Source organism: Petromyzon marinus, unplaced genomic scaffold, assembly GCF_048934315.1.
Source record: "Petromyzon marinus isolate PM22_M1 ecotype Great Lakes invasive population unplaced genomic scaffold, UKy_Petmar_22M1.pri1.0 PM_Scaffold_94, whole genome shotgun sequence".
Taxonomy (NCBI): Eukaryota; Metazoa; Chordata; class Hyperoartia; order Petromyzontiformes; family Petromyzontidae; genus Petromyzon; species Petromyzon marinus.
Window position 1 is genome coordinate 112,501 of NW_027423704.1, and position 60,000 is coordinate 172,500.

The 60,000-nt window shown below is 46.9% G+C and overlaps 2 protein-coding genes and 1 long non-coding RNA gene across 4 annotated transcripts in view; 1 reads left to right on the forward strand and 2 right to left on the reverse strand.

The window, feature by feature from the left end:
* Positions 1-4,551, forward strand: part of CDK5 (cyclin dependent kinase 5) — a 65,647-nt gene extending 61,096 nt beyond the window's left edge. For both annotated transcript variants that reach the window (XM_076064973.1, XM_076064972.1), the window contains one exon: positions 1,095-4,551. In XM_076064973.1, coding sequence (XP_075921088.1) covers positions 1,095-1,181 — 87 coding nt within the window. In that variant the 3' untranslated portion in view covers positions 1,182-4,551. The remainder of the gene's footprint in view (positions 1-1,094) is intronic.
* Positions 4,552-8,295: 3,744 nt separating this feature from the next.
* LOC142923948 (uncharacterized) lies at positions 8,296-49,654 on the reverse strand. Its single transcript, XM_076064971.1, has 6 exons — positions 48,456-49,654; positions 43,859-44,305; positions 23,029-23,199; positions 20,019-20,068; positions 16,269-16,391; positions 8,296-13,914 (listed from the first exon to the last, which is right to left on the reverse strand). The coding sequence occupies exons 1-6, from the start codon at positions 48,517-48,519 to the stop codon at positions 13,792-13,794; spliced, it is 978 nt and encodes a 325-aa protein (XP_075921086.1). The 5' UTR covers positions 48,520-49,654; the 3' UTR covers positions 8,296-13,791.
* Positions 49,655-58,597: 8,943 nt separating this feature from the next.
* LOC142923947 (uncharacterized) lies at positions 58,598-59,642 on the reverse strand. The gene is made up of 3 exons (XR_012941024.1): positions 59,086-59,642; positions 58,835-58,885; positions 58,598-58,684 (listed from the first exon to the last, which is right to left on the reverse strand). It is a non-coding gene; the product is annotated as an uncharacterized LOC142923947 (long non-coding RNA).
* Between the last annotated feature and the right edge of the window lie 358 nt (positions 59,643-60,000).

Below are 60,000 nucleotides of genomic sequence, written 5' to 3' on the forward strand. Positions count from 1 at the left end.
TCTTCTCGGCCACGGTCATTCCCTCCCTTCTCTACGCTTGCGAAACGTGGACTCCCCTAATGGAACATCTTCGCCGGTTAGAAACATTTAGGCTGGCCTGCCTACGATCCATCCTGGGTTTAACCAGACTGGATTTTGTGAGGAGCTCACAAATCCTTGAAAGATCTGGGCAGGGTCCCATCGGTGAGCTCCTCCGGCAGGCAAGGCTGCGATGGCTGGGTCATGTCGCCCGCATGCCCAGCCACCGCATGCCGAAACAGCTTTTGTTCGGCCAGATTGAGGGGGCTAAGCGGGTGCGGCACGGGCTAGAGAAGAGGTGGAGTGATGTGGTACAGGAGGACGTGGAGCTGAGTGGACTTGCCGATGACTGGTACCAGCGGTGTCAAGATCGGCCTCTGTGGAGGAGGCTCCTGAAGGACGCTACTGGGCAGTTGGAGGCAGTCGCCCTCCAACAACAACGGAGGACGGAGGAGCGACGCTCAGAACAACGAGCGGAGCGCCGGGTGGCTAAAGCACAGCAGGTTGGCACAGTAGGGGGCACAGGTGGTGCATCAGCCAGTCATCTCAGTCAGTCGACCCGTGGCACCTGGGTCTGCCCCGTGACCTCCTGCCAGCGGGCGTTCGACACTTCACGTGGCCTCAGGGTGCACATAGCCTGGCACAAGCGTCGTGGTGACGTCACCGCCACTTAGTGGCGAATGGCGGTTGTTGTGTGTCTGTGTGTGTGTGTCTGTGTGTGTGTGTGAGACTGTGTGTGTGTGTCTGTGTGTGTGTGTGTGTCTGTGTGTGTGTGACTGTGTGTGTGTGTCTGTGTGTGTGTGTGTCTGTGTGTGTGTGTGACTGTGTGTGTGTCTGTGTGTGTCTGTGTGTGTGTGACTGTGTCTGTGTGTGTGTGACTGTGTCTGTGTGTGTGTCTGTGTGTCTGTGTGACTGTGTGTCTGTGTGTGTGTGTGACTGTGTGTGACTGTGTGTGTGTCTGTGTGTGTCTGTGTGTGTGTGACTGTGTCTGTGTGTGTGTGACTGTGTGTCTGTGTGTGTGTCTGTGTGTCTGTGTGTGTGTGACTGTGTGTGTGTGTCTGTGTGTGTGTGTACAGAATCTGTTGAAGTGTAATCCTGCACACCGCATGTCTGCTGAGGAAGCTCTGAGTCACTCCTTCTTCCTCGACTTCTGCCTCCCCTGAGACTGCAGCAGCATCAGCAGCATCAGCAGCATCAGCAGCAGCATCATCAGCAGTAGTTAGCAGTAGCATCAGCTGAGTAGCAGAAGCATCAGCAGCGGCATCATCATCATCAACAATGGATTCCCCCCCCCCCACGTGCTGTCGTGACGTCACCTGCTCTGCCCCTCCCCCCCTTTGTGACGTCACATGCTCCGCCCCCACCGTCGTGACGTCAACCGCTCCCCTCCCCCCACTGTCGTGCCGTTACAGCTCCCGCCACCCGCGCCGTCGTAACGTCACCCACTCCCCCCTCCCCCGCGTTCCGTCGTGACGTCACCCACACCCTCTCCACCCCCCACCGTCGTGACGTCACCTGCTCCCCCTCCCCCGCACGTGGTAGGGGGGTGGGAGCCATGGGCGGAGGGGGCGTCGTGTTAGGTTGGGGAGGGGGCGTGACGTTGGTATAGTGGGCGTGGCATTGGTATTGGGGCGTGGCATTGGAGATGGAGGCGTGGGCGTGGCGTAGCATCTGGGTGGGCGTGGCTTTGTAATAATGGTCATCTCAGCCAACCCATGGCACCTGCTGGGTTTGTCACGTGACCTCCTCCTCATGCACCTAGCCTGGCACAGCAGTCAACTCATGGCACCTGCAGGGTCTGTCCCGTGACCTCATGCACCTAGCCTGGCACAGCAGCACAACCCATGTCACCTGCAGGGTCTGTCACGTGACCTCCTCCTCATGCACCTAGCCTGGCACAGCAGCACAACCCATGGCACCTGCAGGGTCTGTCCCGTGACCTCCTCCTCATGCACCTAGCCTGGCACAGCAGTCAACCCATGGCACCTGTTGGGTCTGTCCCGTGACCTCCTCATGCACCTAGCCTGGCACAGCAGTCAACCCATGGCACCTGCTGGGTCTGTCACGTGACCTCCTCCTCATGCACCTAGCCTGGCACAGCAGCACAATCCATGGCACCTACAGGATCTGTCCCGTGACCTCCTCCTCATGCACCTAGCCTGGCACAGGTGCCGTGGTGACGTCGCCACCACTTTACTGGCGAATGGCGACTGTTGGTTTTGGAGGTCTGCGGTGTAAGTAGCAAGCACTTGCCCCGACAATACAGCCTAGCTGGGGGAGCTTTGTCTTTGTGTGTGTGTGTGGTGGTGGTCAAGCACTTGCCCCGACAGCCTCGTGGGAGGCTACCTGGGGGAACTGTGGCTTTGTCCGGATCTGTATAACTTTATTGATGTAGGCGTAGTGTGCAGTGTATAGTGTAGTGTATAGGGGAGTGTATAGTGTAGTGTGTAGTGTATAGGGGAGTGTATAGGGGAGTGTGTAGTGTATAGTGTAGTGTATAGGGGAGTGTGTAGTGTATAGGGGAGTGTATAGTGGAGTGTGTTGGGTAGTGTATAGGGGAGTGTACAGTGTAGTGTATAGGGGAGTGTATAGTGTATAGGGGAGTGTATAGTGTAGTGTATAGGGGAGTGCACAGTGTAGTGTATAGGGAAGTGTACAGTGTAGTGTATAGGGAGTGTGTAGTGTATAGGGGAGTGTATAGTATAGTGTATAGGGGAGTGTATAGTGTACAGTGTAGTGTATAGGGGAGTGTGTAGTGTATAGTGTAGTGTATAGGGGAGTATACAGTGTAGTGTATAGGGGAGTGTATAGTGTAGTGTATAGTGTACAGTGTAGTGTATAGGGGAGTGTGTTGGGTAGTGTATAGTGTATAGGGGAGTGTATAGTGTAGTGTATAGGGGAGTGTACAGTGGAGTGTGTAGTGTATAGGGGAGTGTATAGTGTATAGGGGAGTGTATAGTGTAGTGTATAGGGGAGTGTATAGTGTATAGGGGAGTGTATAGGGGAGTGTGTAGTGTATAGTGTAATGTAGTGTGTAGTGTATAGTGCAGTGCGTTGTGTAGTGTATAGGGGAGTGTATAGTGCAGTGCGTTGGGTAGTGTATAGTGGTGTATAGTAAGTGTAGTGTATAGTGTAGTGTAGTATGTAGTAGTGTATAGTGCAGTGTGTATAGTGTAGTGTGTAGCAGTGTGTATAGTGTGTATGGTGTACTGTGTAGCAGTGTGGTGTATAGTAGTGGTGTATAGTAGTGTAGTGTATAGTGTAGTGTGTATAGTGTAGTGTGTAGCAGTGTGTATAGTGTACTGTGTAGTAGTGTATAGTGTAGTGTGTACAGTGTAGAGACTCAGACACCCATCGAGACTCGGACACCCATAGAGACTCAGAGTGACCCACAAAGACCCATAGAGACTTCTTGAGACTCGGAGACCCACAGAGACTCATACGCACCCACAGAGACCCACAGAGACCCACACGCACCCACACAGACCCACAGAGACTCCTACTCAGAGACCCATACAAACCCACAAAGACCCATAGAGACGCCAACAGACTCATAGAGACCCACAGAGACCCATACACGCCCACAGAGACCAATAGAGACCCACAGCGACCCACAGATACTCAGACACCCATAGAGACTCCAATAGACTCATAGAGACCCACAGAGACCCATATGCACCCATAGAGAATCAAAGAGACTCAGACACCCATAGAGACCCACAGAGACCCACACAGACCCACAGAGACCCACAGAGACCCACAGAGACCCACAGAGACCCATAGAGACCCACAGAGACCCACACAGAGACCCACACAGACCCACACAGAGACCCACACAGACCCACAGAGACCCACACAGACCCACAGAGACCCACACGGACCCATAGAGACCCACCCAGACCCACACAGATCCACAGAGTCCAACAGAGTCCAACAGAGACCCACACAGAGACCCACACAGAGACCCACACATACCCACAGACGACCCACACAAACCCACAGAGATCCACACAAACCCACAGAGAGTCACACAGACCCACAGAGACCCACACAGACCCACAGAGACCCACAGAGACCCACACAGACCCACACGGACCCATAGAGACCCACACGGACCCATAGAGACCCACACAGAGACCCACACAGACCCACAGACACCCACACAGACCCATGGAGACCCACACAGAGACATAGAGACCCACACAGACCCACACAGAGACCCACAGAGACCCACAGAGACCCACACAGAGACCCACACAGAGACCCACACAGAGACCCACACAGAGACCCACAGAGACCCACACAGAGACCCACACAGAGACCCACACAGAGACCCATAGAGACCCACACAGAGACCCATAGAGACCCACAGACCCACAGAGACCCCCTCTGTCTCTCCGCCGTAACCGCCCCGCGTGCATGATAATAGATGCCACGCCCCCCGCCCTTTGTGACGTCACCCCCACCTCCCCCACCCACCACGTGACACCCTTTGTGTAAGTATTAAATAAATTATTGCTCCCTCATGTACAAGCGAGGTGTGCTGGATGGATGGGGTGTGGAGTGGCCTGGCTGATGTTGACACTGCGGTACAATGGTGGTGGTACTAATCATTGCAGCCGCTAATGATGAGTAGCTATTTGGGTTTCTGAATTGGAGGGTTGCGAATGCACAGATGCTGCAGGGTGCACGGGAAGAACTCACCCACTCACTCACCCACTCACCCACTCACTCACCCACTCACCCACTCACTCACCCACTCACTCACCCACTCACCCACTCACTCACCCACTCACTCACCCACCCACTCACTCACCCACTCACCCACTCACTCACTCACCCACTCACTCACCCACTCACCCACTTACTCACCTACTCACCCACTCACTCACCCACTCACTCACCCACCCACTCACTCACCCACTCACTCACCCACTCACTCACCCACTCACTCACCCACTCACCCACTCACTCACTCACTCACCCACTCACCCACTCACTCACCCGCTCACTCACCCACCCACTCACCCACCCACCCAGTCACTCACCCACTCACTCACCCACTCACTCACCCACTCACTCACCCACTCACTCACCCACTCACTCACCCACTCACCCACTCACTCACCCACTCACCCACTCACTCACCCACCCACCCACTCACCCACCCAGTCACCCACTCACCCACTCACTCACCCACTCACTCACCCACCCAGTCACCCACTCACCCACCCAGTCACCCACTCACCCACTCACTCACCCACTCACCCACTCACTCACCCACTCACCCACTCACTCACTCACCCACTCACTCACCCACTCACCCACCCACTCACCCACTCACTCACCCACCCAGTCACCCACTCACCCACTCACTCACCCACTCACCCACTCACTCACCCACTCACCCACTCACTCACCCACCCACCCACTCACCCACCCAGTCACCCACTCACCCACTCACTCACCCACCCACTCACCCACTCACTCACCCACCCACCCACTCACCCACCCAGTCACCCACTCACCCACTCACTCACCCACCCACTCACCCACCCACCCACTCACCCAGCCAGTCACTCACTCACCCACCCACCCACCCAGTCACCCACTCACCCACTCACTCACTAACTCACCCACTCACTCACCCACTCACCCACTCACTCACCCACCCACCCACTCACCCACCCAGTCACCCACTCACCCACTCACTCACCCACCCACTCACCCACCCACCCACTCACCCAGCCAGTCACTCACTCACCCACCCACCCACTCACTCACCCACTCACTCACTCACCCACCCACCCACCCACTCACCCACCCACCCACTCACTCACCCACTCACTCACCCACCCACTCACCCACCCACCCACTCACCCACCCACTCACCCACTCACTCACCCACCCACTCACTCACCCACCCAGTCACTCACTCACCCACCCACTCACTCACCCACCCACTCACTCGCCCTCTTACCCACCCACCCACTCACCCACTCACCCACCCAGTCACCCACTCACCCACCCACCCACTCACAAACTCACCCACTCACCCACCCACTCACCTACTCACCCACCCACTCACTCACCCACCCAGTCACCCACTCACCCACCCATACACCCACTCACCCACCCATACACCCACTCACCCACCCACCCACTCACCCACCCACTCACCCACTCACCCACCCACTCACCCACTTACCCACTCAACCACCCAGTCATTCAGCTACTCACCTACTCGCTCACTCACCCACCCGCTCACTCACCCACCCGCTCACTCACCCACCCACCCGCTCACTCACTCACTCGCCCTCTTACCCACTCACCCACCCAGTCATTCAGCTACTCACCCACCCGCTCGCTCACCCACCCGCTCACTCACCCGCTCGCTCACCCACCCAGTAATTCAGCTGCTGACCTACTCGCTCACTCACCCGCTCACTCACACACCCACTCACCCACCCAGTCATTCAGCTACCCACCCACTCACTCACCCACCCGCTCACTCACCCACCCGCTCACCCACCCACCCGCTCACCCACCCACTCACCCTCCTACCCATTCACTCACCCAGACAGCTACTCACCCACCCGTTCACTCACCCACCCGTTCACTCACCCACCCGCTCACTCACCCACCTGCTCACCCACCAACTCGCTCACCCACTCACTCATCCACTCACCCACCTACTCATTTACTCACCCACCCACTCAACCAAATACTCACCCACTCACCTACTCACTCGACCACCTGCTCACCCACTCACTTGTTCACCAACTCACCCACCTGCTCACCCACCCGCTCACCCATCCGCTCACTCACTCACCCACTCACTCACCTGCTCACCTACCCACCCACTCACCCACCCGCTCAACCACCCAATCACCCACCCGCTCACCCACCCACTCACCCACCCGCTCACCCACCCACTCACCCACTCACCCACTCACTCACCCACTCACGCACTCACCCACCTGCTCAGCTACCCACTCACTCACCCACCTGCTCACCTACCCACTCACTCACCTGCTCACCTACCCACTCACCCACCCACTCACCCACCCGCTCACCCACCCAATCACTCATTCGCTCACCCACCCGCTCACCCACCCACTCACTCACCCACTCACTCACCCACTCACGCACTCACCCACCTGCTCACCTACCCACTCACCCACCCACTCACACTACCACCACAGGGGGAGAGAGAGTGAGACACTGCAGACTCCAAATCTACAGCAGCAGAAGGCATCGTCCGGTTCCAGGATCGAACCCACGACCTCCTGCGTACCTGGCAAGGTAGTCAACATCTCCTAGCCACTGTGGTGTCAAGGTCCGGGATCGAACCCACGACCTCCTGCGTACCTGGCGAGGTAGTCAACATCTAGCCACCGTGACGTAAAGATCCGGGATCGAACCCACGACCTCCTGCGTACCTGGCGAGGTAGTCAACATCTCCTAGCCACCGTGGCGTTAGGGGTCCTGGATCGAACCCACGACCTCCTGCGTACCTGGCGAGGTAGTCAACATCTCCTAGCCACCGTGGTGTCAAGGTCCGGGATCGAACCCACGACCTCCTGTGTACCTGGCGAGGTAGTCAACATCTCCTAGCCACCGTGGTGTCAGGGTCCGGGATCGAACCCACGACCTCCTGCGTACCAGGCGAGGTAGTCAACATCTCCTAACCACTGTGGTGTCAAGGTGCGGGATCGAACCCACGACCTCCTGCGTACCTGGCGAGGTAGTCAACATCTCCTAGCCACCGTGGCGTTAGGGGTCCGGGATCGAACCCACGACCTCCTGCGTACCTGGCGAGGTAGTCAACATCTCCTAGCCACTGTGGTGTCAAGGTCCGGGATCGATCCCACGACCTCCTGCGTACCTGGCGAGGTAGTCAACATCTCCTAGACACTGTGGTGTCAAGGTCCAGGATCGAACCCACGACCTCCTCCGTACCTGGCGAGGTCAACATCTCCTAGCCACTGTGGTGTCAAGGGTCCGGGATCGAACCCACGACCTCCTCCGTACCTGGCGAGGTCAACATCTCCTAGCCACTGTGGTGTCAAGGGTCCGGGATCGAACCCACGACCTCCTGCGTACCAGGCGAGGTAGTCAACATCTCCTAGCCACCGTGGCGTTAGGGGTCCTGGATCGAACCCACGACCTCCTGCGTACCTGGCGAGGTATTCAACATCTCCCAGACTCTGTGTGTGGATCAAAAGCAGCAGGTGTCATGTTGATGCGTGAACACATTGCCAAAAGATGCCTCAATGGTTTGCCGACATAGACGACTCTTTATTATATATGCCTCGGTACTATTATATAGATGCTTAAGTACAATTATAGATGTCTCAGTACTATTATAGATGCCTCAGTACTATTATATAGATGCTTAAGTACTATTATAGATGTCTCAGTACTATTATAGATGCGTCAGTACTATTATATAGATGCTTAAGTCCTATTATAGATGCGTCAGTACTATTATATAGATGCTTAAGTACTATTATAGATGCCTCGGTACTATTATAGATGCCTCAGTACTATTATATAGATGCTTAAGTACTATTATAGATGCCTCAGTACTATTATAGATGCCTCAGTACTATTATATAGATGCTTCAGTATTATTATATAGATGCTTAAGTACTATTATAGATGCTTCAGTATAATTATATAGATGCTTAAGTACTATTATAGATGTCTCAGTACTATTATAGATTACTCAGTACTATTATATAGATGCTTAAGTACTATTATAGATGCCTCAGTACTATTATATATGCCTCAGTACTATTATAGATGCTAAAGTACTATTATATATGACTCTGTACTATTATATAAATGCTTAAGTACTATTATATAGATGCCTCAGTACTATTATAAATGCCTCAGTACTATTATAGATGCCTCAGTATGATTAAAGATGCTTAAGTACTATTATAGATGCCTCAGTACTATTATATAGATGCCTCAGTACTATTATAGTTGCCTCAGTACTATTATAGATGCCTCAGTACTATTATATAGATGCTTAAGTACTATTATATAGATGCTTAAGTACTATTATATAGATGCTTAAGTACTATTATAGATGCCTCGGTACTATTATAGATGCTTCAGTACCATTATATATGCCTCGGTACTATTATATAGATGCTTAAGTACTATTATAGATGCTTCAGTATTATTATATAGATGCTTAAGTACTATTATAGATGTCTCAGTACTATTATAGATTACTCAGTACTATTATATAGATGCTTAAGTACTATTATAGATGCTTCAGTATTATTATATAGATGCTTAAGTACTAGTATAGATGTCTCAGTACTATTATAGATGCGTCAGTACTATTATATAGATGCTAAAGTACTATTATAGATGCTTAAGTACTATTATAGATGCTTAAGTACTATTATATATGCCTCAATACTATTATAGATGCCTCAGTACTATTATATATGCCTCAGTACTATTATAGTTGCCTCAGTATTATTACAGATGCCTCAGTACTATTATATAGATGCTTAAGTACTATTATACAGATGCTTAAGTACTATTATAGATGCCTCAGTACTATTATAGATACGTCAGTACTATTATAGATGCCTCAGTACTATTATATAGATGCTTAAGTACTATTATAGATGCCTCAGTACTATTATATATGCTGAAGTACTATTATATAGATGCTTAAGTACTATTATATAGATGCTTAAGTACTATTATAGATGCCTCAGTACTATTATAGATTACTCAGTACTATTATATAGATGCTTAAGTACTATTATAGATGCTTCAGTATTATTATATAGATGCTTAAGTACTAGTATAGATGTCTCAGTACTATTATATATGCCTCGGTACTATTAGATGTTTAAGTACAATTATAGATGTCTCAGTACTATTATAGATGCGTCAGTACTATTATATAGATGCTTAAGTACTATTATAGATGCTTAAGTACTATTATAGATGCCTCGGTACTATTATAGATGCCTCGGTACTATTATATAGATGCCTCAGTACTATTATATAGATGCCTCAGTACTATTATATAGATGCTTAAGTACTATTATAGATGCCTCGGTACTATTATAGATGCCTCAGTACTATTATGTAGATGCTTAAGTACTATTATAGATGCTTCAGTATTATTATATAGATGCTTAAGTACTATTATAGATGTCTCAGTACTATTATAGATTACTAAGTACTATTATATAGATGCTTTAATACTATTATAGATGCCTCAGTACTATTATATATGCCTCAGTACTATTATATAGATGTTAAAGTACTATTATATATGACTCAGTACTATTATATAGATGCCTCAGTACTATTATATAGATGCTTAAGTACTATTATATAGATGCCTCAGTACTATTATAGATGCCCCAGTACTATTATAGATGCCTCAGTATGATTATAGATGCTTAAGTACTATTATAGATGCCTCAGTACTATTATATAGATGCCTCAGTACTATTATAGATGCCTCAGTACTATTATAGATGCCTCAGTATTATTATGTAGATGCTTAAGTACTATTATATAGATGCTTAAGTACTATTATAGATGCTTAAGTACTATTATATATGCCTCAATACTATTATAGATGCCTCAGTACTATTATATATGCCTCAGTACTATTATAGTTGCCTCAGTACTATTATAGATGCCTCAGTACTATTATATAGATGCTTAAGTACTATTATATAGATGCTTAAGTACTATTATAGATGCCTCAGTACTATTATAGATACCTCAGAACTATTATAGATGCTGAAGTACTATTATATAGATGCTTAAGTACTATTATAGATGCCTCAGTACTATTATATAGATGCTTAAGTACTATTATATAGATGCTTAAGTACTATTATAGATGCCTCAGTACTATTATATAGATGCTTAAGTACTATTATATAGATGCTTAAGTACTATTATATATGCCTCAGTACTATTATATAGATGCTTAAGTACTATTATATAGATGCTTAAGTACTATTATATATGCCTCAGTACTATTATATAGATGCTTAAGTGTTATATATGCCTCAGTACTATTATTTAGATTACTCAGTACTATTATATATGCCTCCGTACTATTATACGTGTTAAACAGTATTATTATAGATGCCTCAGTACTATTATACGTGTAAAACAGTATTATTATAGATGCTCAAGTACGATTATAGATGCCTCAGTACTATTATACGTGTAAAACAGTATTATTATAGATGCTCAAGTACTATTATAGATGCCTCAGTACTATTATACGTGTTAAACAGTACTATTATAGATGCCTCAGTACTATTATACGTGTAAAACAGTATTATTATAGATGCTCAAGTACTATTATAGATGCCTCAGTACTATTATACGTGTTAAACAGTACTATTATAGATGTTCAAGTACTATTATAGATGCCTCAGTACTATTATACGTGTCAAACAGTACTATTATAGATGCCTCAGTACTATTATACGTGTCAAACAGTATTATTACAGATGCTCAAGTACTATTATAGATGCCTCAGTACTATTATACGTGTCAAACAGTACTATTATAGATGCCTCAGTACTATTATACGTGTAAAACAGTATTATTATAGATGTTCAAGTACTATTATAGATGCCTCAGTACTATTATACGTGTTAAACAGTACTATTATATATGCCTCAGTACTATTATACGTGTAAAACAGTATTAGCAAAAATGCTCAAGTACTATTATATATGCCTCAGTACTATTATCTAGATTACTCAGTACTATTATAGATGCCTCAGTACTATTATACGTGTCAAACAGTACTATTATAGATACCTCGGTACTATTATATAGATGCCTAAGTACTATTATAGATGCCTCAGTACTATTATACGTGTCAAACAGTACTATTATAGATGCCTCAGTACTATTATACGTGTCAAACAGTACTATTATAGATACCTCGGTACTATTATATAGATGCCTAAGTACTATTATAGATGCCTCAGTACTATTATACGTGTCAAACAGTACTGCTATAATTGTTGCCGCAGTACTATTATACGTGTCAAACAGTACTGTTACAATTGTTGCCGCAGTAGTAGCATCGATGCCCCTACTGCCGGGCGTTTCAAACCGATGGGACCCGATTTGAAGTCGCGACATCTCCGCAGCAGCCGCGAGCCACGAGCCACGAGCCGCCCCTGAATGAAACCCTTACCACTTTCAAGGGCCGGGGCATAGGCTTGAGACGCCTCTCACAGCGCGACAAAACAACCCGCCCCAGGCTCCTCAGCCTCAGTCATCCGCAAGTTCGCAAACGAATCAACGTTGGGACAGGCCGCGCGGGGACCCCCCCAAGGCTCGGCGCTCTGCTGTTGGCGCCCAAGATCACCACCCACCCACCCCCCAGACATCGTCACAACCTGCGACTTTTTCTCGTGGGGGGGGGGTGGATGATACCGTCGAAGACCGTGGGGTGTATTTCTTTCCGTTGCCACCGCTAGCGACTGATCTGGGCGAACCTCAAAAAAAGAGGATCGCGTGCAGGCGGTGGACTTCCGTGGAAGAGGGGAGGCGCTTTGAGAGGCGTTTGGGACGCATTCAACTGTGCTCTCGATTTAAATTTCGATTTAAAGCTTTCGCGACCGCAATGATTCATCTTCTTTGGTTCTTTCGGTAAAGTCACCACCACGTAGAATGAGAATAAAATAATAAATTGATAAAATAAAATAACATAACGCAATAATATTCTCGCGACGTTTCGGCCACAACGCAAGCGGCCTTCATCAGGTGAAGGGACGAGACTGTCTGGTAGGACAGCGCTGGAGCGAAAGAGCCACGTTCAGATCGCGGCCTTTAAGCCTCAACTTTAGCACCACGGATAGCTACGGGCCCCGTTCAGACGGACGAGTTCATCCATGGTCGGAACAGAGGAGGGGGAGAGAGACAACTTAGAGTCGCGGCATCTCTTCAGAAAGGTGAGAGACTCGATTAGTTGAGCCTTCTTATCCCGGAGTCTGTTGAATGATCTTAAGGATGTGTGGAATCCCTACCCCGTAGAGGCGGTTAAATTTCGATTTAAAGCTTTCGTGACCGCAATGATTCATCCTCTTTGGTTCTTTCGGTAAAGTCACTTGCACGTAGAATGATAATAAAATAATAAGTTGATAAAATAAAATAACAACACAATAATATTCTCACGACGTTTCGGCCACAACGCAAGCGGCCTTCATCAGGTGAAGGGGGGCGAGACTGCCTGGTAGGACAGCGCTGGAGCGAAAGATGGTCTCGGTGTCGTCCGTACAGCGGGCGGGTGGCGGGCCCCCAATAGCGCTCCCGCAAAATGGCCGGTAACACGTGACAGCTCGTTAAAGCGTCCGTGGACCTTGTCGCCTAATTGCAGCACGTTGGAAATGTTAGCGCTTTGAAAGACTGGGTCCGTCCTTTTTGAAACGCCTTCCAATATGGACGCCTCAGTGTGGTAGCACAGACGCCTCGGTACTACTACAGACGCCTCGGTACCATTATTAAAACGCGTTAAGCAGTATTATTACAGCTGCCGCAGTAGTGACGCAGACCCGGCCAACATTATCAATACCTCAACGCTATTGTAAATGCATCAGTCGCAGTATATATGCCTCAGCGTAATATAGACGCCTCCTGCACACCAGGCGAGGTAGTTAACATCTGGCATCAAGATTCGGGATCGAACCCACGCCCTCCGGCGAACCGGGCGAGGCGGTCCATGGCTCCCTAGCCACCCGGCTAGGCTCGGATGTGGGAGTAGTGGACTTTCCCTCCGGAAGATCGGATGACACCACCCTCGTTGCCATCCATGACCACTTCCACGTACTGCAGCCCCGGGTCACGTGTCCGAGCCACCTCCAGCTGTTGGCACCCACACAGACACACACAGAGAGACGCACAGAGAGATTCACACATACACACACACACAGATTCACACATACACAGACACACACACAGATTTACACAGACACACACAGATTTACACAGACACAGACAGAGAGAGACACACAGAGACATTCACACACACACAGGCACAGATTCACACATACACAGAGAGAGACGCACAGAGATTTACACAGACACACACATAAGCACAGATTCACACATACACAGAGAGAGAGACAGATTCACACATACACAGACACACACACTGAGATTTACACAGAGAGAGAGACGCACAGAGACATTCACACACACACACATGCACAGATTCACACATACACAGACACACACAGAGATTTACACAGACACACAGATTTACACAGACACACACAGAGAGACGCACAGAGAGATTCACACATACACACACATACAGGCACAGATTCACACATATAGAGACACACAGAGAGAGAGAGACGCACAGAGACATTCACACACACACATACACACAGAGACGCATAGAGACATTCACACACACACATAGGCACAGATTCACACATACACAGAGACGCACAGAGAGATTCACACATACACACATTCACACATACACAGACACTTACACAGACACTTACACAGACACAGACACACACAGATTCACACATACACAGAGATACACAGACAGATTTACACAGACAGATTTACACACACACACAGCGATTCACGCACAAAGATTCACACACAGAGATTCACGCAGACAGAGACAAAGATACAAAGATCCCCCATATAGCCTTAACAGACTGTAGGGGCAAGTGCTGTTAGCGAGCACCTATGAAGGCCGGTAACGGTACACGAGGGGGCGGGTGGCCAGCACCACGCCCGACCGCCTTTGTCTCCCTAGTGGCAATGTTTACACACCGCACCGGGTACTCATTTGAGGCTGAGTCGACCTAGGGGAGGCCCGGGACCGGTTGAGATAATCGTCACTGGTGTTGGCCGTGAGCGGGAATCGAACCCGGGTCGCCAGGTTCATAGCGCAGCGTAGCGCTAACCACTACACTACCGCTCCCCACACACACACACTCACCATCCTCACCACACCACACTCACCATCCTCACTCACCACACCACACTCACCACATCAGGCTCACCACAGACACAGGCAAAGGTCCCCCGTGTAGCCTCAACAGAGTGTTAGGGCAAGTGCTGTTAGCGGCGAGTAGCAGCACCTACAGCGTACACACACACACTCACCATCATCACCACACCACACTCACCACACTCACCATCATCACCACACTCACCACACCACACTCACCATTCTCACCACATTACACTCACAACACCAGGCTCACCACACCAATCAAATGTATCGAAAAGGCATCCAAAGCAGACAGTCTGCCCGCTGAGCTTAACCGAAATTGGGAATATTTTTCAGATCCCCCCAAAAAATAGTTGACAATTTTAACCTTCATTTTTCCGAAGCTGGAAATCTTTTTGATAATGTATTGGGAGTCACCCCTGCCCATGCAAATTCCTACACCCCTGTCCAAACATTACACGAATTTAGTTTCCAGCCAATCCACGAAAAGTAATGTTCTGAAACAGCTGTCCTACCTCAAAGTGACCTCCCTCTACCGGAGCAGATAGTTTTCCCGTCTTTGCTCTACTAACTGTTGGTCACCTAATATACAAACCTATAGCCCATATTTTCAACGTGTCCATCAAAGAAGCATCAGTTCCTCTAGAACGGAAACATTCCTATGTCCGTCCACTTCACAAAGGGGGCTCCTAAAGATGATCCAGATAACCACCGACCTATCTCAATTTTGTCCCCGTTGATGAAAATGTTTTAAAAATTATTGAAATACCAAATTAGCAGTTTTCCTGTCCACCAACAATCTACTACATCTAAAACAATCTGGGTTCTGGAAAAAATACAGCACCACATCTGCTGCATTAGACTCTCTGAATCATATTTACAGTAGCCTTGATAATAAGCAGTACTGTGCCTGTCTTTATCTTGACCTGTCCAAAGCTTTTGATACAGTATACACTTCAATACCACACCACACTCACCACGCCCACCACACTCACCACGCCCACCACACTCACCACGCCCACCACACTCACCACGCCCACCACCCTCACCACGCCCACCACACTCACCACCCTCACCACGCCCACCACCCGCCCATTACCCTCACCACGTCCACCACACTCACCACACCACACCACGCACACCACACCACGCCCACCACCCTCACCACGCCCACCACACTCACCACGCCCACCACACTCACCACGCCCACCACACTCACCACGCCCACCACACTCACCGTGGGGGGTGCGGCTTCGCTCCCATTGGGCGGCATCAGCGGAGCTCGGCCTCGCAGCTCCGTGCCGCTGCTGCTGCCAGCGATGACGTCATATGTTGGGGACGGCAACGGCTGACGCACCGTCTAGTGGGCGGGGCGATGGGGTGGGTGGGCGTGGCAGAGTTCAGAGGCGGGGTGCGCGCACGAGCGAGGCGTCTTCCCGACGTTGGGGTGACGTTGGGGTGACGTTATTACAACGTTCGGGCGACGTTGGGGCGATGTTGGGGCGACGTTATTACAATGTTGCGTTGACGTTGGGACGATGTTGGGGCAACGTTGGGATAACGTTGGGGCGATGCTGGGATAACGTTGGGGCGACGTTGGGATGACGTTGGAGCGACGTTGGGACGACGTTGGTGCAATGTTGCAGCGACGTTGGGGCGACTTTGGGGCAACGATGGAGCGAGATTGGGATAACGTTGGGGCGACGTTGGGGCGATGTTGGGGGCGACGTTGGGATAACGTTGGGGCGATGTTGGGGGCGACGTTGGGATAACGTTGGGGCGACGTTGGGGCGACGTTGGGATAACTACATGCCAACGTTGTATGCGAGTGCGTGTTGAACGCGTTTGGTACCGCACGTAGCCAACTGCGCTAATTGTAGGTGCTGTGTAGTATATAGTGTAGTGTATAGTGTAGTGTATAGCAGTGTAGTGTGTAGTGTATAGTGTAGTGTATAGTGTAGTGTATAGTGTAGTGTATAGTGTAGTGTATAGCAGTGTAGTGTGTAGTGTATAGTGTAGTGTATAGTGTAGTGTATAGTGTAGTGTAGTGTGTAGTGTATAGTGTAGTGTGTAGTGTAGCATATAGTGTAGCGTATAGTGTAGTGTATAGTGTAGTGTATAGTAGTATATAGTGTAGTGTGTAGTGTATAGTGTAGTGTATAGTGTAGTGTATAGTAGTGTATAGTGTAGTGTATAGTGTAGTGTATAGTGTGTAGTGTATAGTGTACTGTATAGTGTGTAGTGTATAGTGTGTAGTGTAGTGTATAGTGTGTAGGGTATAGTGTGTAGTGTAGTGTATAGTGTAGTGTATAGTGTAGTGTATAGTAGTATATAGTGTAGTGTGTAGTGTATAGTATAGTGTAGTGTGTAGTGTAGTGTGTATAGTGTAGCATATAGGGTAGCGTGTAGTGTATAGTGTAGTGTATAGTAGTGTATAGTGTATAGTAGTGTAGTGTATAGTAGTGTAGTGTGTAGTGTATAGTGTAGTGTATAGTGCAGTGTATAGTGTAGTGTATAGTGTGTAGTGTATAGTAGTGTAGTGTATAGTGTAGTATATAAGGTAGTGTATAGTGAAGGGTATATTGAAGTTTATAGTGTATTGTATAGTGTAGTGTACAGTCTGTAGTGTATAGTGTAGTGGATAGTGTAGTGTATAGTGAAGGGTATATTGAAGTGTATTGTATAGTATAGTGTACAGTGTGTAGTGTATAGTGTAGTGTATAGTGTAGCGTATAGTGTAGCGTATAGTGTAGCGTATAGTGAAGTGTATAGTGAAGTGTATAGTGTAGTGTATAGTGTAGCGTATAGTGTAGCGTATAGTGAAGTGTATAGTGTAGTGTATGTTGTAGCGTATAGTGTAGCATATAGGGTAGCGTGTAGTGTATAGTGTAGTTTATAGTGTAGTGCATAGTGTATTGCATAGTGTAGTGTAAAGTGTAGTATATAGGGTAGTGTATGGTATTGTATAGTGTAGTGTATAGCGGTGTAGTGTATAGTGTAGTGTATAGTGCAATGCAGTATGTAGTGTATAGTGTAGTGTATATTCGTATATATTGTGTATAGTAGTGTAGTGTATAGTAGTGTAGTGTGTAGTATATAGGGTAGTGTATAGTTGCGTAGTGTATAGTGTAGTATATAGGGTAGTGTATAGTTGCGTAGTGTATAGTGTAGTATATAGGGTAGTGTATAGTTGTGTAGTGTATAGTGTAGTATATTAGTGGAATGTATAGTAGTGTAGTATATAAGGTAGTGTATAGTAGTGTAGTATATAGTGTAGTATATAGCGTAGTGTATAGTAGTGTATAGTGTAGTATATAGGGTAGTGTATAGTCGTATAGTGTAGTATATAGGGTAGTGTATAGTAGTGTAGTATATAGGGTAGTGTTTAATAGTGTAGTATATAGGGTAGTGTATAGTAGTATAGTGTAGTGTATAGGGTAGTGTATAGTAGTGTAGTGTATAGTGTAGTATATAGGGTAATGTCTAGTAGTGTATAGTGTAGTATATAGGGTAGTGTATAGTTGTGTGGTGTATAGTAGTGTAGTGTATAGTAGTATATAGGGTAGTGTATAGTTGTGTAGTGTATAGTGTAGTATATAGGGTAGTGTATAGTAGTGTAGTGTATAGTGTAGTATATAGGGTAATGTCTAGTAGTGTATAGTGTAGTATATAGGGTAGTGTATAGTTGTGTGGTGTATAGTAGTGTAGTGTATAGTAGTATATAGGGTAGTGTATAGTTGTGTAGTGTATAGTGTAGTATATAGGGTAGTGTATAGTAGTGTAGTGTATAGTGTAGTATATAGGGTAGTGTATAGTGTAGTATATAGGGTAGTGTATAGTGTAGTATATAGGGTAGTGTATAGTGTAGTATATAGGGTAGTGTATAGTAGTGTAGTGTATAGTGTAGTATATAGGGTAGTGTATAGTAGTGTATAGTGTAGTGTATAGTTGTGTAGTGTATAGTGTAGTATATAGTGTAGTGTATAGTTGTGTAGTGTATAGTAGTGTAGTGTATAGTGTAGTGTATAGTAGTGTAGTGTATAGTGTAGTATATAGTGTAGTGTATAGTGTAGTGTATAGTTGTGTAGTGTATAGTGTAGTGTATAGTGTAGTGTATAGTCGTGTAGTGTAATTATGGGGAGCGGTAAGTGTAGTGGTTAGCGCTACGCTGCGCTATGAACCCGGCGAACCGGGTTCGATTCCCGCTCACGGCCAACACCAGTGACGATTATCTGAACGGGTCCTGGGCCTCCCCTAGGTCGACTCAGCCTCAAATGAGTACCTGGTGCGGTGTGTAAACATCGCCACTGGGGAGACAAAGGCGGCCGGGCGTGGTGCTGGCCACCCACCCCCTCGTGTACCGTTCCGGCCTTCATAGGTGCTTGCTAACAGCACTTGCCCCTACTGTCTGTTAAGGCTATATGGGGGATCTTTGTTTTTGTCTGCCTGTGTGTTTTACTGTGTGTGAGTTACTGTGTGTGTCACTGTGTGTGTGTCACTGTGTGTGTCACCGTGTCCTCAGGGTGCACATAGCCTGGCACAAGCGTCGTGGTGACGTCACCGCCACTTAGTGGCGAATGGCGGTTGTTGTTGTTGTGTGTGTCACTGTGTGTGTGTCACTGTGTGTGTCACTGTGTGTGTGTCACTGTGTGTGACTGTGTGTGTGTCACTGTGTGTGTCACTGTGTGTGTGTCACTGTGTGTATCACTGTGTGTGTGTCTATGTGTGTCACTGTGTGTGTGTCACTGTGTGTGTCACTGTGTGTGTGTGTCACTGTGTGTGTCACTGTGTGTGTGTCACTGTGTGTGTCACTGTGTGTGTTTGTCACTGTGTGTGTGTCACTGTGTGTGTGTGTCACTGTGTGTGTGTCACTGTGTGTGTCACTGTGTGTGTGTGTCACTGTGTGTGTGTGTCACTGTGTGTGTCACTGTGTGTGTGTGTCACTGTGTGTGTGTGTCACTGTGTGTGTCACTGTGTGTACCCATACCGTGTACACAGCACACTGTTGGCAGGCCTCGTGTGCAGGCTCAGCGAAGCCTGCACACACACACAGATAGACACACAGATAGACACACACACAGACACACAGACAGATAGACACACAGATAGACACACACGCAGACACACACACAGACACACAGACAGACACAGATAGACACACACATAGATAGACACACACAGATAGACACACACACAGTGACACACACACAGACACACAGACAGGCACACAGTGACACACACACACAGACAGGCACACAGTGACACACACACAGATAGACACACACACACACAGGCACACACACAGATAGACACACACACACAGGCACACACACAGATAGACACACACACAGACACACACACAGACACACAGACAGATAGACACACAGATAGACACACACACAGACACACAGACAGGCACACAGTGACACAGACAGGCACACAGTGACACACACACAGATAGACACACACACAGGCACACACACAGATAGACACACACACAGACACACAGACAGGCACACACACAGATAGACACACACACAGACACACAGACAGGCACACACACAGATAGACACACACACAGACACACACACAGTGACACACAGACAACAACCGGCATTCGCCACTAAGTGGCGGTGACGTCACCACGACGCTTGTGCCAGGCTATGTGCACCTTGAGGCCATCACGTGAAGTGTCGAACGCCCGCTGGCAGGTCACGGGGCAGACCCAGGTGCCACGGGTCGACTGACTGAGATGACTGGCTGATGCACCACCTGTGCCCCCTACTGTGCTTTAGCCACCCGGCGCTCCGCTCGTTGTTGTGAGCGTCGCTCCTCCGCCCTCCGTTGTTGTTGGAGGGCGACTGCCTCCAACTGCCCAGTAGCGTCCTTCACGAGCCTCCTCCACAGAGGCCGATCTTGACACCGCTGGTACCAGTCATTGGCAAGTCCACTCAGCTCCACGTCCTCCTGTACCACATCACTCCATCTCTTCTCTAGCCCGTGCCGCGCCCGCTTAGCCCCCTCAATCCGGCCAAACAAAAGCTGTTTAGGCATGCGGTGGCTGGGCATGCGGGCTACATGACCCAGCCATCGCAGCCTTGCCTGCCGGAGGAGCTCACCGATAGGACCTTGCCCAGATCTTTCAAGGATTTTTGAGCTCCTCACACAACATCCAGCCTGATTAAACCCAGAATGGATCGTAGGCAGGCCAGCCTAAATGTTTACAACCGGCGAAGATGTTCCATTAGGGGGGTCCACGTTTCGCAAGCGTAGAGAAGGGAGGGAATGACCGTGGCCGAGAAGACCTGAAGCTTAGTGCGGAGCGACAGACCAGGTAGCTTCCACACAGCGTTACGCAACCGATGAAAAGATATTGCCGCTCGACTGATTCGGAGTGAGACCTCTGCTGTTAAACCGGAGCCGGTCATGAGCACACTGCCCAGGTATGGGAAACTCTCCACTCTCTCCACAACTGCCCCATCACCGATTGAGAGTTGTGTGGGTGGAGTGTCCGATGGTACAAAATACCCAGGCATGTGCTTAGTTTTGGTGGGGCTGATGGTAAGGCCCCACCTCTTAGTGGCATGCTCCAGTTTCAGCAGCAACGTCTACAACTCCTCCTCTGAGTGAGCCGCAATTACCAGGTCATCAGCATACATAACGTGGTTGACCAATAGGGAGCCATCCCTTGACCGCACCCGGGCATCGATCAGCCTCCCATTGTAACTGTACCAGATGGAAATTCCTCCAGTACAGCTACTGAAGGCTTCATGAACGACGTGGTGGAAATAGATGTTAAATAATGTTGGAGCCAGAGGACATCCCTGTCGCACCCCAAGGTGAACAGGGAATGGCTCCGACTCCCGGCCACGTAGTTTTACCCGGGCCCGCTCACCATCATGAAGGTCCTTAATGATCGTAAGCAGAGGGTCAGGGACTCCAAAAGCACGAAGAACAACCCAGAGCCCAGGCATACTGATGGTATCATAGGCCTTGACCAGGTCAATAAAGCAGAAATGTAGATCTTGTTGAAATTCCCTACACCTCTGCTGTAGCAAACGGACAGAAAATATGGCATCTGTGCAGGACCGCCCTTTCCTGAAACCGCATTGGGGCTCTGCAAGCCTCTCCTCAGCGTGCCTGGCAAGGCGATGTTGAATAATCCTTGCCAGGACCTTTCCCGGCACACTGAGGAGTGAGATGCCCCTGTAGTTGTTACAGTCTGTGCGGTCCCCCTTCTTAAAGAGGGGAACCACCAGGGCATCATTCCAGTCCTGCGGAACCCGTCCAGTGGTCCAGACTGTTGTTATGATTTCATCTAGGGCAGTCTGTGCACAAACGCCACCCTCCCTCAACATTTCGCTTGGGAGATCATCTCTACCTGGTGCTTTTCCTGGTCTCAAGACTCCGGATCGCCTTCCGTTCTTCCTCAACAGATGGCACCTCAGCCAGCCACTCACAGGGGGTGACTTCTACCACCACCACCCCCACCACCACCACCACCAATCCTACCACCACCAATCCCACCACCACCAATCCCACCACTACCACCACCACCACCACCAATCCCACAACCACCACCACCACCAATCCCACCACCACTCCCAACACCACCAATCCCACCACCACTCCCACCACCACTTCCACCACCACTCCCACCACCGCCAATTCCAACACCACCACCAACCCCACCTCCACAAATCCCACCACCACCACCAATCCCACCACCACCACTACCACTACCACCACTCCCACCACCACCACTCCCACCACCACTCCCACCACCACCACTACCACCACCACCACTCCCACCACCACCACTCCCACCACTCCCACCACCATCACTCCCACCACCACCACTCCCACCACCACCACTCCCACCACCACCACTCCCACCACCACTCCCACCACCACTCCCACCACCACCACCACTCCCACCACCACCACTCCCACCACTCCCACCACCAATCCCATCACGACCAACGCGACCACGTTACCTGAACTCCCCGCCATCATCATCATCGCCATCATCCTCTGCCTCCTCCTCATCAGGGCCACCGCAGCGACGACAGCCAGGGTGACTAGGGCCACAACGAGCGCCAGGGAGCCCCCGAGGGTGACGCCCAGCGCCAGAGACCCCCCGGAATCGCTCGCCTGAGGCTCCGGGTCTGGTCGGGGGGAGCACGCGGAGAGAGCCGGGGGGGCCAAGGACACCGCGGCTTGGGCAAGCGTCTGAGGTTGGCACGCGCTTGGTTACTATACACTATACACTACACTATACACTATACACTACACTATATACTACATTATATACTACACTATATACTACACTATACACTACACTATACACTACACTATACACTACACTATACACTACACTATACACTACACTATACACTACACTATACACTACATTATATACTACTACACTACACTATATACTACATTATATACTACTACATTATATATTACACTATATACTACACTATACACTACACTATAGACTATACACCACATTATATAATACATTATATACTACTACACTACACTATATACTACATTATATTCTACACTATACACTACATTATATACTACATTATATAATACATTATATACTACTACACTACACTATATACTACATTATATACTACACTATACACTACATTATATACTACATTATATAATACATTATATACTACTACACTACACTATATACTACATTATATACTACATTATATATTACACTATATACTACACTATACACTACACTATACACTACACTATACACTACACTATACACTACACTATACACTACACTATACACTACACTATATAATACATTATATACTACTACACTACACTATACACTACATTATATACTACACTATACACTACACTATACACTGCACTATACACTACACTATACACTGCATTATATACTACTACACTACACTATATACTACATCATATACTACTACATTATATATTACACTATATACTACACTATACACTACACTATATACTACACTATACACTACACTATACACTACACTATACACTACACTATACACTACACTATATAATACATTATATACTACTACACTACACTATACACTACATTATATAATACACTATACACTACATTATATAATACATTATATACTACTACACTATATACTACATTATATACTACTACATTATATATTACACTATATACTACACTATACACTACATTATATACTACATTATATACTACTACACTATATACTACACTATATACTACATTATATACTACTACACTATATACTACACTATACACTACATTATATACTACATTATATACTACTACACTATATACTACATTATATACTACACTATACACTACATTATATACTACACTATACACTACATTATATACTACTACACTATATACTACACTATATACTACATTATATACTACTACACTATATACTACATTATATACTACACTATACACTACTATACACTACATTATACACTACACTATAAACTACTACACTATATACTACACTAAACTATTACACTACATAATATACTACACTATAAACTACTACACTACACTATATACTACACTATAAACTACTACACTATACACTACACTATAAACTACTACACTACACTATACACAGCACTATAAACTACTACACTATATACTACACTATAAACTACTACACTATATTCTACACTATACACTACGTTATATACTACACTCTACACTACACTACTACACACTACACTATAAACTACTACACTACAATACACTACACTACTACACATTACACTACTATACACTACTATACACTACACTACTATACACTACACTACTACACATTACACTACCATACACTACACTACTATACACTACACTACTATACACTACACTATACACTACACTATACACTACACACTACACTACTACACACTACACTACTATACACTACACATTACACTACTATATACTACTATACACTACACTATACACACTACACTACTATACACTACACTACTATACACTACACTACTATACACTACACTACTATACACTACATTACTACACTACTATACACTACACTACTATACACTACACTATACACTACACTATACACTACACTACTATACACTACACTATACGTTACACTACTATACACTACACTACTATACACTACACTATACACTACACTACTATACACTACACTACTATAAACTAAACTACTAATACACTACACTACTATACACTACACTACTACACATTACACTACTATACACTAAACTACTACACACTACACTACTATACACTACACTACTATAAACTAAACTACTAATACACTATACACTACACTACTACACACTACACTACTATACACTACACTACTATGCACTACACTACTATACATTACACTACTATACACTACACTACTATACACTATACTACTATACACTACACTACTATACACTACACTACTATACACTACACTATACACTACACTACTACACATTACACTACTAATACACTACACTACATTACACTACACTATAAACTACTACACTACACTACTATACACTACATTACACTACACTATAAACTACTACACACTACACTACTATACACTACACTATACACTACACTATACATTACACTACTATACACTACACTACTATACACTACACTATACACTACACTACTATACACTACACTACTACACACTACACTACTATACACTACACTACTATGCACTACACTACTATACATTACACTACTATACACTACACTACTATACACTACACTACTATACACTACACTATACACTACACTACTACACATTACACTACTAATACACTACACTACATTACACTACACTATAAACTACTACACTACACACTACACTACTATACATTACACTATACACTACTACACATTACACTATAAACTACTACACTACTATACACTACACTACTATACACTACACTATACACTACACTACTACACACTACACTACTACACACTACACTACTATACACTACACTACTACACATTACACTACTATATACTACTATACACTACACTATACACACTACACTACTATACACTACTATACACTACACTACTATACACTACACTATACACTACACTACTATACACTACATTACTACACTACTATACACTACACTACTATACACTACACTACTATACACTACACTACTATACACTACACTATACACTACACTATACACTACACTACTATACACTACACTATACATTACACTACTATACACTAAACTACTATACACTACACTATACACTACACTACTATAACCTACACTACTATAAACTAAACTACTAATACACTTCACTACTATACACTACACTACTATGCACTACACTACTATACACTACACTACTATACACTACACTACTATACACTACACTACTATACACTACACTACTATACACTACACTACTATACACTACACTATACACTACACTACTACACATTACACTACTAATACACTACACTACATTACACTACACTATAAACTACTGCAATACACACTACACTACTATACACTACACTATACACTACACTACTACACATTACACTACACTACTATACACTACACTACTATACATTACACTACTATACACTACACTACTATACACTACACTACTATACACTACACTACTACACTACTTTACACTACACTACTACACTACTATACACTACACTACTATACACTACACTACTATAAACTAAACTACTAATACACTACACTATAAACTACTACACATTACACTACACATTACACTACACTATAAACTACATTACACTACACTATACACTACACTACTACACATTACACTACACATTACACTACACTATAAACTACATTACACTACACTACACTATAAACTACATTACACTACACATTACACTACACTATAAACTACTACACTACACATTACACTACACTATAAACTACCACACTACTACATATTACACTACACTATAAACTACACTACTACACATTACACTATACACTACTATACTACACTACACTATAAACTACTACACTATACACTACTACACTACACTATAAACGACTACACTACTACACATTACACTACACTATACACTACATTACACTACACTATACACTACACTATAAACTACATTACACTACACTATACACTACACTATAAACTACATTACACTACACTATACACTACACTATAAACTACATTACACTATACACTACACTATAAACTAAAATTACACTACACTATAAACTACACTATAAACTACATTACACTACACTATACACTACACTATAAACTACATTACACTACACTATACACTACACTATACACTACACTATACACTACACTATACACTACACTATAAACTACACTACTACACATTACACTACACTATAAACGACATTACACTACACTATAAACTACTACACATTACACTACACTATAAACTACATTACACTACACTATACACTACACTATAAACTACTACACTATAAACTACACATTACACTACACTATAAACTACATTACACTACACTATACACTACACTATACACTACACTACTATACTACACTATACACTACACTATAAACTACACATTACACTACACTATAAACTACATTACACTACAATATACACTACACTATAAACTACTACACTATAAACTACATTACACTACACTATAAACTACTACACTCTATCCTCTTGGTTCTTTCGGTAAAGTCACGTAGAAGGGAAATAATAAAATCATAAAAACAAAACATAATCAAGTAAAATTCTCACGACGTTTCGGCCACAACATAAGTAGCCTTCCTCAGGTGAAGGAACAGAACTGTCGGGAAGGCGGCGATTCAGTGAACACCGCTAAGCTTGGCAGCGTCTTTTAAGCCTTGACAAAGGAGTTTACATATCAACAGAATAATTTAGCGTTGAAGTAGCCGTGTTAATGTGATAGATTAGCAGGGTGTTAAAGTGATAAATTAGCATGTAACTGGGAGATTAGCATGATGTTAGTGTGAGGAATTAGCATGTAAATGGTCACGGAAGTAGCTATGTTAAAGTCAGAGTTTACATATCAACAGAGGAGTTTAGCGTTGAAGTAGCCGTGTTAATGTGTTGGATTAGCAGGATGTTAACGTGATAAATTAGCATGTAACTGGGAGATTAGCATGATGTTAATGTGAGGAATTAGCGTGTAACTGGTCACGGAAGTAGCTACGTTAAAGTCAGAGTTTACATATCAACAGAGGAGTTTAGCGTTGAAGTAGCCGTGTTAATGTGATAGATTAGCAGGATGTTAACGTGAGGAATTAGCATGTAACTGGTCACGGAAGTAGCTATGTTAAAGTCAGAGTTTACATATCAACAGAATAATTTAGCGTTGAAGTAGCCGTGTTAAAGTGATAAATTAGCAGGGTGTTAAAGTGATAAATTAGCATGTAACTGGGAGATTAGCATGATGTTAATGTGAGGAATTAGCATGTAACTGGTCACGGAAGTAGCTATGTTAAAGTCAGAGTTTACATATCAACAGAGGAGTTTAGCGTTGAAGTAGCCGTGTTAATGTGATAGATTAGCAGGGTGTTAAAGTGATACATTAGCATGTAACTGGGAGATTAGCATGATGTTAATGTGACGAATTAGCATGTAACTGGTCACGGAAGTAGCTATGTTAAAGTCAGAGTTTACATATCAACAGAAGAATTTAGCGTTGAAGTAGCCGTGTTAAAGTGATAGATTAGCAGGATGTTAAAGTGATAAATTAACATGTAACGGGGAGATTAGCATGATGTTAATGTGAGGGATTAGCATGTAACTGGTCACGGAAGTAGCTACGTTAAAGTCAGAGTTTACATATCAACAGAGGAATTTAGCGTTGAAGTAGCCGTGTTAATGTGATAGATTAGCAGGGTGTTAAAGTGATAAATTAGCATGTAACTGGGAGATTAGCATGATGTTAGTGTGAGGGATTAGCATGTAACTTGTCACGGAAGTAGCTACGTTAAAGTCAGAGTTTACATATCAACAAAATAATTTAGCATTGAAGTAGCCGTGTTAATATGATAGATTAGCAGGATGTTAACGTGATGAATTAGCATGTAACTGGGAGATTAGCATGATGTTAGTGTGAGGAATTAGCATGTAAATGGTCACGGAAGTAGCTATGTTAAAGTCAGAGTTTACATATCAACAAAATAATTTAGCATTGAAGTAGCCGTGTTAATATGATAGATTAGCAGGATGTTAACGTGATGAATTAGCATGTAACTGGGAGATTAGCATGATGTTAATGTGAGGAATTAGCATGTAACTGGTCACGGAAGTAGCTATGTTAAAGTCAAAGTTTACATATCAACAGAAAAATTTGGCATTGAAGTAGCCGTGTTAATGTGATAGATTAGCAGGGTGTTAAAGTGATACATTAGCATGTAACTGGGAGATTAGCATGATGTTAGTGTGAGGAATTAGCATGTAATGGTCACGGAAGTAGCTATGTTAAAGTCAGAGTTTATATATCAGCAGAATAATTTAGCGTTGAAGTAGCCGTGTTAAAGTGATAGATTAGCAGGATGTTAAAGTGATAAATTAACATGTAACGGGGAGATTAGCATGATGTTAATGTGAGGGATTAGCATGTAACTGGTCACAGAAGTAGCTATGTTAAAGTCAGAGTTTACATATCAACAGAAGAATTTAGCATTGAAGTAGCCGTGTTAAAGTGATAGATTAGCAGGGTGTTAAAGTGATACATTAGCATGTAACTGGGAGATTAGCATGATGTTAATGTGAAGAATTAGCATGTAACTGGTCACGGAAGTAGCTATGTTAAAGTCAGAGTTTACATATCAACAGAAGAATTTGGCATTGAAGTAGCCGTGTTAAAGTGATAGATTAGCAGGATGTTAAAGTGATAAATTAGCATGTAACTGGGAGATTAGCATGATGTTATTGTGAGGGATTAGCTTGTAACTGGTCATGGAAGTAGCCATGTTAAAGTCAGAGTTTACATATCAACAGAAGAATTTAGCATTGAAGTAGCCGTGTTAAAGTGATAGATTAGCAGGGTGTTAAAGTGATAAATTAGCATGTAACTGGGAGATTAGCACGATGTTAGTGTGAGGAATTAGCATGTAACTGGTCACGGAAGTAGCTATGTTAAAGTCAGAGTTTACATATCAACAGAGGAATTTAGCATTGAAGTAGCCGTGTTAAAGTGATAGATTAGCAGGGTGTTAAAGTGATAAATTAGCATGTAACTGGGAGATTAGCATGATGTTAACGTGAGGAATTAACATGTAACTGGTCACGGAAGTAGCTATGTTAAAGTCAGAGTTTACATATCAACAGAAGAATTTAGCATTGCAGTAGCTGTGTTAAAGTGATAGATTAGCAGGGTGTTAAAGTCAGAAATTAGCATATAACTGGGAGATCAGCATGATGTATACGTGAGGGATTAGCATGTAACTGGTCACGGAAGTAGCTACGTTAAAGTCAGAGTTTACATATCAACAGATGAGTTTAGCGTTGAAGTAGCCGTGTTAATGTGATAGATTAGCATGATGTTAAACTAAAGTGATAAATTAGCATGTAATGGTCACGAAAGTAGCTACGTTAAAGTCAGAGTTTACATATCAACAGAATAATTTAGCGTTGAAGTAGCCGTGTTGAAGTGATAGATTAGCAGGATGTTAAAGTGATAAATTAACATGTAACGGGGAGATTAGCATGATGTTAATGTGAGGGATTAGCATGTAACTGGTCACGGAAGTAGCTACGTTAAAGTCAGAGTTTACATATCAACAGAGGAATTTAGCGTTGAAGTAGCCGTGTTAATGTGATAGATTAGCAGGGTGTTAAAGTGATAAATTAGCATGTAACTGGGAGATTAGCATGATGTTAGTGTGAGGGATTAGCATGTAACTTGTCACGGAAGTAGCTACGTTAAAGTCAGAGTTTACATATCAACAGAGGCATTTAGCCTTGAAGTAGCCGTGTTAATGTGATAGATTAGCAGGGTGTTAAAGTGATAAATTAGCATGTAACTGGGAGATTAGCATGATGTTAGTGTGAGGAATTAGCATGTAAATGGTCACGGAAGTAGCTATGTTAAAGTCAGAGTTTACATATCAACAGAATAATTTAGCATTGAAGTAGCCGTGTTAATATGATAGATTAGCAGGATGTTAACGTGATGAATTAGCATGTAACTGGGAGATTAGCATGATGTTAATGTGAGGAATTAGCATGTAACTGGTCACGGAAGTAGCTATGTTAAAGTCAGTTTACATATCAACAGAAAAATTTGGCATTGAAGTAGCCGTGTTAATGTGATAGATTAGCAGGGTGTTAAAGTGATACATTAGCATGTAACTGGGAGATTAGCATGATGTTAGTGTGAGGAATTAGCATGTAATGGTCACGGAAGTAGCTATGTTAAAGTCAGAGTTTACATATCAACAGAATAATTTAGCGTTGAAGTAGCCGTGTTAAAGTGATAGATTAGCAGGGTGTTAAAGTGATAAATTAGCATGTAACTGGGAGATTAGCACGATGTTAGTGTGAGGAATTAGCATGTAACTTGTCACGGAAGTAGCTATGTTAAAGTCAGAGTTTACATATCAACAGAGGAGTTTAGCATTGAAGTAGCCGTGTTAATGTGTTGAATTAGCAGGATGTTAAAGTGATACATTATCATGTAACTGGGAGATTAGCATGATGTTAGTGTGAGGGATTTAGCATGTAACTGGTCACGGAAGTAGCTATGTTAAAGTCAGAGTTTACATATCAACAGAAGAATTTAGCATTGAAGTAGCCGTGTTAAAGTGATAGATTAGCAGGGTGTTAAAGTGATAAATTAGCATGTAACTGGGAGATTATCATGATGTTAACGTGAGGAATTAACATGTAACTGGTCACGGAAGTAGCTATGTTAAAGTCAGAGTTTACATATCAACAGAAGAATTTAGCATTGCAGTAGCTGTGTTAAAGTGATAGATTAGCAGGGTGTTAAAGTCAGAAATTAGCATATAACTGGGAGATCAGCATGATGTATACGTGAGGGATTAGCATGTAACTGGTCACGGAAGTAGCTACGTTAAAGTCAGAGTTTACATATCAACAGATGAGTTTAGCGTTGAAGTAGCCGTGTTAATGTGATAGATTAGCATGATGTTAAACTAAAGTGATAAATTAGCATGTAATGGTCACGGAAGTAGCTACGTTAAAGTCAGAGTTTACATATCAACAGAATAATTTAGCGTTGAAGTAGCCGTGTTAAAGTGATAGATTAGCAGGATGTTAAAGTGATAAATTAACATGTAACGGGGAGATTAGCATGATGTCAATGTGAGGGATTAGCATGTAACTGGTCACGGAAGTAGCTACGTTAAAGTCAGAGTTTACATATCAACAGAGGAATTTAGCGTTGAAGTAGCCGTGTTAATGTGATAGATTAGCAGGGTGTTAAAGTGATAAATTAGCATGTAACTGGGAGATTAGCATGATGTTAGTGTGAGGAATTAGCATGTAAATGGTCACGGAAGTAGCTATGTTAAAGTCAGAGTTTACATATCAACAGAATAATTTAGCATTGAAGTAGCCGTGTTAATATGATAGATTAGCAGGATGTTAACGTGATGAATTAGCATGTAACTGGGAGATTAGCATGATGTTAATGTGAGGAATTAGCATGTAACTGGTCACGGAAGTAGCTATGTTAAAGTCAGTTTACATATCAACAGAAAAATTTGGCATTGAAGTAGCCGTGTTAATGTGATAGATTAGCAGGGTGTTAAAGTGATACATTAGCATGTAACTGGGAGATTAGCATGATGTTAGTGTGAGGAATTAGCATGTAATGGTCACGGAAGTAGCTATGTTAAAGTCAGAGTTTACATATCAACAGAATAATTTAGCGTTGAAGTAGCCGTGTTAAAGTGATAGATTAGCAGGATGTTAAAGTGATAAATTAACATGTAACGGGGAGATTAGCATGATGTTAATGTGAGGGATTAGCATGTAACTGGTCACAGAAGTAGCTATGTTAAAGTCAGAGTTTACATATCAACAGAAGAATTTAGCATTGAAGTAGCCGTGTTAAAGTGATAGATTAGCAGGGTGTTAAAGTGATACATTAGCATGTAACTGGGAGATTAGCATGATGTTAATGTGAAGAATTAGCATGTAACTGGTCACGGAAGTAGCTATGTTAAAGTCAGAGTTTACATATCAACAGAAGAATTTGGCATTGAAGTAGCCGTGTTAAAGTGATAGATTGGCAGGATGTTAAAGTCAGAAATTAGCATGTAACTGGGAGATTAGCATGATGTTAATGTGAGGGATTAGCTTGTAACTGGTCATGGAAGTAGCCATGTTAAAGTCAGAGTTTACATATCAACAGAGGAGTTTAGCGTTGAAGTAGCCGTGTTAAAGTGATAGATTAGCAGGATGTTAAAGTGATAAATTAGCATGTAACTGGGAGATTAGCATGATGTTAGTGTGAGGGATTAGCTTGTAACTGGTCACGGAAGTAGCTATGTTAAAGCCAGAGTTTACATATCAACAGAAGAATTTAGCATTGAAGTAGCCGTGTTAAAGTGATAGATTAGCAGGGTGTTAAAGTGATAAATTAGCATGTAACTGGGAGATTAGCACGATGTTAGTGTGAGGAATTAGCATGTAACTTGTCACGGAAGTAGCTATGTTAAAGTCAGAGTTTACATATCAACAGAGGAGTTTAGCATTGAAGTAGCCGTGTTAATGTGTTGAATTAGCAGGATGTTAAAGTGATAAATTATCATGTAACTGGGAGATTAGCATGATGTTAGTGTGAGGGATTTAGCATGTAACTGGTCACGGAAGTAGCTATGTTAAAGTCAGAGTTTACATATCAACAGAAGAATTTAGCATTGAAGTAGCCGTGTTAAAGTGATAGATTAGCAGGGTGTTAAAGTGATAAATTAGCATGTAACTGGGAGATTAGCATGATGTTAACGTGAGGAATTAACATGTAACTGGTCACGGAAGTAGCTATGTTAAAGTCAGAGTTTACATATCAACAGAAGAATTTAGCATTGCAGTAGCTGTGTTAAAGTGATAGATTAGCAGGGTGTTAAAGTCAGAAATTAGCATATAACTGGGAGATTAGCATGATGTTAGTGTGAGGGATTAGCATGTAACTTGTCACGGAAGTAGCTACGTTAAAGTCAGAGTTTACATATCAACAGAGGCATTTAGCCTTGAAGTAGCCGTGTTAATGTGATAGATTAGCAGGGTGTTAAAGTGATAAATTAGCATGTAACTGGGAGATTAGCATGATGTTAGTGTGAGGAATTAGCATGTAAATGGTCACGGAAGTAGCTATGTTAAAGTCAGAGTTTACATATCAACAGAATAATTTAGCATTGAAGTAGCCGTGTTAATATGATAGATTAGCAGGATGTTAACGTGATGAATTAGCATGTAACTGGGAGATTAGCATGATGTTAATGTGAGGAATTAGCATGTAACTGGTCACGGAAGTAGCTATGTTAAAGTCAGTTTACATATCAACAGAAAAATTTGGCATTGAAGTAGCCGTGTTAATGTGATAGATTAGCAGGGTGTTAAAGTGATACATTAGCATGTAACTGGGAGATTAGCATGATGTTAGTGTGAGGAATTAGCATGTAATGGTCACGGAAGTAGCTATGTTAAAGTCAGAGTTTACATATCAACAGAATAATTTAGCGTTGAAGTAGCCGTGTTAAAGTGATAGATTAGCAGGGTGTTAAAGTGATAAATTAGCATGTAACTGGGAGATTAGCACGATGTTAGTGTGAGGAATTAGCATGTAAATGGTCACGGAAGTAGCTATGTTAAAGTCAGAGTTTACATATCAACAGAATAATTTAGCATTGAAGTAGCCGTGTTAATATGATAGATTAGCAGGATGTTAACGTGATGAATTAGCATGTAACTGGGAGATTAGCATGATGTTAATGTGAGGAATTAGCATGTAACTGGTCACGGAAGTAGCTATGTTAAAGTCAGTTTACATATCAACAGAAAAATTTGGCATTGAAGTAGCCGTGTTAATGTGATAGATTAGCAGGGTGTTAAAGTGATACATTAGCATGTAACTGGGAGATTAGCATGATGTTAGTGTGAGGAATTAGCATGTAATGGTCACGGAAGTAGCTATGTTAAAGTCAGAGTTTACATATCAACAGAATAATTTAGCGTTGAAGTAGCCGTGTTAAAGTGATAGATTAGCAGGGTGTTAAAGTGATAAATTAGCATGTAACTGGGAGATTAGCACGATGTTAGTGTGAGGAATTAGCATGTAACTTGTCACGGAAGTAGCTATGTTAAAGTCAGAGTTTACATATCAACAGAGGAGTTTAGCATTGAAGTAGCCGTGTTAATGTGTTGAATTAGCAGGATGTTAAAGTGATACATTATCATGTAACTGGGAGATTAGCATGATGTTAGTGTGAGGGATTTAGCATGTAACTGGTCACGGAAGTAGCTATGTTAAAGTCAGAGTTTACATATCAACAGAAGAATTTAGCATTGAAGTAGCCTTGTTAAAGTGATAGATTAGCAGGGTGTTAAAGTGATAAATTAGCATGTAACTGGGAGATTAGCATGATGTTAACGTGAGGAATTAACATGTAACTGGTCACGGAAGTAGCTATGTTAAAGTCAGAGTTTACATATCAACAGAAGAATTTAGCATTGCAGTAGCTGTGTTAAAGTGATAGATTAGCAGGGTGTTAAAGTCAGAAATTAGCATATAACTGGGAGATCAGCATGATGTATACGTGAGGGATTAGCATGTAACTGGTCACGGAAGTAGCTACGTTAAAGTCAGAGTTTACATATCAACAGATGAGTTTAGCGTTGAAGTAGCCGTGTTAATGTGATAGATTAGCATGATGTTAAACTAAAGTGATAAATTAGCATGTAATGGTCACGGAAGTAGCTACGTTAAAGTCAGAGTTTACATATCAACAGAATAATTTAGCGTTGAAGTAGCCGTGTTAAAGTGATAGATTAGCAGGATGTTAAAGTGATAAATTAACATGTAACGGGGAGATTAGCATGATGTCAATGTGAGGGATTAGCATGTAACTGGTCACGGAAGTAGCTACGTTAAAGTCAGAGTTTACATATCAACAGAGGAATTTAGCGTTGAAGTAGCCGTGTTAATGTGATAGATTAGCAGGGTGTTAAAGTGATAAATTGGCATGTAACTGGGAGATTAGCATGATGTTAGTGTGAGGAATTAGCATGTAAATGGTCACGGAAGTAGCTATGTTAAAGTCAGAGTTTACATATCAACAGAATAATTTAGCATTGAAGTAGCCGTGTTAATATGATAGATTAGCAGGATGTTAACGTGATGAATTAGCATGTAACTGGGAGATTAGCATGATGTTAATGTGAGGAATTAGCATGTAACTGGTCACGGAAGTAGCTATGTTAAAGTCAGTTTACATATCAACAGAAAAATTTGGCATTGAAGTAGCCGTGTTAATGTGATAGATTAGCAGGGTGTTAAAGTGATACATTAGCATGTAACTGGGAGATTAGCATGATGTTAGTGTGAGGAATTAGCATGTAATGGTCACGGAAGTAGCTATGTTAAAGTCAGAGTTTACATATCAACAGAATAATTTAGCGTTGAAGTAGCCGTGTTAAAGTGATAGATTAGCAGGATGTTAAAGTGATAAATTAACATGTAACGGGGAGATTAGCATGATGTTAATGTGAGGGATTAGCATGTAACTGGTCACAGAAGTAGCTATGTTAAAGTCAGAGTTTACATATCAACAGAAGAATTTAGCATTGAAGTAGCCGTGTTAAAGTGATAGATTAGCAGGGTGTTAAAGTGATACATTAGCATGTAACTGGGAGATTAGCATGATGTTAATGTGAAGAATTAGCATGTAACTGGTCACGGAAGTAGCTATGTTAAAGTCAGAGTTTACATATCAACAGAAGAATTTGGCATTGAAGTAGCCGTGTTAAAGTGATAGATTGGCAGGATGTTAAAGTCAGAAATTAGCATGTAACTGGGAAATTAGCATGATGTTAATGTGAGGGATTAGCTTGTAACTGGTCATGGAAGTAGCCATGTTAAAGTCAGAGTTTACATATCAACAGAGGAGTTTAGCGTTGAAGTAGCCGTGTTAAAGTGATAGATTAGCAGGATGTTAAAGTGATAAATTAGCATGTAACTGGGAGATTAGCATGATGTTAGTGTGAGGGATTAGCTTGTAACTGGTCACGGAAGTAGCTATGTTAAAGCCAGAGTTTACATATCAACAGAAGAATTTAGCATTGAAGTAGCCGTGTTAAAGTGATAGATTAGCAGGGTGTTAAAGTGATAAATTAGCATGTAACTGGGAGATTAGCACGATGTTAGTGTGAGGAATTAGCATGTAACTTGTCACGGAAGTAGCTATGTTAAAGTCAGAGTTTACATATCAACAGAGGAGTTTAGCATTGAAGTAGCCGTGTTAATGTGTTGAATTAGCAGGATGTTAAAGTGATAAATTATCATGTAACTGGGAGATTAGCATGATGTTAGTGTGAGGGATTTAGCATGTAACTGGTCACGGAAGTAGCTATGTTAAAGTCAGAGTTTACATATCAACAGAAGAATTTAGCATTGAAGTAGCCGTGTTAAAGTGATAGATTAGCAGGGTGTTAAAGTGATAAATTAGCATGTAACTGGGAGATTAGCATGATGTTAACGTGAGGAATTAACATGTAACTGGTCACGGAAGTAGCTATGTTAAAGTCAGAGTTTACATATCAACAGAAGAATTTAGCATTGCAGTAGCTGTGTTAAAGTGATAGATTAGCAGGGTGTTAAAGTCAGAAATTAGCATATAACTGGGAGATTAGCATGATGTATACGTGAGGGATTAGCATGTAACTGGTCACGGAAGTAGCTACGTTAAAGTCAGAGTTTACATATCAACACATGAGTTTAGCGTTGAAGTAGCCGTGTTAATGTGATAGATTAGCATGATGTTAAACTAAAGTGATAAATTAGCATGTAATGGTCACGGAAGTAGCTACGTTAAAGTCAGAGTTTACATATCAACAGAATAATTTAGCGTTGAAGTAGCCGTGTTAAAGTGATAGATTAGCAGGATGTTAAAGTGATAAATTAACATGTAACGGGGAGATTAGCATGATGTTAATGTGAGGGATTAGCATGTAACTGGTCACTGAAGTAGCTATGTTAAAGTCAGAGTTTACATATCAACAGAGGAGTTTAGCGTTGAAGTAGCCGTGTTAATGTGATTGATTAGCATGATGTTAAAGTGATAAATTAGCATGTAACTGGGAGATTAGCATGATGTTAGTGTGAGGGATTTAGCATGTAACTGGTCACGGAAGTAGCTATGTTAAAGTCAGAGTTTACATATCAACAGAAGAATTTACCATTGAAGTAGCCGCGTTAATGTGATAGATTAGCAGGGTGTTAAAGTGATAAATTAGCATGTAACTGGGAGATTAGCATGATGTTAATGTGAGGAATTAGCATGTAACTGGTCACGGAAGTAGCTATGTTAAAGTCAGAGTTTACATATCAACAGAGGAATTTAGCATTGAAGTAGCCGTGTTAATGTGTTGGATTAGCAGGGTGTTAAAGTCATAAATTAGCATGTAACTGGGAGAATAGCCTGATGTTAGTGTGAGGAATTAGCATGTAATGGTCACGGAAGTAGCTATGTTAAAGTCAGAGTTTACATATCAACAGAGGAGTTTTGCATTGAAGTAGCCGTGTTAAAGTGATAGATTAGCAGGGTGTTAAAGTGATAAATTAGCATGTAACTGGGAGATTAGCATGATGTTAATGTGAGGGATTTAGCATGTAACTGGTCATGGAAGTAGCTATGTTAAAGTCAGAGTTTACATATCAACAGAAGAATTTAGCATTAAAGTAGCCGTGTTAAAGTGATAGATTAGCAGGATGTTAAAGTGATAAATTAGCATGTAACTGGGAGATTAGCACGATGTTAGTGTGAGGGATTAGCTTGTAACTGGTCACGGAAGTAGCTATGTTAAAGTCAGAGTTTACATATCAACAAAATAATTTAGCATTGAAGCAGCTGTGTTAATGTGTTGGATTAGCAGGGTGTTAAAGTGATAAATTAACATGTAACTGGGAGATTAGCATGATGTTAATGTGAGGGATTAGCATGTAACTGGTCACGGAAGTAGCTATGTTAAAGTCAGAGTTTACATATCAACAGGGGCAATTTAGTATATGGACGCTAAATAACTGCAACTACCCAACTATCATACAATAAACCGATGTGAAAGAACTAAGTATAAACCACATCAATATAATCAATGTACTCAATATATTCTCCAATAAGCTGAGCTATTAACATAAAGCAACTGGGTGTACAATGCACTCTATAATGAATACCATATAGTAAACTGATAACAAAAATAAAATCTATAAACTACATCAACATTGTCAATAAACTCAATATCATCTCCAATCAGCTGAGCCACTAACAATAAGTCGTTATGCATTACAATTCTACGTCCGCAAAAGTGGTGGTTTAATTTTTATTTTTTTCCTACAATGTAAGCTCTCACATGTATTACATTGATATGCCTCCAACTAAACTTGTTTCTACATTGCACGACTATACACCATAATATACACTGCCATAGACAAACCCAACCCATTTAATTATACAATGCCTTACTATACACCGCCCTGTACTTTAGACTATGAAAAGATTAGACTTGTAATATTACACTATGTCTTGTTCTACCAACCCTACTGTGTACCACACTGCTGTTATACTATTTATTATACACTACACTATGGTTTATAGTGCAGTGTATAGTAGTGTGTAGAGTGTAGTGTATAGTAGTGTAGTGTATAGTAGTGTAGTGTATAGTAGTGTAGTGTGTAGTATATAGTAGTGTAGTGTACAGTAGTGTAGTGTATAGTAGTGCAGTGTATAGTAGTGTATAGTAGTGTAGTGTGTAGTATTGTAGTGTATAGTAGTGTAGTGTATAGTGGTGTAGTATATAGTAGTGTAGTGTATAGTAGTGTAGTGTATAGTGTAGTATATAGTAGTGTAGTGTATAGTAGTGTTTAGTAGTGTAGTGTATAGTAGTATATAGTAGTGTAGTGTGTAGTAGTGTAGTGTATAGTGTATTAGTAGTTTAGTTTATAGTAGTGTAGTGTATAGTAGTGTAGTGTGTAGTAGTGTAGTGTATAGTAGTGTAGTGTGTAGTGTGTAGTAGTGTAGTGTATAGTAGTGTAGTGTATAGTAGTGTAGTGTGTAGTAGTGTAGTGTGTAGTAGTGTAGTGTATAGTAGTGTATAGTGTAGTGAATAGTGTAGTGTACAGTGTAGTGTACAGTGTAGTCTATGGTTAATCGAACTCCGATTAACCTGCGGTTGTCATCGCAACGAGGTAGCGGGGGTGGTGGTGGTGGTGGTCGTGGTGGTGGTTATGGTGGTGGTCGTCGTGGTGATGGTGTTGGTGGTGGTGGTTATGGTGGTGGTGGTCGTCGTGGTGATGGTGGTGGTGGTCGTGGTGGTGGTCGTGGTAGTGGTGGTGATGGTGGTGGTCAAGGTGGTGGTGGTGGTGATGGTGTTGGTGGTGGTCAAGGTGGCGGTGGTCAAGGTGGTGGTCATGGTGGTCGTGGTGATGGTGTTGGTGGTTGTCATGGTGGTGGTGGTAGTGGTGGTCGTGGTGATGGTGTTGGTGGTTGTCATAGTGGTGGTCGTGGTGGTTGTGGTAGTGGTGGTCAAGGTGGTGGTCATGGTGGTGGTGGTGATGGTGTTGGTGGTTGTCATGGTGGTGGTGGTGGTCGTGGTGGTTGTGCTAGTGGTGGTCAAGGTGGTGGTGGTGATGGTGTTGGTGGTTGTCATGGTGGTGGTCGTGGTGGTTGTGGTAGTGGTGGTCATGGTGGTGGTGATGGTGTTGGTGGTGGTCATGGTGGTGGTGGTGGTGGTCATGGTAGTGGTGATGGTGTTGGTGGTGGTCATAGTGGTGGTGGTGGTAGTGGTGGTCATGGTAGTGGTGATGGTGTTGGTGGTGGTCATGGTGGTGGTGGTCAAGGTGGTGGTCATGGTGGTCGTGGTGATGGTGTTGGTGGTTGTCATGGTGGTGGTGGTAGTGGTGGTCGTGGTGATGGTGTTGGTGGTTGTCATAGTGGTGGTCGTGGTGGTTGTGGTAGTGGTGGTCAAGGTGGTGGTGGTGATGGTGTTGGTGGTTGTCATGGTGGTGGTGGTGGTGGTTGTGGTAGTGGTGGTCATGGTGGTGGTGATGGTGTTGGTGGTGGTCATGGTGGTGGTGGTGGTGGTCATGGTAGTGGTGATGGTGTTGGTGGTGGTCATGGTAGTGTTGGTGGTGGTCGTGGTGGTGGTGATGGTGTTGGCGGTGGTCATAGTGGTGGTGGTGGTAGTGGTGGTCGTGGTGGTGGTGGTGGTAGTGGTGGTCATGGTAGTGGTGATGGTGTTGGTGGTGGTCATGGTGGTGGTGGTGGTGGTCATGGTAGTGGTGATGGTGTTGGTGGTGGTCATAGTGGTGGTGGTGGTAGTGGTGGTCATGGTAGTGGTGATGGTGTTGGTGGTGGTCATGGTGGTGGTGGTCAAGGTGGTGGTCATGGTGGTCGTGGTGATGGTGTTGGTGGTTGTCATGGTGGTGGTGGTAGTGGTGGTCGTGGTGATGGTGTTGGTGGTTGTCATAGTGGTGGTCGTGGTGGTTGTGGTAGTGGTGGTCAAGGTGGTGGTGGTGATGGTGTTGGTGGTTGTCATGGTGGTGGTGGTGGTGGTTGTGGTAGTGGTGGTCATGGTGGTGGTGATGGTGTTGGTGGTGGTCATGGTGGTGGTGGTGGTGGTCATGGTAGTGGTGATGGTGTTGGTGGTGGTCATGGTAGTGTTGGTGGTGGTCGTGGTGGTGGTGATGGTGTTGGCGGTGGTCATAGTGGTGGTGGTGGTAGTGGTGGTCGTGGTGGTGGTGGTGGTAGTGGTGGTCATGGTAGTGGTGATGGTGTTGGTGGTGGTCATGGTGGTGGTGGTGGTGGTCATGGTAGTGGTGATGGTGTTGGTGGTGGTCATGGTGGTGGTGGTCATGGTAGTGGTGATGGTGTTGGTGGTGGTCATGGTGGTGGTGATGGTAGTGGTGGTCATGGTGGTGGTGATGGTAGTGGTGGTCATGGTGGTGGTGGTGGTGGTCATGGTAGTGGTGATGGTGTTGGTGGTGGTCATGGTGGTGGTGGTCATGGTAGTGGTGATGGTGTTGGTGGTGGTCATGGTGGTGGTGATGGTAGTGGTGGTCATGGTGGTGGTGATGGTAGTGGTGGTCATGGTAGTGTTGGTGGTGGTCGTGGTGGTGGTGATGGTGTTGGTGGTGGTCATGGTGGTGGTGGTCATGGTAGTGGTGATGGTAGTGGTGGTGGTCATGGTGGTGGTGATGGTAGTGGTGGTCATGGTGGTGGTGATGGTAGTGGTGGTCATGGTAGTGTTGGTGGTGGTCGTGGTGGTGGTGATGGTGTTGGCGGTGGCCGTGCTGGCGCTGGCGGTGCAAAGCTTTGTGACCCTTTAAAAAAAAAAACAGAAAAACACAGGCCCGGCTAAAAACGAACAAAAACAACAACAGCAGCAACAACAACAACAACATCAACAACATCAACAACAACATCACCAACAACAACAACATCACCAACATCACCAATAACAACAACAGCAACATCACCAACAACATCAACAACAACAACATCACCAACATCACCAACAACAACATCAACAACAACATCACCAACAACAACAACATCATCACCAACAACAACAACAACATCACTAACAACAACATCAACAACAACATCACCAACAACACCAACAACAACATCACCAACAACATCAACAACAACAACATCACCAACAACAACAACACCACCAACATCACCAACAACAACATCACCAACATCACCAACACCAACAACAACACCAACATCACCAACATCACCAACAACATCACCAACCAACAACAACATCACCAACATCACCAACAACATCAACAACAACATCAACAACAACACCACCAACAACATCACCAACAACATCACCAACCAACATCACCAACAACAACATCACCAACATCACCAACACCAACAACAACACCAACAACACCAACAACAACACCAACACCAACAACATCACCAACAACATCACCAACATCACCAACCAACACCACCACCAACAACATCAACATCACCAACATCACCAACAACAACAACAACATCACCAACACCAACACCAACATCACCAACAACACCAACAAGAACAACAACATCACCAACATCACCAACAACAACACCAACACCAACATCACCAACAACAACATCACCAACATCACCAACAACATCAACATCACCAACATCACCAACATCACCAACAACATCACCAACAACATCACCAACAACACCAACAACAACATCACCAACATCACCAACAACAACAACATCACCAACATCACCAACAACATCAACAACATCACTAACAACAACATCAACAACAACATCACCAACAACACCAACAACAACAACAACATCACCAACAACAACACCAACATCACCAACAACACCAACAAGAACAACAACACCAACAACATCACCAACAACACCAACAACACCAACACCACCAACACCAACACCACCAACCAACAACAACACCAACACCACCACCACCACCACCAACATCACCAGCGGCCCACCTTGCCAGACGAGGCGGACGGCGTGCGACGCGCCCAGCGACACCTTGAAGTCTTGGCAGTCGACGACTGGGTGGCAGTAGTAGCTCGTCTCCACGTCGCCCTCCGTCACGCCCTCGATGATCAGCGACACCTCGGCCGTAGCTCCTCCGCCGCCGCCGCCGCCGCCGGCGACGCCGACGGCTCGCAGCCGGCCCCGGCCGCGGCCCCGGCCCTCGCCGCGGCCCCGGCCCTCGCCGCCGCCCCGGCCCTCGCCGCTGACCGTCCACGTGGCGGTGACGGCGGTGGGCAGCCGGCACCCGGCCGGGAGCGCCAGCGACGAGACGGTGCAGCGGAGAGTCGCGTCGGAGCCGCGACTCACCGCCACCCGGACCTCGACGCAGAGGAGGAACGCCGTCCCGTCGGTCTTCTCCACCGCCTTGCAGCGGCCACGCTCCGGCTCCGTGGATCCTGGCGAGGGGGGGGGGCAGAGGGAGAGGGCGTGAGGTCACGGGGGGCAGACACAGCGGGAGGTCACCGGTCGACTGACTGAGATGACCGAGATGAGTGAGATGAGTGGCCGGTGCACCACCTGCGCCCCCTACTAGTGGCAACCCGCTGTGCTTTAGCCGCCCGGCGCTCCGCTCGTTGTTGTGAGCGTCGCTCCTCCGCCCTCCGTTGTTGTTGTTGTTGTTGGAGGGCGACTGCCTCCAACTGCCCAGTAGCAGCGTCCTTCACGAGCCTCCTCCTCCACAGAGGCCGATCTTGACACCGCCGGTACCGGTCATCGGCAAGTCCGCTCAGCTCCACGTCCTCCTGTACCACGTCGCTCCATCTCTTCTCTAGCCCGTGCCGCGCCCGTTTAGCCCCCTCGATCCGGCCGAACAAAAACTGTTTCGGCATGCAGTGGTTGGGCATGCGGGCTACATGACCCAGCCAACGCAGCCTTGCCTGCCGGAGGAGCTCACCGATGAGACTTTGCCCAATTCTTTCGAGGATTTGTGAGCTCCTCACACGATCCAGCCTGGTTAAACCAAGGATTGATCGTAGGCGGGCCAACCTAAATGTTTCTAACCGGCGAAGATGTTCCATTAGGGGGGTCCACGTTTCGCAAGCGTAGAGAAGGGAGGGAATGACCATGGCCGAGAAGACCCGAAGCTTCGTGCGGAGCGACAGACCAGGTAGCTTCCACACAGCGTTACGCAACCGATGAAAAGATATTGCCGCTCGACTGATTCGGAGTGAGACCTCTGCTGTTAAACCGGAGCCAGTCATAAGCACACTGCCCAGGTATGGGAAACTCTCCACTCTCTCCACAACTGCCCCATCACCGATTTGGGGTTGCGGGGGTGGAGTGTCCGATGGTACAAAATACCCAGGCAGGTGCTTAGTTTTGGTGGGGCTGGTGGTAAGGCCTCACCTCTTAGTGGCACGCTCCAGTCTCAGCAGCAGCGTCTCCAACTCCTCCTTTGAGTGAGCCGCAATTACCAGGTTATCGGCATACATAACGTGGTTGACCAATAGGGAACCATCCCTTGACCGCACCCGGGCATCGATCAGCCTCCCATTGTATCTGTACCAGATGGAAATTCCTCCGGTACAGCTATTGAAGGCTTCACGAACTACGTGGTCGAAATAGATGTTAAATAATGTGGGAGCCAGAGGACATCCCTGTCGCACCCCAAGGTGAACAGGGAATGGCTCTGACTCCCGGCCACGTAGTTTTACCCGGGCCCGCTCACCATCATGAAGGTCCTTAATGATCGTGAGCAGAGGGTCAGGGACTCCAAAAGCACGAAGAGCAGCCCAGAGCCCAGGCCTACTGATGGTATCATAGGCCTTGACCAGGTCAATAAAGCAGAGATGTAGGTCTTGTTGGAATTCCCTACACCTCTCCTGTAGCAGACGAACAGAAAATATGGCATCTGTGCAGGACCGCCCTTTCCTGAAACCACACTGGGGCTCCGCAAGCCTCTCCTCAACGTGCCTAGCAAGGCGATGTTGAATAATCCTTGCCAGGACCTTTCCCGGCACACTGAGGAGTGAGATGCCCCTGTAGTTGTTACAGTCTGTGCGGTCCCTCTTCTTAAAGAGGGGGACCACCAGGGCATCCTTCCAATCCCGCGGAACCCGTCCAGTGGCCCAGACTGTTGGTTTGGCAATGCAGGTTACTTTTTTGATGGAGTTAAATAGAGATTTGTGATCATGGGCCACTGAGGCAGACTCCATCTCCTCAGCAACCCGCGACCACCACCCATCTTTGCAGCGCCTCACGGCTCCCCGAACCTCCGAGTGAAGGCTGCGGTAAGCCTCCTCATTCTCTGACGTGGGATGCTATAGACGATCAGAGTGGGCCTGTCGCTTTTCTCAACCATCCTGAATACATCCTCTGTCATCCAGGGTCTCTGGGGAGGTCTGGACCGCGTACCCAAAGCAGCCATTGCAGCTGCATGAGTCACAGCCCTAAACCTCGCCCATTTACCCTCGACATCTGGAGGAGTGGGGGTCGATGCCAACCCCAGCCGCAAGCGATGATGAAATTCTCGCTTGCAACTTCCATCAGCTAGCTGAGACCAGGCCACCTTAGGTTGGAATGGGGTCTTCGGTGTACACCCACCACCGGAGTGGAAAAATGGCAGGCCCATCTTACAGATGACAAGTCGATGGTCAGAGGGCAGATCAGCTCCACAGTAGGTCCTGGTGTCAAGGACATGGGCTCGCATCCGCTGTTCCGTCACTATGTAGTCCAGCAGATGTTCTTGCTTGGACCCGGCATGCATCCATGATGTTGTGCGGATGCGCCGATGCTGGAACAGCGTGTTGGTAATTACAAGCCCATGGGCTGCACAGAAATCTATCAGCCTCCTACGGTTGTTATTGAGCTGATCTGGTCCATGCCTTCCAATCACTCCAGACCAGGTACCAGCATCATGACCAACTCGGGCATTGAAGTCGCCCAACAAGATGACTCTATCCCGAGGGGCCACTTTAGCCAGCACCTGTGACAGGAGGTCACACACACACTCACTCACACAGACTCACACACTCACACAGACTCACCCACACACTCACACACTCACTCACACAAACACTCACATACACACTCACTCACATAATCACTCACACACACATACACACATACATAAACACACATGCTCACTCACACAAACACTCACATACACACACATACACACACTCACACACTCACACAAAACTCACATACACACACATACACACACACTCACATACACACACATACATACACACATACACACACAACAACAACAACCGCCATTCGCCACTAAGTGGCGGTGACGTCACCACGACGCTTGTGCCAGGCTATGTGCACCCTGAGGCCACGTGAAGTGTCGAACGCCCGCTGGCAGGAGGTCACGGGGCAGACCCAGGTGCCACGGGTCGACTGACTGAGATCACTGGCTGGTGCACCACCTGTGCCCCCTACTGTGCCAACCTGCTGTGCTTTAGCCACCCGGCGCTCCGCTCGTTGTTGTGAGCGTCGCTCCTCCGCCCTCCGTTGTTGGAGGGCGACTGCCTCCAACTGCCCAGTAGCGTCCTTCACGAGCCTCCTCCACAGAGGCCGATCTTGACACCGCTGGTACCAGTCATTGGCAAGTCCACTCAGCTCCACGTCCTCCTGTACCACATCACTCCATCTCTACTCTAGCCCGTGCCGCGCCCGCTTAGCCCCCTCGATCCGGCCGAACAAAAGCTGTTTCGGCATGCGGTGGCTGGGCATGCGGGCTACATGACCCAGCCAACGCAGCCTTGCCTGCCGGAGGAGCTCACCGATGGGACCTTGCCCAGATCTTTCAAGGATTTGTGAGCTCCTCACACAATCCAGTCTGGTTAAACCCAGGATGGATCGTAGGCAGGCCAGCCTAAATGTTTCTAACCGGCGAAGATGTTCCATTAGGGGGGTCCACGTTTCGCAAGCGTAGAGAAGGGAGGGAATGACCGTGGCCGAGAAGACCTGAAGCTTAGTGCGGAGCGACAGACCAGGTAGCTTCCACACAGCGTTACGCAACCGATGAAAAGATATTGCTGACTGATTCGGAGTGAGACCTCTGCTGTTAAACTGGAGCCAGTCATAAGCACACTGCCCAGGTATGGGAAACTCTCCACTCTCTCCACAACTGCCCCATCACCGATTGGGAGTTGTGGGGGTGGAGTGACCGATGGTACAAAATACCCAGGTAGGTGCTTAGTTTTGGTGGGGCTGATGGTAAGGCCCCACCTCTTAGTGGCACGCTCCAGTCTCAGCAGCAGCGTCTCCAACTCTTCCTCTGAATGAGCAGCTATTACCAAATCATCAGCATACATACACACACACACTCACATACACACACACACATACACACACTCACACACATACATACACACACATACACACACATTCTCACACACATACACATACAAAGATCCCCCGTATAGCCTTAACAGACTGTAGGGGCAAGTGCTGTTAGCGAGCACCTATGAAGGCCGGAACGGTACATGAGGGGGTGGGTGGCCAGCACCACGCCCGACCGCCTTTGTCTCCCTACATACATACACACATACATACACACACATACATACACACACTCACTCACACTTTCCTCACCAGGCCAGTCGTTGCAGGAGGCGAGGCAGAGGAACTGGAACGCAAATCCCAGCAGCACCCACATCGTGGTCACGTGGTGGTGTCCGCGTCTCTCGCTCTCCACGTATCTCTCTCTCCACGTATCTCTCTCCACGTATCTCTCTCCACGTATATCTCTCTACACGTATCTCTCTCTACACGTATCTCTCTCCACGTATCTCTCTCTACAGGTATCTCTCTACAGGTATCTCTCTACACGTATCTCTCTCTACACGTATCTCTCTCTACACGTATCTCTCTCTACACGTATCTCTCTACAGGTATCTCTCTACAGGTATCTCTCTCTACAGGTACCTCTCTACAGGTACCTCTCTACAGGTATCTCTCTCTACAGGTACCTCTCTACAGGTATCTCTCTACAGGTATCTCTCTACAGGTACCTCTCTACAGGTATCTCTCTACAGGTATCTCTCTCTACAGGTATTTCTCTCCACGTATCTCTCTACAGGTATCTCTCTCTACAGGTATCTCTCTCTACAGGTATCTCTCTCCACGTATCTCTCTACAGGTATCTCTCTACAGGTATCTCTCTACAGGTATCTCTCTACACGTATCTCTCTACAGGTATCTCTCTCTACAGGTATCTCTCTCCAGGTATCTCTCTCTAGGTATCTCTCTACAGGTATCTCTCTACAGGTATCTCTCTCTACAGGTATCTCTCTACAGGTATCTCTCTCTAGGTATCTCTCTATACAGGTATCTCTCTCTCTACAGGTATCTCTCTCTACAGGTATCTCTCTCTACAGGTACCTCTCTACAGGTACCTCTCTCCAGGTACCTCTCTACAGGTATCTCTCTCTACACGTATCTCTCTCTACAGGTATCTCTCTACAGGTATCTCTCTCTACAGGTACCTCTCTACAGGTATCTCTCTACAGGTATCTCTCTCTACAGGTACCTCTCTACAGGTATCTCTCTACAGGTATCTCTCTCTACAGGTATCTCTCTACAGGTACCTCTCTACAGGTATCTCTCTACAGGTATCTCTCTCTACAGGTACCTCTCTACAGGTACCTCTGTGTATCTCCAGGTACCTCTCTCCAGGTATCTCTACAGGTACCTCTCTACAGGTATCTCTCTACAGGTACCTCTGTGTATCTCCAGGTACCTCTCTACAGGTACCTCTCTACAGGTACCTCTCTACAGGTATCTCTCTCTACAGGTATCTCTCTCCAGGTATCTCTACAGGTACCTCTATGTACCTCTCTACAGGTACCTCTCTACAGGTATCTCTACAGGTACCTCTCTACAGGTACCTCTCTACAGGTACCTCTCTCCAGGTATCTCTACAGGTACCTCTCTCCAGGTATATCTCTACAGGTACCTCTGTGTATCTCCAGGTACCTCTCTCCAGGTGTTTCTCTCTCTCGGTGTCTCCGGCTACCTCCGGGTACCTCTCCGAGACGAGGTGAGGAGAGAAACGAGGAGTGGAGTGGAGAGAGACGAGGAGTGGAGTGGAGACGAGGAGTGGAGTGGAGAGAAACGAGGAGTGGAGTGGAGAGAAACGAGGAGTGGAGTGGAGAAAGGCGAGGAGTGGAGTGGAGAGAGACGAGGAGTGGAGTGGAGAGAAACGAGGAGTGGAGTGGAGAGAGACGAGGAGTGGAGTGGAGAGAAACGAGGAGTGGAGTGGAGAGAAACGAGGAGTGGAGTGGAGAGAGACGAGGTGAGGAGAGAAACGTGGAGTGGAGTGAAGGAGAGAAACGAGGAGTGGAGTGGAGAGAGACGAGGTGAGGAGAAAGACGAGGAGTGGAGTGGAGAGAAACGAGGAGTGGAGCGGAGAGAAACGAGGAGTGGAGTGGAGAGAAACGTGGAGTGGAGTGGAGTAGAGAGAAACGAGGAGTGGAGCGGAGAGAAACGTGGAGTGGAGCGGAGAGAAACGAGGAGTGGAGCGGAGAGAAACGAGGAGTGGAGCGGAGAGAGACGAGGAGTGGAGCGGAGAGAGACGAGGAGTGGAGAGAGACGAGGTGAGGAGAGAAACGAGGAGTGGAGTGGAGAGAAACGAGGAGTGGAGTGGAGAGAGACGAGGTGAGGAGAGAAACGAGGAGTGGAGTGGAGAGAAACGAGGAGTGGAGTGGAGAGATACGAGGTGAGGAGAGAAACGAGGAGTGTTGAGAGAAACGTGGAGTGGAGTGGAGAGAGACGAGGTGAGGAGAGACGAGGTGAGGAGAGAAACGAGGAGTGGAGTGGAGAGAAACGTGGAGTGGAGTGGAGAGAGACGAGGTGAGGAGAGACGAGGTGAGGAGAGAAACGAGGAGTGGAGTGGAGAGAAACGAGGAGTGGAGTGGAGAGAAACGTGGAGTGGAGTGGAGAGAGACGAGGTGAGGAGAGACGAGGTGAGGAGAGAAACGAGGAGTGGAGTGGAGAGAAACGAGGAGTGGAGTGGAGAGAAACGAGGAGTGGAGTGGAGAGAGACGTGGAGGGGAGTGGAGAGAAACGTGGAGTGGAGTGGAGAGAAACGTGGAGTGGAGTGGAGAGAGACGAGGAGTGGAGTGGAGAGAAACGAGGAGTGGAGTGGAGAGAGACGAGGTGAGGAGAGAAACGTGGAGTGGAGTGGAGAGAAACGTGGAGTGGAGTGGAGAGAAACGTGGAGTGGAGTGGAGAGAAACGAGGAGTGGAGTGGAGAGAGACGAGGAGTGGAGTGGAGAGAGACGAGGAGTGGAGTGGAGAGAGACGAGGAGTGGAGTGGAGAGAAACGTGGAGTGGAGTGGAGAGAAACGTGGAGTGGAGCGGAGAGAAACGAGGAGTGGAGCGGAGAGAAACGAGGAGTGGAGCGGAGAGAAACGAGGAGTGGAGCGGAGAGAAACGAGGAGTGGAGCGGAGAGAAACGAGGAGTGGAGCGGAGAGAGACGAGGAGTGGAGCGGAGAGAAACGAGGAGTGGAGTGGAGAGAGACGAGGTGAGGAGAGAAACGAGGAGTGGAGTGGAGAGAAACGAGGAGTGGAGTGGAGAGAGACGAGGTGAGGAGAGAAACGAGGAGTGGAGTGGAGAGAGACGAGGTGAGGAGAGAAACGAGGAGTGTTGAGAGAAACGTGGAGTGGAGTGGAGAGAGACGAGGTGAGGAGAGACGAGGTGAGGAGAGAAACGAGGAGTGGAGTGGAGAGAAACGTGGAGTGGAGTGGAGAGAGACGAGGTGAGGAGAGACGAGGTGAGGAGAGAAACGAGGAGTGGAGTGGAGAGAAACGAGGAGTGGAGTGGAGAGAAACGTGGAGTGGAGTGGAGAGAGACGAGGTGAGGAGAGACGAGGTGAGGAGAGAAACGAGGAGTGGAGTGGAGAGAAACGAGGAGTGGAGTGGAGAGAGACGAGGTGAGGAGAGAAACGAGGAGTGGAGTGGAGAGAAACGAGGAGTGGAGTGGAGAGAAACGAGGAGTGGAGTGGAGAGAGACGAGGTGAGGAGAGAAACGAGGAGTGTTGAGAGAAACGTGGAGTGGAGTGGAGAGAGACGAGGTGAGGAGAGACGAGGTGAGGAGAGAAACGAGGAGTGGAGTGGAGAGAAACGTGGAGTGGAGTGGAGAGAGACGAGGTGAGGAGAGACGAGGTGAGGAGAGAAACGAGGAGTGGAGTGGAGAGAAACGAGGAGTGGAGTGGAGAGAAACGAGGAGTGGAGTGGAGAGAAACGAGGAGTGGAGTGGAGAGAGACGTGGAGGGGAGTGGAGAGAAACGTGGAGTGGAGTGGAGAGAAACGTGGAGTGGAGTGGAGAGAGACGAGGAGTGGAGTGGAGAGAAACGAGGAGTGGAGTGGAGAGAGACGAGGTGAGGAGAGAAACGTGGAGTGGAGTGGAGAGAAACGTGGAGTGGAGTGGAGAGAAACGTGGAGTGGAGTGGAGAGAAACGAGGAGTGGAGTGGAGAGAGACGAGGAGTGGAGTGGAGAGAGACGAGGAGTGGAGTCGAGAGAAACGTGGAGTGGAGTGGAGAGAAACGTGGAGTGGAGCGGAGAGAAACGAGGAGTGGAGCGGAGAGAAACGAGGAGTGGAGTGGAGAGAAACGAGGAGTGGAGTGGAGAGAAACGAGGAGTGGAGTGGAGAGAAACGAGGAGTGGAGTGGAGAGAGACGAGGAGTGGAGCGGAGAGAAACGAGGAGTGGAGTGGAGAGAGACGAGGTGAGGAGAGAAACGAGGAGTGGAGTGGAGAGAAACGAGGAGTGGAGTGGAGAGAGACGAGGTGAGGAGAGAAACGAGGAGTGGAGTGGAGAGAAACGAGGAGTGGAGTGGAGAGAGACGAGGTGAGGAGAGAAACGAGGAGTGTTGAGAGAAACGTGGAGTGGAGTGGAGAGAGACGAGGTGAGGAGAGACGAGGTGAGGAGAGAAACGAGGAGTGGAGTGGAGAGAAACGTGGAGTGGAGTGGAGAGAGACGAGGTGAGGAGAGACGAGGTGAGAGAAACGAGGAGTGGAGTGGAGAGAAACGAGGAGTGGAGTGGAGAGAAACGTGGAGTGGAGTGGAGAGAGACGAGGTGAGGAGAGACGAGGTGAGGAGAGAAACGAGGAGTGGAGTGGAGAGAAACGAGGAGTGGAGTGGAGAGAGACGAGGTGAGGAGAGAAACGAGGAGTGGAGTGGAGAGAAACGAGGAGTGGAGTGGAGAGAGACGAGGTGAGGAGAGAAACGAGGAGTGTTGAGAGAAACGTGGAGTGGAGTGGAGAGAGACGAGGTGAAGAGAGACGAGGTGAGGAGAGAAACGAGGAGTGGAGTGGAGAGAAACGTGGAGTGGAGTGGAGAGAGACGAGGTGAGGAGAGACGAGGTGAGGAGAGAAACGAGGAGTGGAGTGGAGAGAAACGAGGAGTGGAGTGGAGAGAAACGTGGAGTGGAGTGGAGAGAGACGAGGTGAGGAGAGACGAGGTGAGGAGAGAAACGAGGAGTGGAGTGGAGAGAAACGAGGAGTGGAGTGGAGAGAAACGAGGAGTGGAGTGGAGAGAGACGTGGAGGGGAGTGGAGAGAAACGTGGAGTGGAGTGGAGAGAAACGTGGAGTGGAGTGGAGAGAGACGAGGAGTGGAGTGGAGAGAAAAACGAGGAGTGGAGTGGAGAGAGACGAGGTGAGGAGAGAAACGTGGAGTGGAGTGTTAGAGAAACGTGGAGTGGAGTGGAGAGAAACGTGGAGTGGAGTGGAGAGAAACGAGGAGTGGAGTGGAGAGAGACGAGGAGTGGAGTGGAGAGAGACGAGGAGTGGAGTGGAGAGAAACGTGGAGTGGAGTGGAGAGAAACGTGGAGTGGAGTGGAGAGAAACGAGGAGTGGAGTGGAGAGAGACGAGGAGTGGAGTGGAGAGAGACGAGGAGTGGAGTGGAGAGAAACGTGGAGTGGAGTGGAGAGAAACGTGGAGTGGAGCGGAGAGAAACGAGGAGTGGAGCGGAGAGAAACGAGGAGTGGAGCGGAGAGAAACGAGGAGTGGAGCGGAGAGAAACGAGGAGTGGAGCGGAGAGAAACGAGGAGTGGAGCGGAGAGAAACGAGGAGTGGAGCGGAGAGAGACGAGGAGTGGAGCGGAGAGAGACGAGGAGTGGAGCGGAGAGAAACGTGGAGTGGAGTGGAGAGAAACGTGGAGTGGAGCGGAGAGAAACGAGGAGTGGAGCGGAGAGAAACGAGGAGTGGAGCGGAGAGAAACGAGGAGTGGAGCGGAGAGAAACGAGGAGTGGAGCGGAGAGAAACGAGTAGTGGAGCGGAGAGAAACGAGGAGTGGAGCGGAGAGAGACGAGGAGTGGAGCGGAGAGAGACGAGGAGTGGAGCGGAGAGAAACGAGGAGTGGAGCGGAGAGAGACGAGGAGTGGAGCGGAGAGAGACGAGGAGTGGAGTGGAGAGAGACGTGGAGTGGAGTGGAGAGAAACGAGGAGTGGAGTGGAGAGAAACGAGGAGTGGAGTGGAGAGAGACGTGGAGTGGAGTGGAGAGAAACGAGGAGTGGAGTGGAGAGAAACGAGGAGTGGAGTGGAGAGAGACGAGGTGAGGAGAGAAACGTGGAGTGGAGTGGAGGAGAGAAACGAGGAGTGGAGTGGAGAGAAACGTGGAGTGGAGCGGAGAGAAACGAGGAGTGGAGCGGAGAGAAACGAGGAGTGGAGTGGAGAGAGACGAGGTGAAGAGAAAGACGAGGAGTGGAGAGAAACGAGGAGTGGAGTGGAGAGAGACGAGGTGAGGAGAGAAACGAGGAGTGGAGTGGAGAGAAACGTGGAGTGGAGAGAAACGAGGAGTGGAGTGGAGAGAAACGTGGAGTGGAGTGAAGAGAGACGTGGAGTGGAGTGGAGAGAGACGAGGTGAGGAGAGAAACGTGGAGTGGAGTGGAGGAGAGAAACGAGGAGTGGAGTGGAGAGAAACGTGGAGTGGAGCGGAGAGAAACGAGGAGTGGAGTGGAGAGAAACGAGGAGTGGAGTGGAGAGAGACGAGGTGAGGAGAGAAACGTGGAGTGGAGTTGAGAGAGACGTGGAGTGGAGTGGAGTGGAGAGAGACGAGGAGTGGAGTGGAGAGAGACGTGGAGTGGAGTGGAGAGAAACGAGGAGTGGAGTGGAGAGAAACGAGGAGTGGAGTGGAGAGAGACGAGGAGTGGAGTGGAGAGAGACGTGGAGTGGAGTGGAGAGAGACGAGGTGAGGAGAGAGACGAGGAGTGGAGTGGAGAGAAACGAGGAGTGGAGTGGAGAGAGACGTGGAGTGGAGTGGAGAGAAACGAGGAGTGGAGTGGAGAGAGACGAGGAGTGGAGTGGAGAGAAACGAGGAGTGGAGTGGAGAGAAACGAGGAGTGGAGTGGAGAGAAACGAGGAGTGGAGTGGAGAGAGACGTGGAGTGGAGTGGAGAGAGACGTGGAGTGGAGTGGAGAGAGACGTGGAGTGGAGTGGAGAGAGACGTGGAGTGGAGTGGAGAGAGACGTGGAGTGGAGTGGAGAGAGACGAGGTCAGGAGAAAGACGAGGAGTGGAGTGGAGAGAAACGAGGAGTGGAGAGAAACGTGGAGTGGAGTGGAGGAGAGAGACGAGGTGAGGAGAGAGACGAGGTGACGAGAGAGACGAGGTGGTGACGAGAGAGACGACGAGGTGAGGTGAGAGACGAGGTGGTGACGACAGAGACGAGGTGGTGACGACAGAGACGAGGTGGTGACGACAGAGACGAGGTGGTGACGAGAGAGACGACGAGGTGACGAGAGAGACGAGCTTCTACACTTCCCTTTCCACCGGAGTGGTGTTGGGGAAAATAATTAAAATAATCGACGCAGTTAATAAAAAAATAATTTATTTAACTCGCTCGATTCCCACCTTTACATCACCATCATCATCACCATCATCACCACCACCATCATCATCACCATCATCACCACCACCATCATCATTACCATCATCACCATCACCACCATCATCATCATCACCACCATCATCACCACTATCACCACCACCATCATCACCACCACCACCACCATAATCACCATCATCAACACCATCATCACCATCACCACCACCATAATCACCATCACCATCATCACCACCACCATCACCACCACCATCACCATCATCACCACCATCACCATCATCACCACCATAATCACCATCACCACCATCATCACCACCACCATCATCACGACCACCATAATCACCATAATCACCATCATCACCACCATCACCACCATAATCACCATCACCATCATCAACACCATCATCACCATCATCATCACCACCACCACCATCATCACCACCATAATCACCATCACCACCACCATCACCACCATAATCACCATCACCACCATCACCACCACCATCACCACCATAATCACCATCATCAACACCATCATCACCATCATCACCATCACCACCACCATAATCACCATCACTATCACTATCATCACCATCACCACCATCACCACCATAATCACCATCATCACCATCATCACCATCACCATCATCACCATCATCATCACCATCACCACCATCACCACCATAATCACCATCACCACCATCACCACCACCATCACCACCATCATCACCACCACCATCATCACCACCACCACTATCACCACCACCATCATCACCACCACCATCATCACCACCACCATCATTAACACCAAAACAAAGATCCCCCGTGTAGCCTTAACAGTCTGTAGGGGCAAGTGCTGTTAGTGGCAAGTAGCACCACCTAGCAGCACTTGCCCCTACAGCCCTGCTAGAGGCTACCTGGGGGAGCTTTGTCTGTGTGTGTCTAACACAGCACTTGGCCCTACAGCCCTGCTAGAGGCTACCTGGGGGAGCTTTGTCTGTGTGTGTCTAACACAGCACTTGCCCCTACAGCCCTGATAAAGGCTACCTGGGGGAGCTTTGTCTGTGTGTGTCTAACACTGCACTTGCCCCTACAGCCCTGATAGAGGCTACCTGGGGGAGCTTTGTCTGTGTGTGTCTAACACTGCACTTGCCCCTACAGCCCTGATAGAGGCTACCTGGGGGAGCTTTGTCTTTGCCTTTTCCCTCTACCGCTGAGCCAGCGAGGATTCTGACCGCACCCCCCACTAGCCCCGCCCCCTCCCCCACGCGAGTTTCCAGGAAGGAAAAACCCCCCCTAGCCCCTCCCCCCTCCTCGCCACACTCCCCACCTGAGGTAACCCCTCCACTTAGCCCCTCCCATAGCACATCCCTTAGCCCCTCCCCCTCCTTTAGCCCCTCCCCCTCATGTAGCCCCTCCCCATAGCCCCTCCCCCTACCTTAACTCCTCCACTAAGCCCCTCCCCCTCGCTAAGCTCTTCCACTTAGCCCGTCCCATTGTCCCATCCCTCCCTTAGCCCCTCCACTGGCCCCTCCCCCTAACTTAGCCCCTCCCCCTCATTGAACCCATCCTCCTTAGCCCCTCCTCCCCTTAGCCCCTCCTTTATTCCCTCCCCTTTCCTTAGCCCCTCCCTCACTTAGCCATCCCACTCCCTTAGCCCCTCCCTTGGCCACTCCCCCTCCCTTAACCCTCCCTTGGCCCCTCCTCCCTTGACCCCATCTCTCACTTAGCCCCTCCCCTTAACACTTCCCCCTCCACTTAGCCCCTCCCCTCCCTTATCCCCTTTCACACCATTAGCCCCTCCTCCTATTAGCCCCTCCCCGTAGCCCCTCACCTTAGCTCCTCCCCTCACCTTAGCACTTGCCCTCTTTTAGCCCCTCCCCTCTATTAGCCCCTCTCCCCTCCCTTAGCCCCTCCCCTAGTCCCCTCCCTCACTTAGCCCCTCCCTCACTTAGCCCCTCCCCTCCCATGACCCCTCTCCCTCGATTAGCCCCTCCTCCTCTTAACCCCTCCCTTAGCACCTCCCCTAGTCCCCTCCCTCACTTAGCCCCTCCCACACTTAGCCCCTCCCCTCCCATGACCCCTCTCTCTCGATTAGCCCCTCCTCCTCTTAACCCCTCCCTTAGCCCCTCCCTTAGTCCCTCTCTTAGCCCCGCCCCCTCCATTACCCCCTCACTTCTAGCTCCTCCCTCCCTTAGCCTAGGAGATGTTGACTACCTCGCCTGGTATACAGGAGGTCGTGGGTCCTGACGAGAGATGTTGACTACCTCGCCTGGTATACAGGAGGTCGTGGGTCCCTGACTAGAGATGTTGACTACCTCGCCTGATCTACAGGAGGTCGTGGGTCCCTGACGAGAGATGTTGACTACCTCGCCTGGTCTACAGGAGGTCGTGGGTCCTGACGAGAGATGTTGACTACCTCGCCTGGTCTACAGGAGGTCGTGGGTCCCTGACTAGAGATGTTGACTACCTCGCCAGGTCTACAGGAGGTCGTGGGTCCCTGACTAGAGATGTTGACTACCTCGCCTGGTCTACAGGAGGTCGTGGGTCCCTGACGAGAGATGTTGACTACCTCGCCCGGTCTACAGGAGGTCGTGAGTTCTGACGAGAGATGTTGACTACCTCGCCGGGTCTACAGGAGGTCGTGGGTCCCTGACTAGAGATGTTTACTACCTCGCCTGGTCTACAGGAGGTCGTGGGTCCCTGATGAGAGATGTTGACTACCTCGCCTGGTCTACAGGAGGTCGTGGGTCCTGACGAGAGATGTTGACTACCTCGCCTGGTCTACAGGAGGTCGTGGGTCCCTGACTAGAGATGTTGACTACCTCGCCTGGTCTACAGGAGGTCGTGGGTCCCTAACTAGAGATGTTGACTACCTCGCCTGGTCTACAGGAGGTCGTGAGTTCTGACGAGAGATGTTGACTACCTCGCCGGGTCTACAGGAGGTCGTGGGTCCCTGACTAGAGATGTTGACTACCTCGCCTGGTCTACAGGAGGTCGTGGGTCCTGACGAGAGATGTTGACTACCTCGCCTGGTCTACAGGAGGTCGTGGGTCCTGACGAGAGATGTTGACTACCTCGCCTGGTCTACAGGAGGTCGTGAGTCCTGACGAGAGATGTTGACTACCTCGCCTGGTCTACAGGAGGTCGTGGGTCCCTGACTAGAGATGTTGACTACCTTGCCTGGTCTACAGGAGGTCGTGGGTCCTGACGAGAGATGTTGACTACCTCGCCTGGTCTACAGGAGGTCGTGGGTCCTGACGAGAGATGTTGACTACCTCGCCTGGTCTACAGGAGGTCGTGGGTCCTGACGAGAGATGTTGACTACCTCGCCTGGTCTACAGGAGGTCGTGGGTCCTGACGAGAGATGTTGACTACCTCGCCTGGTCTACAGGAGGTCGTGGGTCCCTGACTAGAGATGTTGACTACCTCGCCTGGTCTACAGGAGGTCGTGGGTCCCTGACGAGAGATGTTGACTACCTCGCCTGGTCTACAGGAGGTCGTGGGTCCCTGACGAGAGATGTTGACTACCTCGCCTGGTCTACAGGAGGTCGTGGGTCCCTGACTAGAGATGTTGACTACCTCGCCTGGTCTACAGGAGGTCGTGGGTCCCTGACTAGAGATGTTGACTACCTCGCCTGGTGTACAGGAGGTCGTGTCTTCTATCCCAGACTCTTACGATGCCTGCCGCTGCTGCTGCTGCTGTGGATTTGGAGTCTGCGTCTCTCTCCCCGTGGTGGTGACTCTGTCTCAGAACACGTTCTCCCGCGGAGCGAGGGAGCTGGTAGCCACGTTGGGTTGCTCGGTCAATGGCCAGGGTCAACAACAACAACAACGGCACCACCACCACGTGGTGGTGTGTTCAGCAACAATATTCCCGACTGTGAGGGCCTGGCACAAGCCGGAGTGAGTTGGTGAAACGTTGAGTTTTATAAGGGCACCACGGGGTGACAAGCCCCTCCCCCCCCACCCCCCACTCAGCCCCTCCCCTCCCACCCCCCACCCAGCCCCTCCCCTCCCATCTTTGGATGCACGACGGACGTACGGACACAACAATAATCCCCTGTTGGCTGCTGGTGGTGTAGTCACCAGGAGGTTCCCTAGCAGTATCAGTTTAGATTGTCCCAGAGGATGTGTCTGCTGCTGTCACTGTCCACGTGACGATGGTGGGGATGATGATGATGGTGGTGGTGGTGGTGATGGTGGTGATGGTGGTGGTGGTGATGGTGGTGGTGATGGTGGTGGTGATGATTGTGGTGATGGTGGTGGTGATGGTGGTGATGATGGTGGTGA

Bases quoted from the DNA above. Each gene is read 5' to 3' on its own strand.
- LOC142923948 (XM_076064971.1), bottom strand. From the start codon at position 48,519: ATGTGGGTGCTGCTGGGATTTGCGTTCCAGTTCCTCTGCCTCGCCTCC. The intron at 23,200-43,858 runs GTGGGCCGCTGG...CCCCCCGACCAG, and splicing joins CGTCCGCCTCGTCTGGCAAG to ACCCGGAGCCTCAGGCGAGC. The intron at 20,069-23,028 runs GTAACGTGGTCG...GTGTGTGTGCAG, and splicing joins GATGATGGCGGGGAGTTCAG to GCTTCGCTGAGCCTGCACAC.